Below are 72,089 nucleotides of genomic sequence, written 5' to 3'. Positions count from 1 at the left end.
TGGATTCCTATACTTTTGCCAAATTTTACTCGGGAAATTTATACCATGTCTTTGTCCGAGCAATCACTGTTTAAACAGACTTTAATTCTGTTATTTCGAGATCGAACATTATGCCAATTTAGACCAAATAAACGCAATACTGTTTTCAAGACTTATTTTTGTAAGGCACCATGTTATGACGTACTGTGTAACGTCGTCGCTGAAAATGCAATAAACTTGAGTATTTTGCTCGCTGCGTCATTGTACAATTTTAAGTCGTGCAGGCCTGGTGTTGATATGTTTGATTGAAGTAATATACAAAACAGGTGCAAACGGAGAGATGTACACTGCCCTAAGGTTTCGTATTTAAATTTGAGACAGTATAAAATATGCTGTTCAGTAAGAGCAATAAGTTATTTTGCTAAGAGAAACCTTTTTCTAAAATGGTCGCACGTGCCCACTGTTACTAAGACAGTCGCACAATAAACGTAGCACGTGAGGGATAATAAAGCGCAGCAGGATGTCAGCCGCCGTCGCTTTGCGAGCTGAATAAAGCAAGTGATATGAACGCATTCTATATTGAAGATTTTCTGCCGCTAGATAGGAGTAGATAGCTGTAAAGGAATAAAACGATGTCGTCATTGTTTTTTGTCCACCAATTAGAGGTGACTAGGGGCGCGGACTCCAAAAGCAAATGTAACCCTTCTCTTAAAACTTGATTTAGACTATACATTCAAAGTTATTATAAAATTTAATGGTTTTTGTTTACAGCGACTAAATATTTCATATTTACAAAAAAATTCTCCACCGCCCCCCGCGTCAAGTCACCCTTTACCACAACATTTTATGTTTCTCATGCGTCCTGCGGTAACAAACTAAATGCCCACCCCAGCGCTAGACGCTCGCTCACCCAATAACACCCTATTGACACTTGATTATTAGGCGAAGCTTATCGCGAAGTAATTGGTCGCCCGAAAAAACGCTGACGCCGCATTTAAAGCAAGCATTATAAATGTGTCGCCGATATTCTGCTTTTAACATCCCTACTCGCAATGTTTCCCTGCGTTAATTGTATCGTGGGTGAAAGTTTATTCACGGCTTTACCTCTTTGTGTATTACCGCGACAATACAATGAAATACGATTTGGAGAATATTTGAAAAAATCGTATTTGGAGAATATTTGCTATTTGCACCTGTTTCGTATGTTACTCCAATCCAACATAGCAACACACAATTTTAAGTTGTGTAGGCCTGCTGTTGATATGTTGGATTGGAGTTGCTACCAGATTTCGCATTTAAATTTGCGGCGGTAAAATATGTTTCTTAAGAGCATTAAGTAATTTTACTAAAGAGAGGCATTTTTTTAAAATGCAAGTCGCACGCGCCCAGTTTTGGACAAGTCACAATGAAAGTCTCACGCGAGGGACAACAGCGCAGCAGGTGTTGAGTCGCTTCGTCACTTCGCAAGCTGGACAAAGCAAGCGAATGTGAACGAATTCTGTATGGAAGTTTTTCTTCTGCTAGATGGCAGTCGTTAGCTAAAGAGAGCTAAAACGCAATATTTCAGGTTTTTGCCCCCCAAGCAAAGGCCCCTGGGGGTGCAGCCTCATAAACTTCTACAAAGCACCTACAAACCACTCTACGTCATGTCTGGAAATGTGAGGTTCTACTATGTATACGTTTTCTATAAAACTTCGGACAAAAATCGGTCTAAAACATGCCATGGCAAACCATAGCAAACCATAGCAAACAATAGCAAACCATAGCAAACCATAGCAAACCATAAAAGAATAGCGGCAAAAACAAGATATGTCCCGAAAATAAATTTTCGTCCCATATAATTATAAAACGGGGCATGACAGAATATACCATAATAACTACAGTACTGCTGCGTTATAACTAGGCTTAACATATGCCCCGATTTAGACGTGTCAGTCTCGATTGTTTGGGCCAAAATGTCTCGCTTTTCTGTAATCCAAGATTTTCCATACATTTCACGAACATACTTTTATGTTTTCTGTAATAGGTTTGTTTCGCTAACTTGATGAAGAATTATCTGATGTGCGTTTTTTTCCTTGTAAAAGTGAATACTATTGTACGTGAATATAGCATTTAATTGGTCGAATTGTTGCGTTGATTGCATGCGCATTATATAGCTATCTTGTAAGAGACAAGCCTTAGCATGGCCGGAATTCGAATGATGTAGAACTACATTAAGTGCGAAAAATGTATGTATAATGTACTGCAGGGGTCGGCATCCTTTCGTACCCAGTGTGCCAGTTTATAAATAATGTCAAAATATTAACAACCCGCGTGCTAACCATTTTTCTTCTATGTTTGGTTCCGCTATTCCACCTTAACAATTTACAGTTTGCTACCTTATCAGTTTCGAAATTTGGCACTGCGCATGCCGCACACGTCGGACTCGGGTAGTTTTACCTGGTCTTACTCGACTCCCGAGTCTGACTCAGCAGCCCTGCTGTAATCTGACATATAATGTACGTATCTTTTTTGAAATATACTTCGATGTTTTTAAGCCGATACCTAGAAGTGTTAACTATCAGTTTTGCGTTTTGTTGGTTTCTCAGTCGCATAAAAACACACGTGCTTATTTTTAATGTAGAACAGTGGTCCTCAACCTTTTTAGTTTACGGACCGGTAAAATTTTAAAACAATTTTTGCGAACCGGGGTACCTTCAAAAATTAAAATCAACCCAAAATGTAATTATGACAAAGCAACTTAAAAGCAAATAACGAAAACTTCTATGTAATGAGAAATTTGCTGCTGTCTATTTGATATCATACGTGTTATACGTGCATGGTTCTATTAAAGTTTTTCACGTACAACTGGTCCTAAATTTAGGATTTAAACGAGTTGTAGCCCAGTTTTAAATAGTGGGGCACAACGCTTGCAGCCTTGTGACGTAAGATGAAGTCCAAAGTAGACCCTTAACTCTATGTTACGTCACAATGCTGCAAATTACGGAAGTGGCTAAGTTCTAAATTTAATGGACAAGCCGCCTTCAACATCTTGCTTTTTGCAATTAAGATATAAATTTGTAACATATTTGGCGGACCGGCAGAAAAGTTGACGCGTACCGGCGGTTGAGAACCACTGATGCAGAATGCCCTGCTTTAACGTAGTAAACCAGAGGTTCCCAACGTGGGCGGTACCGCCCCCTTGTGGGCGTTGGCGAGTTACAAGGGGGCGTTTTGGGTCTGTTTCTAATTTGGGGGGCGCTGAATGCACATAAGGGGGCGTTACATAAAAGTATTTATAGGCTTAATTTTATAAAAAGTTCACATAAAAATAGTAACAAACAGGACTGTAGATAACTTTTAACCTTATATGGCAACTTTTGTACTGCGAACTTGTAGTAGTTTTCCGAACATTGTTACGTAATAATTCACTTTCTTATGCAAAGTTGTTGGTTGTTGTTGCGTTTCACAGTTTTATACGCGGCAGGGGTCGCCAACTTACAACCCGCCACCTCTTTGACAACTAGAGACGAGTCCATTTTAAATACTTCTTGACTATTTTAACTTAGTGCGGGCAAAAAATTTTCGCGCTTCTCGCCAATGATCTTTCTACGTCCAGTTTGTTTTCGTTTTGATGCTGTCTTTGGAATAGATTAGCGCTTTTTTACGGTTGCGGACAAAAGGAAAACGCATTCAAAAATATTAGACATATATTTTTTAACATTTTTTGATTTTTTTCGGCAATATAACAAATACTAGCACGAAATTTAAAAGAAATGTTGGTATACCCCAAAAATATTGCGCTCGCTTCGTTCGCCAGGTGCGCCAGGACTTAAAGAGCTGAACAAACACTGAATTACACTATCTATAAACACTAAGGTTATAGCGTTTCCTCAAACTAGCTTTTTACACTTTTCATTAGTAGTATGGATGAAAAAAATCCGAGGTCCGCCTGATTCACAGTTGTTCTAACATTCCAATAACACAATTCTTAGTTAACATTTTGTGCGGCCCACAGAGACCTTGCTGAGTTTGATTGGTGCCCGTGACAAGAAAAGGTTGCCGACCCCTGATTTTAAGTATTGGTGCAGAAAGTTGAATATTTCCTGGTAATGACATAACCTGGTGAATTAATGTATCCATAAATTCCTATAGTGAATGTATGTTGGACAACCTAAAATAAGACTGACAGCTTATCGAAACGAATGTGAAGTCAATATGATGTTAGGCAACGATTAATATAATATTTACTGTAAAGCAAGATGAGGGGGCGATATGAAATAATATTTAGCCCAAGGGGGCACTAGTGTCAAAAAGGTTGGGAAACACTGTAGTAAACGTTACGCCAAATTTGGGGCATTGTGATGTAATACGAACGGATGGTAAACAACAAGTACGCCCACAAAAATAATATTAAATACAACACAGTTAAGACACTTATTTGTGACACGAACTGGCAATGTGTGCAACCCTTTAGTTAGCGCTAGTGTTAGTGATGTAATAATAATGTTAGTGATGTGGTAGTGATGTAATGGTTGCAATTTCAACGTGCGCGTTAAATCAATTGGCGTGCCATGCAAAATCATCTTGCGTGCCACAAGTTGCACGCGTGCCAGGGGTTGCCGACCCCTGATGTACAGTATGTGAAATAAATGTTCCAACTGGAGATCAGCAAAGACTATGCTTTGGTGATGTATCCACCCCATTTCACGAATAGGGGAGCCTACAAGTTTCATTACATTTTTTACTAACCGCAAAGTTTTGACGAACGTATTCAAAATTTATTTTTCCAAAAGAATAACAATAATTATGTTTAATTAACAGCAAGAGGCCCAAAGTTTTATACTTCAGGGAACCTGGAATGCCACACGCAATTTAAACCTATTATTTAATGTGCCCGAGGAAAACGCACGCTTAGTAGGGCGCTTTGTGCTCATTTTCCTTGCAACGAAAACTAGCACCTTACATTTGTTAACAATGATAGTTGTAAGGCAGCCTGCATTTACCAGACTAGTCAGTTAATTTATGGTTGACTAAGAAGATATGATTCGATTTTGGTAAGAATAACTGATAATGCGATAATACAGATGTATTTTTTTTCACTTGGTGTTGTCATCAGATTTTACTAGTTAGTTAACATGAACCTATGTTTGTTTTAGGAGATTTGCCCTTACTTTCCTGTTTGCAACTTCCTCTGGTAATGTCGTCGTTGTAATGCTTTAAATTACTGGCACATTCTAACTTATTAGTTTTGTTGTTATCACTATTTTCTCTTAGAATCCATAAACGATATTTGTGCCGTCAATCCATGCGAAAACAACTGTGACTGTGAGAGTTTGCCAGGGAGTGTTAATAAAGACTCCCAAGTAAGGTACAGATGTACTGAGGACCTGAACAGCAGTTGTACATGGGGTAATGTCAAAGAAATAATTCAGTTTTGTTTGTTTAAGCATGATCTATTTTAATGATTTAATTTAAACAGACCATACTAATTTAGGCTGAACCATTTCTGTGATAAATTTTAGCAGACAATAAAATGTTTATTTTAAAGGAATGTTTTTAAATGTTAAGTTTAGAAAGGTACAAAATGGATTGCATTTCTTGCTTGAAAGATTAAACTGTGCAAAAGTATACTTTTATTAATAGGATATTGTTTGGTTTGAACCCAGCTGATTTACATAAACGACAAGTAGCAGGGGTTCTTAAATTGGGGTTCGTGGACCTCTTGGGAGTCCGTGAACTAGTTTTAGGGGGTCCATGAAGGCCTAATGGAAATAGTAGTGTATATTTAATAGTAATAAATTTTTTAAATAACTTTAATTAAAATTGAAACGGTTTTGTACTGAGTGTTGACCACATTACACTTTCACATTTTTGGACCGAAATCGGCAGATTTCTAAAGTCTATTTGTGTTGTGACGTCAATTTATGACATCATTTTTGAAAATTTGTCGCCTACCATGCCACGCAAAGCAAAAAAATGTAGGGCTCCGCGGTAAAACAGTTTAAGAACCTCTGCTATGTAGTGACGATAATATATATACGCTTTTAATAAATTTGATCGTGTTTGCATTTCGGTTATTTTTTTATGTAGCATCACAGCAAGTTCAATGCGGAGAAGATGTCATTCAGATAACTATTCCTCATTGGCTGCTAATAAAAAAAGCAAATGAAAATTTTTTTAATTTGACGACGGGGTATCCCACAGTTTACCTAACAACAAGTCCTGTGGTAACTTCCAATACGTGTGAAGCAAATGTTCGATTGGAGAATAAGCACGAAAAATCCTACAGGTTACTGTGTGCGACGTTATTAAACTGCTTTCTTCAAATTTCTAAACAAGTAACGAGCAATTTGCAATAACTTGTCCAGTAATCCATTTATTGGTTTCACGATTTCTAATCGAATTTATTTTATTTTTGTTAAAACATTACTGTCAACTTTACAGATTGATTCTAGACTTGATTGGCTTAAACTTAATCCGTATCTAAGCAGTTTACTTGATTAACCGGGGTCACAAATCTTGCTAAGCCAAGGTATTATGGATAACCTAATAACTTATTTGGAAATGTGTATTACGGTAAAAATCCTGTCCTCACGAAATTAGCTGTGTAATCTCCAAAAAAGCCATCCCATTGTCGTAACCCCGAACAAAACACAACGTTATTCCTTTAAGAGCGGAAATTCCCTTTCCTTTTACCATGTGCGGAACGATCTCCAAAATCATCCGAAAAGGGCGGTCCTTTGCGGTCCAACTAAAGAACAGCGTCAGAATCGAGAAGACGGTTGGAACTGCTTTTAGCTACCCGATAACTCTCCATGATGTGGTTTGCACATATACCAACAAAACAGTTTTGAGATCACTGGTTGATCCTATGTAAGTTGATGAAGTATTAAATAAATCTTATAAATTTGAATGCATTCATTTTCTAAACGTTTTTAATTTTCTGATTAACACAATTAATCAAAAGAAAAACATTTCGCAATTACAAGTTTGCGAAACTTTTTTTGGATGTTTTTATTGTATTTACAGGTTTATTTTGTGTCTAATAGTGACTAATTATAATTATAAACGTGTTATGTTTTTACAACTATTTATGAACGTGCTGTAATTTAATTCAGTTGTTGTGAGCCAAAGAAGTTCCTCACTCAACATGGTTCAGTTGAAATATACGCTGGATTGACACGCGTGGCGCCAACGAACGCAAACCACGTGCACTTCCTTGGACTTCCTACGTCAAACGCGATAAACGATGACATATTTGTTGTTTTTGAGTTAGAAAAGGCCCCTCATCAGCAATACTTGGCGATAAAATCTTGCCACGTTTCTACTGATTTCGACAAAAGAAATTCAACAGACATCGTACGATTACTGAAAAACGGGTAATGTTAACCCATTATTTTTGGATGATTATACTGATTTTCTATATTAATTATTACAATAGTAGCTAAAAGTTATGATAGGGAAAGTGAGATTTTCGGGTATATATATATATATATTAATGGCCGGATATAATATATAATGTTTTTTCAACTTTATACGGTATACAAGTTAAACGAAGGACATAAATATCTATTTTCCAAAAACTTTAGCGAGTCTAAAAAATTGTGCTTCCGTTTAAACAAACATTAGACTTGAGCACGCTTTGCTACATGCATGAGAGAATTCTGGAGGCAAATAGTGTTAAAATCACGCTGCTGTTTATCTAGCTCAGGGCCACCAAACTACGGCCCGCGGGTGAGATATGTGTTGTAAGGCTAATTCTGCCGGTCGGCGTTTTTACTCAAAAAAGATAAAATACTGTTGCACTCTAGTCGAATACGATTCAAAAACTGAACGACAACTTATAAAGCTCAATTCAGTTTTTGTCAGTAGTTATTTGTATTTCCTTTGTTTAACGATCGATAAATAAAGGTTAGAAACAATTTTATATCCGATTGTCTAGACCAGAGGTTCCCAACGTGGGCGGTACCGCCCCCTTGTGGGCGTTGGCGAGTTACAAGGGGGCGTTTTCGGTCTGTTTCTAATTTTGGGGGGCGCTCAATGCACATAAGGGGGCGTTACATAAAAGTACTTATAGGCTAAATTTTATAAAAAGTTCACATAACAATTGTAACAAACATGACTGTAGGTAACTTTTAACCTTAAATGGCAACTTTTGTACTGCGAACTTGTAGTAGTTTTCCGACCATTGTTACGTAATAATTGACTTTCTTATGTAAAGTTGTTGGTTGTTGTTGCGTTTCACAGTTTTATACGCGGCAAAATGTTTGTATATTTAAAGTAGGGGTCGCCAACTTACGGCCCGCCACCTCTTTTCCAACTTACGGCCTTTTCGCCAACTTACGGCCCGCCACCTCGATTTTAACTTATTACGGGGAAAAAAATTTCGCGCTTCTTTCTACGTCCAGTTTGTTTACGTTTTAATGCTGTCTTTGGAATAGATTAGCGCTTTTTTACCGTTGCGGACAAAAAGAAAACGTATTCAAAAGTATTAGACATATATTTTTTAACATTTTTTTTATTTTTTTTCGGCAATGTAATAAATACTAGCACGAAATTTAAAAGAAATGTTGGTATACCCCAAAAATATTGCGCTCGCTTCGTTCGCCAGGTGCGCCAGGACTTAAAGAGCTTAACAAACATTGAATTACACTATCTATAAACACTAAGGTTATCGCGTTTCCTCAAACTAGCTTTATTACACTTTTCTTTAGTAGTATGGATGAAAAAATCCGAGGTCCGCCTGATTCACAGTTGTTCCAACATTCCAATAACACAATTCTTAGTTAACATTTTGTGCGGCCCACAGAGACCTTTCTGAGTTTGATTGGTGTCCGTGACAAGAAAAGGTTGCCGACCCCTGATAGTATTGGTGCTGAAAGTTGAATATTTCCTCGTAATGACATAACCTGGTGAATTAATATATCCATAAATTCCTATATAGTGCATGTATGTTAGACAACCTAAAATATTACGGACAGCTTATCGAAACAAAAGTGCAGACAATATGAAATTAGACAACGATTAATATGATACTTTACTGTAAAGCAAGATGAGGGGGGCGATATGAAATAATATTTAGCCCAAGGGGGCACTAGTGTCAAAAAGGTTGGGAAACACTGGTCTAGACTTAAGCAATCTGTTTCGCGATCGCCATACCTTACTGCTAGCTGACCTTTTATTAAAACCAGTTTGGTTACCTTTGCCTTAGCCTTAATAGAAGCCGAATATATGTTAATTTTCTCGATGAGCGAAATGTTTTATTGATAAGATAGGCAGACGCATTAGTCACGATTATATTTACTATATGTCGTGATTATTATGCACCTTAATTATTGTTTATTTGGTGGGGTCGTGAAAAATCGCAGCTTTACAACCTCATACCGTCACTAGCTTATTAAACATGAAACGCTAATCAAACTATTATAAATAACTTTAATACACTGAGGCTCTAAAGTTCTGTTTTGTTCTGTAGGTGCGTATTACCAGGCAAATTAAAAAAGCATGGGACTGAGATTATTGCAAGTGGCATCGGAGAAAGAGCAACCCTAAAGTTCAATGTATTTAAGTTTGACAACAATCGAAGCTTGTACATACATTGTCATCTCGTTATTTGTGAACAAGAGTGCCCCAATCAAGTAGACCACTTTTATACCAATTTAATTTTATAAGTGTTTTTTTAATCTGATGTACACACTTACCTATTTGTTGCAGTGTCTTAAGCCTCGTCGTAAACGTTCCGGAAGAAGTCGAATAAGTTTGAGCAACCGACATCTTATTTTGTCGCGGGATGTTACTATTGGTCCAATACGCCCAATAAAACATAATTCGCCGATAATCGTCAAACCACCCAACAAAATGAATAATATAGAAGGTATTTATTGTGTATAAAGCCATTTGTTTTTTTAAACGGCTACTATTATAATCTATCTTGCCATGTTTTTAATATGTTATGAAAAAAAGTAACCAATTTTCTGCTAAATGTTGCTTGATTGCGGGTTTGACGTGTCGTAAATTTCTACCTTTGTAGAATTTGATTATATATTTGTTATTTCGCTCTCAAGACCCCGATGATAAGTTTTCTCGTTGGATGATACCGTCCATGTTGGCGGTAACAAACCTCACATGCATTGCATTACTCGGTGCGCTTAGCTACGCACTCGCACGGACAATTACAGCACGCAGACAACGCAAAAGACGAAAGAAGTCTTCTGTTTTGTCCGATCTGTTTTCACCACTACCGTTTTCCGTACACCATAATACGATTGTACAGGATCCTGTACACTTGCTTAAAATAACACCCCAATCAAGTTTCTTTCCGTCACCCTCTTTTTCGACGTCGGTTATTCCCAGCCACGGAAAATCCTCTAAAGAGTCTCAACAGATTGGTTTACATTAATTTATTTTTATTTTGTATTTAGGCTCCCTCCTATAATGCTGTTAAAGAATCAACATTTAAAACGTGTAACTTATTGATTTAACCATAAAACGAACTTCAATTAATCATATCTTTAATTTCGCATAAAATCTCTTTTTTGTTATCTGAAGGTATTTTGATGCCTTTATTTGTTTGTTGTGTATGCACATTACGAAGTTTCATGTTATCACTGAAATGTATGCAGTGACGACGAAATTTAAATGTCATATCGGTTTCTTGATTATGTTGAGTAATACAAATGCTTGTAAAAGACATGATCTTAAAGTTGTAGCATAAAGAGAATATCAATGTCGAAATTTGTATATTTTTAACACTCTTGCGAAAACCGTTAAAATTTTTTGTCAGCAGAATGTGTGTTGACTATAGTGTAATTTTTCACTTTTCACATTATTCAACTCAGATTGCTATGTCGCAGCAGTGGTGTCGTCATCAGGACTGCCATTCTAAATTTCAATTTTTTCCCTACCACACTTGCCAATTTTACCCTACGTTTTCCCTACGCTGTGGCGGGTTGATCTAGGGGCCCTATAATGACTCTTGACGTAAGTGGGATAAAAAACTAAATAGGAAGAGGCAATTTGCCCGGCAACCCGCTGCCGTACTTTAAATTTCTAAGTTATTTTCTTTAATTTTTCATTTTAAAAGAATAAGCCGGTCCCCAAAGTTTGAAATATAAAGTTTGGTAATCGGCTAGTGCAGTGATTCTCAACCGCGGCTCTCAGAGCCGCATGCGGCTCTCAACTGTACATTTTGCGGCTCTCTAACCGAGTGAAAAATTAGTTTTAAGAAAGAGAAATGAAGAATTAATGAATTGTATCAGCAAGGATCCCGAGTACGAAGTACTAATGTTACCGGGTACTTCCATCCGGCTCTTTAAAATAATTTTGTGATTTGTTACGTCACAATATATTTAGTCCTGATCGACAAGCTATGGCAATAGGCAAAGCTATGGCAAACAGTGTTAATTAGTTAGCCTGGCTAGCGTAATGTATATTTGATGTTTTCTTGTTGCTTTCTTAATATTTTTTAATTATATGCCTACTGTTGTTTTTTATGCGGCTCCTTGCAAACATAGGTTTGAAATGCGGCTCTTGCTCTAAAAAAGGTTGAGAATCACTGGGCTAGTGCCTTCTTCTCAAGTAAAATATTTTCACGTTGTGGTAGGATTAAGACCAGTGCCGAAAACAAACAAGAAAATTCAATAACAAGTTGTATAATTTAATGTTATTTGATGAACAACTCCATTGCACGTGTCTAAACCCCATAATTTTATGTTTTACGAAAATACGCGGCCCTGGTGTAGAATCCTACCACAACGCATATTATTTGGGTTAGGGTGCGGGTTAGCGTTTGGGTTAGGGTGGATCAAGTATTATTATTAAATAATGAATATAACAATTTTACCAACCCACATCCAAACGCTAACTCGCACTCTAACCCAAATATTGTGCGTTGATTTATTAATTGTGGTAGGGTTCTAGACCAGCACCAAATATTCTGCTTTCCCCTACAAAGCATAATTTTCCCCGTAGGTATTCCCTACTCCATACTTTAGGCGAAAATACCCTACCGTGTGGTAATGTAATATCCCTCCGAGTGGCAGCCTTGTGACGACTCGTCATATACAGGACGCATTAGCTAATTTAAAATACTTATTTGTCTTATTAAGTGTGTTAAACTAGATGTAAACATTTAAACTATAAGAGGCATTAATGTACAATTTTAGGGTTGTGCAACCTTTTATGTATTCATTGTGTAAACTGGCAAATTGAACGGAATTCGCAAATTCTAGTTAGAAGACAAACACGTACCGTCGTACCGGTATATACGTTAAAGAAAATCAATTTTAGAGCCTCGGTAGTCGTAAGGGCATATGATAACATCCCAGTTAAGTTCGCACCCGTTTGAGTTTGCAAAAATGTCACAAAATCTAAGTTTACTCTTTCAGCAATTTATTAAACCATTTAATCCAGGGGTTTTCAACCTTTTTTTGCTCATGGCCCTCTTAATTAGTAAAAAATGGCGATGGCCCATGAACGTTAAATATAAAACACTAAGTTTCAACAAGACACAAAATTAATAAAGCTTGTACATTATTTCAAATGTGTAACGTCGCCCGATATTAATGGCGTGGCTTGGAACCGCCCAGACAGGTAGCTCAATATATATACAGGCGCGTAAAAGATGCACACCTTTCTGTTTGTATTAGGAAAACGAAGGGGTGTCAACGCCTGATCAACACATGACAAGTAACGCATATACACACCAACTATGATCTGTCCAAGCCAAGCAACATGGGGCTGGTCAATTGATGCAGATTCCAAAACTCTGCAATTAAGAATCACCACAGCAAAAATAAGCCATATTTGCGCTCTATTGCAACGTTACACGACATTCAATAGGCAGCACACCTACGAAATATATGTTGATCGACCACATCAGCAAATATGATGGGCAGCCAATAGAAAAAGGAGCAGTTGAGAATAAAATGCGCCGAAAATTTTACGTATTACATTCCTTTATCTTCTGATTTTGCGGTTTTATAGACTTTTTGAAAATTTCTGAATTCAGTCGAAGTCCTAAAAATTGTACTCCCTTGCAATAGCTGACAGAAAACGGTTATCAGAGGGCTTTTAATAGCATTTGTTAAATGAAACCGGACATTGGTGCTTTGTACTGTATTTTGTAGCTTCAGATATTTTTCGAAACAACTCCCAAGACTAATTAAATTATCACAAAATGCCAATAATATATTTACAATGATATTTTATGGGCTTTGAACGCATGATTAATCTCTTACACCTGAAATATTGCATAAGGTCAAAATACCTACCGTGATAAGATATACATTTTTCGAAGATATACATTTTTTTACAATTCGACTGATTAAAAAGTACCCTGAAACACAACTAACACAATTACGGGAATGTCGCGGCACACCGGTTGCGGAGCACTGTCCTAAACCAGCAGAATTACTGCTCGCAAACAAAACCTAACACATTGTAAAAAGAAATAATGTAACAAACATAGTATTAGGTTGTCTGTCGAACTCTTATGTGTTTATAATTACATGATTTTTTATATTGCTGTATGCAAAGCTCTGTGGCCCACTGAAAACAGCGTCATGGCCCACTACTGGGTCATGGCCCATAGGTTGAAAACCTCTGATTTAATCAAACATGACAATAAAGTTATTTGTCATTAAATAGAGATTTAAACGAGGAATATTTCAGTACTCACGTTTTGTCAGCTGTGTGCCAAGTTTGACATTATATGAACAAAATTAGACATTATGTGAATATAAGCTTTTATAAAAAAAGAAAAATATATAGCTTTGGTTAGTGCGCCCACATATCTTTCTTAAATCGTTACGTTACCCAAGAGGTTCTCAAACTGTGCGTCGCGACGCCGAGGTGCGCCGTTTAAATCGTCCAAGGGCCTTGCACAATTGATTCATCTTTGCATCTAATTCGGCTGTAATAAAATCCCAATATGTAGTATTATTCCCTGATATGTGCATTTGATATTGTTGTATTAATGAATTATGATGACCAGTCCATGGCTCTCCACCTATTATATTTTTGCCAGTTTTCACCGTTTAAACAAATTTTATTTTCCCTTTAATATGTGAACACAGCCTCGAAAGTTCGATTAGACCAGCGGTTCTCAACCAGTGGGCCGTAGCTCACTGGTAGGCCATAAGAACATTTGACGTTAGCCACAGACCAATTTTAAAAAGCTAGATTTAGTTTCATTTGTGTCATTATATTTAATTTTACAGGAATAATGGCTTGGGGAGGAATTAAAAAGGAATGTAGATTTATTGTTCAGCCGCAAGTATCTCACTAATGTACGGTTGAAAAAATTATCTGTTTTGACATTTGTTCTGCTGTGTTTTGTTCTAAACCTATTTTAAAGTTTTTTTGCGTTCATAAAAATTATAATCGGACACAGAAATTTTTGCAACGTAAATGGGCCACGAAAGAAAAAAGGTTGAGAAGCACTGGATTAGACCTAACTTCAGTTGCATTTTCGCACAAGTTTCCTCTACTAGACAGTAGATTTTTAAAATAACTTGTTTAATGACGTCACCATATGACTTTGTGTCGTCATCCCTGAATATTTTCATGAGTGCCTCACAAGTCAACAAATTTCCTAGGATGTCGCAAGATAAAAGGTTTGAAAACACAGCATTAACCCCTAAAATCGGCATCTTCAACTTCAAATTGATTTTAAGTGTATTACGTAACAACATTCATATAACGCTGTAGTTAAAATAAAAATAAATAAGTTGACACCAAACACATAAGTTGCACAAACTGCCCAAATTGTCAACATACCGTAACTGGTATATTATTGTATGTGAGCAATAACAATTTAAGCAACAATATAACATCATAATCATGATTATTATAATTATTACTCATATTACTGTACCGGTATATGTTTGCAGATAGGAAGCTTGACACATCCTTTTCACGATTAACACGCTTTCTTTAAACCTGCCGTAAAACGACTCTTTATAATATAGGGTTCGGAAGCCCAAAAATCAGTGGTCTAAGTAATCAGGATCGGCCATGCGCCGGTAAATCGATTATTGGCGAAACAGCTCTATTATAAATATGTAAAAATACGATCTATTATAGCGAGGCAATGTCCCAAATTTTAATTTTCCATGTGTTTAAATTTGAAAATTATTTAAAAAATGGTATTATAAAATCATGTTGGTTTAAAATGCAAAATACTGAAGCGTGACAAATGAGCTTGTTGTTGTATTAATATTTTATCAAACCGCGGTATATTGTTTGATATTGCAACACCAATCTCTCGTCAATCGTATTACGGTACTTCGACTTGGTTACTACTACCGCAGAGGAAAAACTGGCTTCTCAAAAGTATAAAGTTGCAAACGGCACAAGGACAAGAACACCGAGAGCTTTACAACCTATAAGTGGAAATTCAGATCGAGCTTTACCCAAAAATGGAATATTGAAATTAGGATTGTTTCTGCTTTTTAAAGTGAGATTCGAAGAAAGATTGATACATTCTTTAGTCTCGGTTAACTCCTGAAGGGCATTTACGTTATGAACCAAAGGATGTGTTATCCAATTGTACTCTTCAGAAAAACATTAAAATTTCGCGGAACACCATCTGCTGTTCAGCAATAACTTATTGCTTTGCAAAATTTGCCCAAAGAGCGCATCTAATTTCACCTGATAAACCCTACCATTGTGATATATTAACATTTCCATTGTTTTGAGTTTGTATTACTCCATAAAAATAAATAGATACTTGGTTGTTTTTTTGAACACAAGAACCGTGCGTAAACTAACAAAGCAATATTATAGGTGTGTAAATGCTAGTCGTTAGTTTCTACACGAATACCGAAGTTATGCCCCTTAAATTAAACACGTAAAACTTGTAATTGCATGTAGGAATTTTAGAACAATTTTAGAACAAGCGCTGGCAAGGTTAGCGGCGGCCTGGTAAGTTTCGCGGCGCCCTGACAAGTTTCGCGGCGCGCTGGCAAGTTTCGCGGCGCCCTGACAAGTTTCGCTGCGCCCTGGCAAGTTTCGCGGCGCCCTGGCAAGTTTCGCTGCGGCCTGGCAGGTTTCGCGGCGCCCTGGCAAGTTTAGCGGCGCCCTGGGAAGTTTCGCTGCGGCCTGGCGAGTTTCGCGGCGCCCTGGCAAGTTTAGCGGCGCCCTGGCAAGTTTCGCTGCGCGCTGGCAAGTTTAGCGGCGCCCTGACAAGTTTCGCGGCGCGTTGGCAAGTTTAGCTGCGCCCTAGCAAGTTTAGCTGCGCCCTGGCAAGTTTCGCGGCGCCCTAGCAAGTTTCGCGGCGCGCTGGCAAGTTTAGCTGCGCCCTGGCAAGTTTCGCGGCGCCCTGGCAAGTTTCGCGGCGCGCTGGCAAGTTTCGCGGCGCCCTGGCAAGTTTCGCGGCGCGCTGGCAAGTTTCGCTGCGCCCTGGCAAGTTTCGGAAATCGACACATTTAACCAGAGTCGGACTCGAGTTGTTTTTAACTGACTCCGCAGCGCTAGTTTTGATTGGTTTAAAAAAAATTAAAGAAAATTTATGAATTCATGGACATTCGTGATAAGGGAAGGCTTAACAAACGTAAAAGGTGGAACAGGGAGGGCTTAAAAGGCAATGTGTCATCAAAAAATGACAATCAAAACAACTAAATTGAAAGGAATATTAAATCGTGATAAAGTACAGAATTAGTCTCGAAAGAATACACTGCTCTTGATACTATAATTAACGGCGACCGTTCAAATAAACCGAAGTATTACTAAATTAAATGTAACTAATGTACTAGCTAAACAGTGGTCGGCAAACTTTTTGTCGCGGCCCAAAGCACTCTTTTCAGGGATATTGAAGGCCCACTACATAAAACACTACGAAAACAGTGGCGGATTTAAGATATTTGTTACACGGCGAACATACTGCTATATCATCATGTAAAACTAAGCATAAAACGAAAAATATACACGCGAAGCGCGAAAATTTTTTCAATTACATATATACCGTAGTTAAAGTTGGCAAAAATTATAGTTCGAACGGCACTCAGGAGTCTGGACCACATTTGGCACGTGAGCCTTTCCAAGATGTTCCAATTTAAAAGTCCCATGTCACACCAACTTAAAATAAATAAAATAACGTGCAATGAATGTGCGGCTATCACGCGGCCCACAACTACATGATAACAGTAAACTATTCAAAGTGACTCGCGGCCCACTAAAAATGGCTCTGCGGCCCACATTTGGGCCGCGGCCCACAGTTAGCCGACCACTGGGCTAGTAGAAAATATCGTTTGGATGGAGTATGGTCCGTACAACAATATACGGTTAAAATATTTTGAAAAATTAAATGAAGATAACAAAATCTTCGGGCTCTGTAAATCGGAATATTATTTTTTTTCCCATATAACATTATTGTTAGGGGTTAAAAAACCATTTATTCCATCAAACGGTGTTATTAACTTTGTATATTTTTTACTTGTTGTTTTCGTTGCATGTTTATATTTTTATGTTGTATATTCAAATCCGACCTTTTATTGAAAACTGGAGCACAACCCTGCCTTATAGCACAACAAAAGTAAACAACACAACTAAAATCGCTGTACCGTAACATACCAGACGTTTGGAAGCCGTGAAGCAGCAAAGTTCGATGGAGATAGCCTTGAACATTTCACAATAAACCATGTATTTATATAATCTTGCAAGGCGTACATATTAAAAGACAATGGGGAGAAAACTTGAAGAGGTATCGTTCTTAGTAAAATAGCTCAACTAACAAAAATGTATACCTAGGTTTTATTCAATAAAACAATGTATACCTGTTTTTTATTTCATTAAACAATGTATACCTGTGTAATATTTTCTATTAAAAGTGTATTCATTTATTATAGTTAAGTAGTAATTGTTTGTTTTCCTAACCTCCTACAAATAAACCCGTTTTTGCAGCAAGAAATTTATAAAGAATTTACTAGAAAAGTCCTAAGCGTAGCGTCTTTAAAATACCAATTTTATAAATATGAGACATTGGAACACGCTTTTCCGCGTCGTTAAGTGTTTTCGCAATCCATAGAGAAGTAGCTTAATCACCCAAGGGTGTCGGCTACGATGGTATTGCATGTGTGCTATGTTACGCAACATTTAGTTTGAAAAGGGATTTTTTTGTTTATTCGCCATCAGAACTACGGACAAAATTTTATTGTTGATATTAGCGCTCCGCCACAGCAGGGTGCCGAGAGACCTTGCTAGATGAATCGCGCCTTCCCATAATAACATTTCTTCGCTCTCAGCTGCTATGTGTGCATATGCCTCTATTGTCGTTTTAAGAACTCCTGGTCTACTCTAAATCGCAAGAGTGAAGCAATGTGCCTTTCTTTTCATCACAAAAGAAAAAAGGAGTCGGCTGACGAACATTTCAAACTCCTTTAGTTTAGACTACATTTGAGAGAAAAATCCTCCAAAATCTATACTGTCAATATGTTTTTATGATTTGTAGTTAATATAGGCAAAATAAAAAAATATTTGAGTTAGAGTTTTGAAATAGAATTTTATTTCAAATCTAGAAAATGACTCCAAGTTGGTTGATACAAGTTTGGAAATACAAGATAACTTTGGTTATCGTGTTGTCACCTTTGCTGTTGTTGCCATTGCCTTTGGCTCTGCCAGGACCGGTAAGCCAAAATTGTACTAAATAACTTCAATATTAAAATGGACAACATGAAGCTCTTAACTGCTTAAATAATTAGTCTTTTGTGGAATTTTAATTAGAAATTTGACCGGACTTATCATGAATTAAACTGAGCGAAATATAGTTTAAGCTAAGTTGATTTTAAGAAAAAATTAATATTTTTTCATTGAAATTTTATTAATTACGTTATTATTATAAATTATTAATTTTGTTTAATCCTTTGTACCAGAAGCAATGTAAGAAAAAGTGTACCTTGAGATAAGAAATGGCATGCAACAAGTTAATGCATCCTAACCTTTTTACGCCGAGTTTAATTTTACTTTTTAACCTGTGCCATCACTGTACTTTTTTTACCCCCAAAACGGTACACCCAAAGTTATTTTTAGGTAAAAGATTGTCATAAAAACAATTGTTATTAGAAACACCTGTTTAACGCTTAATCGCGCGTATCTCGAAAAAAAACATATAGCCTACTACTACTACTGAGTCTTTTTGTTTTAAATTGGCAAACATTAAATAAAAAAGAATAAGCTACGCATAATTATGGCACATAAAAGGTTTGGAATAATGCTCAAAACAACGGCATTTATAGTATTATTGACCAGAAATTAGACTGTAGAGTTACGAGCCACATGACGAAAAAAAGGATAGAATTTTGTCTTTGGACTGATTAGATTGAAGTAAAACTGATAAAAGTACATCAAAAATCTCATTTGACGTCAATGTAGGGTCATAGTTCAAGTAATTTAAGAAACGTGTTGATCTCAAACAAACCGGTGTGCTATTATGCAATAAACCAAGTTTATCGCGCGAAACGCTAAAAATTGCGTCTAATTGGTTTCAGTTGGCGAAATGTTTACCTTAAAATACAGTGCAAAAGATGTTAGCCATACGCGGCCCACAACTACATGAGAACACTATACTATTAGCCACTAAAAATGGCTCTGTGCGGCCCACAGATTGCCGACCACTCCATTGGGTTGTTGGGTTTTTATTGGAAATTTTGGACAAAAACCCGGCGTCGCCCGAGTATTGACCAGTTTAATTCTATCCCAGTGTTGCCCAGGTTAAAGAAATATTTACCAGTTTAATCTAACTTCAAGTAAATACGTAATCCCGGAACCAAGCTGCATCAATCGTAAGAAAAATATGCTGTAAAAATAAAAAATTGCTTACTGTTTAAACTGTTTGAATAAACTCAATATTTTGCAACCTCTGCCTAAATTTTACGGTGAAGAAATACTGTTTACACTGTTAGAAAATCACTAATAAATTATTTTTGGAAAGGTTTGTTGTAGGATATCAATGTAAGTTTCCTGATGCCTAATCAATGTATTTTTAGGATACGACCCGTGTGGTAGCAGTATTTGTTCGACCTGTGGGATATTCAAGCAAACACGTAATTGCGGTACCGAACGGCAACCAACATAAGAAAAATCCGGAACCCGTTTACATTGCAAAATTGTTGTTGGTAAACCGCCGCAGGCGCCGCAATAAACGCGATATTTTGCCTAAACTTTTGCGTGGTTAAAAACACTGTAACAAGGTTAAATGGAGTAAAAGTTAAATAGGGTATTTATCAGTTTAAATCTGACTGTCAAAGGACTAGTGAGCGTTCTACCGGCGATTTAAATCAATTACAACTGCAATAGGTGCAAACAATTGCAAAATCTATTGAGTTTTTGCGTGGTTTAAACAAAATGAAACAATTTATTGTGCGGTTGGATCTTTATCACTATTGCATATTCATGTACTTGCATACTTGACCTTGTGTCAACTTTGCTGGCCCCGTAAATAGAATGATTATAAAAAATGAATCGTGACATCCTCGCCAGGGAGCTAAATAATGCGAAAATATATTTCTAAATGGCATAACAGTTTTACTTAGGCGTAAAGGTTGTACTACAATTTCGCAACACATATTTTACCACGTGATGTGTTTTTTTGAATTTCGCGGTGATCGGAGAACATGTAGCTTATTGTAAATCAAAAAAGGCGCTGGTTGTCCCTTGACATTTTGCGACTGATTGCGTTTAAAATTCCACAACAAGAATAAAAGCGCTGCAATAAACGCAATATTTACAATAAGCTTTGGCCTAAATTATACTATCAAAATATTCCCGGGTAAGTTTCTTATACAATATCCGTTTATTTCCTAATGACTAATCAAATTATTTTATGGATACGACCAGTGTGGTAGCAGTATTTGATCGACTTGTGTGATATCCAAGCGAAGACATAATCCCGGTACCAAACAGCGTCTAACGTAGGAGAAATACTTAACCCGTTTAAAAGTGAAACTTGCCTATACTGGTAAACCGCCGCAATAATACCTGCCACTAAAACAAAGTTTGGAAAGATTGAACGTGTAAAGACTGAAATGCATATGTCTATGATAAAATAGTATATATTTGTAAGGAATCATCATGTGGTTATGTGATCATCCTGATGGCTATTTACTGGATCAGCGAAGCTGTGCCCCTGGCCGTTACAGCTTTCCTTCCACTCATCCTCTTTCCGTTGATGGGAGTGATGACGTCAAAAACTATTAGCATAGCTTACTTCCCGGACACGATTTGGCTTTTCATCGGAGGTTTAATTATTGCAGTGGCCGTAGAAGACTCGGGCTTTCACAGAAGGATAGCCCTACGAGTGCTACTCCTTTTCGGCACCAAACCTGGATGGTAGTATGATTTGTGTTGTACATTTACTTTGAAGACGCTTCTTAATTTGGCGACTAGGGCTGAAATATCTTATATATGCATTAGCCGCTCCATTTATTCATCCTTGATGAGTTAATTGCAGTAGGACACAATGCAAAACCATCTAAATCCAAACATATTGTGTAAACGAACCCGTTACGTTATGTGGGCTCTTAATCACTATTGCGCATTACGTTTGTAACTTTGTTAGTCTCGTGTTACAGCCGATCATTTAAAAAAAAAAGGAATGTGGCAACTAACACGTAACAAAAAACATATTACAGTTAGCGTGAAATTTTCGGCAGTTCGCCAAATAGTGCAAAACTTTTTTTTTAAATGGCATTTGATTTCTACTTATGCCTTAACGTTGAGCTGCACGTTCGGTAAATGTAAATTCCAAAACAAGTTATCGGTTTACTTTTGGCATTTCTCGGTGATCGGAAAACATAAACAAAAAAGTCGGTGGTCGTTCCTTGACTGTTTGCCACTGATTTCAAATGCTGATTTGTGTCTAAATCGATTAGCTAAATGCTTCCCCACAATAAGAGTAGTTAACACCTTATGGATACGGAGTTCGTGTGGAAGCGTCATTTAATCCACAGGGGTGGTATGTCCCATTTAGATGTTCTGTTCATTGCTAGAGATAAGGCGGAGAAAGCTGAAGTGAAAACCGGTTTCTTTCCTGACGGCACATCCCACCATAAATGGCTTCGCTCGAACGTTTAAACTAGTATGTCCTGGGTGATCAATAGGCTATCCAACTGGGAAAAAATGTGTTGTCGCGGAATAACGACAGCTTAGCATAACCCCACTGAGTTCTGTGTAGCCGCCACAGAGAGTGGCAAGATCGCGGCCGGTTACTAACCGACCAATAGTTTACTATGTCGCGGGTCTTATTACTTTCAGTGGGTTTTTTGTTGTCTGTGCTGAAAAGATAATACGAGCTAAGTCAAGCCAAAGGGTAGTGGCTTTTCAGATTTTTTTTTTATGTTTTTCAGTATTTTTATGTTTTCAGTGACCACGGAAATCTATGTAACAGTGGTTAAAGTCGAAATCTAATGTTTTTTCTACATTTCGTTTCACCAGGCCTAAACTCAAACTGTTTTGCCGGTCCACAACATTTCGATTGGTTAAAAAAGCTACGTTGTGTCTTTTATGATTTGGGAACAGGAATGCATAATATTAAATATCACGCCAGCTGCTTCCAAACGAGTTGTATCTCAATCGCGTGCATTGCTTAGATGTAAAGGGCTGAGATCGAACTTTCGGATACCTAGAACGTTGCGATCACTGCCTTATCTGCCTTATTCGAATGTTCCGTTACATCCCTGCGCAGCATGTGATATTTTTTTTTAAAAACATGTCTAATAAAATTGTAAAACAGAAAAAGGCATTTAGCGTGGTTAAACAAAATGTAAATAAATTTGTAACGTTTTTTCCAAATGTATATGTTTATAACTGGAAAAAAGGATGTTAAATACAACGTAAAACTTATACGACTCGTGTGGAAGCGACAGTTATTTCGAGTGGGTTAAAGTTTATTAGAAGTACTATTTAACGAAGAATACGCGATCTAATTTAAGAATTAAATTCCACCGATTTTATTATGATAGGTACCTATTTTAGTTATACCAAACACCACTTAACGTTGCTAAAGCCGCATGTATTGCTGATTATTTTAAAAAACGATAAAATCTTATGATGCCCTTGTTGAAGTTGCTCACGATTTTTGTTTTATGGCGACATAATTACGTGATTGAACAGATATCCAACATGCCCCCTCTTCTTATGTTTTGTTTAGAATTAAAAATGTTGCACCACTTGAGCACTGTACCATGTTTCTCTTCTATAATCTAGTGATTCATAAAGCTTAAGTATAACGGCTCATAAAAGGTATTGTGTTTACAGTTTGATGTTCAGCTTCATGGTTACAACTTACATATTGTCAATGTGGATAAGTAACACTGCGACTACTGCGATGATGCTGCCAATCGTGGAAGCGGTTTTCCATGAACTTAAAGCGGACGAAAAGCGAAAACTACAAAATGTAATAATACAAAAATGTTTCGCGATATTTACTTGATAGAATTCAAAGCAAATAAAGTATGAGGCCTTGACTACCATTGGGCAAGTTTTGTAACATGGGATGCTTTTGCTGCCTGCTGGTAATTAGTTACGAGAGTTACACACATATATTCGAAAAGTATCTGAGCAAGAATATTATTAAATGGTTTTAGCAAACATTTACCCGAACTACAAACGATCTCGGGGATTTTAAAGTACCGAATAAAAACTTCCACTTCGGTTCGATAATAATAGTTTTGAACCAGTTTATAAAAGCCTTTTCTGGTCTTTAAAACAAACCATATGCTAAATTTAAAACTGTGAAATTTTTTTATGTTTAATTTAAAATAAGTAAAACTTTTGGCCTGCGGTCTTGTCTTAAACTAATCTAGTTTTCTTGTTTTTTGTCTTTCAATTTATACATTATAAATCCAATTGAAAAATTCAACGCAGACCAATGCATTCAAAGGAGCTTATGACAATAAACATGCCAACATTTTAGAAGATGAGAACAGCGAGGTGAGATCATAGTTCAACGCAATGGTTCATAATACAATATAATCCAAATATAATACTTAAAATAATTTTTTTTTTCAGAAAATCAAAGAACAAGATATTGAAGTTGTGGTGACGATGGTAATATTAATTATGTTTTTATTGTCGTCCTAAACAGGCTATATCTAAACAGATTTTCTCCATTTAAGGACGAGGGAAATGTCAGAAAACAAGACAACGCCAACAGAGAGGTAACATTTGTGTCACAAATAAATATGGTAAAGAGCGTACATATTTAGGACTCTTGTCTATGGACCGCCAAGCGTTTTAAATAAATCTGGAAGTGTAAAGCAAAGTTTTGTGCTACTTGCATGATTGATTAACAAACTGGATACTATGGCACGAAGAACCTTATTTTTTTTAAAGCCCTGAACTTTACGATAATTGTTCTAAAGTTCAAATTTGTTTTAAATTTCGATTTCTAAAACTATGTGTGCGTGATCAAGGGCGGATCGAGGGCTTTAAGTAAATTTTATATTCCTTTGAAGACGTTTAACCTTGTTTTTAAGGAAAACGTTACAGTAAAACTTCATTCTTTTCGAGCTACGCGCAAATGTTTACTATTTCTATAAATACGGACACCATCGCATTGAAAAACGATAATTTGACAAAAAAGCATTTTTGTTGAACCTTGCCCATTTTCTAGTTACACTGCCTCAAAAACTTGGATCTCTCTCATTAACGCATCTCTTCCAAGTTAGTCTATCAATACATTTTTTGCGCTATGGGTGAATCTATAACTCACTTGCAATATCGCAATAGTATCAAATAGTAAAACGTCTCTAATTACTCGCTTTTGAACTTTGCGTGAACTTTTGACGTGGTTTCTGTAAAATTGCGGGGTCAATGGCCCTCATAACTTATTTGCGAAATCACCTTGACAAATGCCATTATATCGAGTCATGTAAGAATACTGATCATATTCTCAAGGTGTCACGTTCTCTTTTCAGTTAAACATTTTGTCAATTTAAACTTAATGAACGCAAATTTCATTGCTCAGCGGGATGGTTTTGTCACAATCTCCTGTAAAATTTGAATATTAATTTTAAGCACTTTTCTGCACAAGTTCGACCGGCAATTGAAAGTTTCTTAACGTTACATGTAGCCTACCATTAAATCACGCTGTGACGAATTTTGTGACATTATCACCCCTTTCATAAACAACAATCTTGGATCCGCTTTCAAAATCTTGAACAGGCTTTAGCTAAACATATATTATCTGCTTAAGGTTGAGGAAAATGACGGAAAACAAGACAACGCCAACAGCGAGGTAGTATTTGTGTCACAAATACATATGTTACATTTAAAAAAAAAACTGTAAAGACTCTAAAACTGTAAAGTCCAATTTTTTTGAGGAATTTTGTTTGCATTTCTTTACACGTTCGTCAAAAGAACTTCTGTTGCAATTTGTTTTGAATTTCTTATTCTGTTTACTGGCCTATTAATTATGGGTGTTATTGTTTGTCAAACGAAACAAGGAGGAAGAAAAGCTCAACATAAAGATGGATGGCATTATCAAAGGGATAACTATTTGTGTTCCATACGCAGCAAGTATAGGAGGAACTGCCACCTTGACAGGAACAGCGCCTAATCTTGTTTTAGCTGGACAATTTGAAGTGTAAGTATTTTTTTTACTGCTATCAGGCCAACGGTAACCGGAAGATAATATCACATCAACTAATTTATGTTGTTAGGTTATTCCCTAATTCAACTCAACAGTTGTCATTTGGAGGATGGTTTGCTTATGCCTTTCCGGGATCCTTGATGACACTTCTTCTTAGTTATCTGTGGTTGAGGTGGCTGTTTCTAGGTTTCAAGTAAGTACTAATAAAAATAAAACAGACCTTGATCCCATTTTCGGACAAAATTTGTTTACAAAAAAAGATTGTTAAACTATAAATAGGCTACGGTGGATATTTAGCAATCCACATATAGGGGTGCCATATAATTCACTCACAATATATGGTTGGAAAAAATCGAACAAATGTTATTCCGCCTTCACAATTTACAGTGTGCGGCCATACCAGTTTCAAAATTCGGTACTGAGAATGCGCACGTCGGACTCTCGGGTAGTTTTACATGGTCTTACTCGAGTCCCGAGTCCGACTCCAGCTAAACAACCCGATTCCGTCGAGTCTCGAGTCCGACTCCGATTTCGCAGCCCTGGTTTGAAGTTCCTTAATTTAATTTGCTTCATGTCGGTAACAGTATAAAGTCGTTGGCTGCATGCACCAGCGGCTGCATCAAAACAGAAGGAGAGAAAAACGCTCAAAGGGTGCTAGAAAAGGAATACCAGAAGCTTGGGCCTATGAGGTTTGAAGCCAGTGGCGCAAAACTATATATGTTAAACGCTTTTAACAATTTTCATCCTGGATGTTTAATTTATATATTTTCGTATATTAAAAGCATTTGTAAATGTAACAGTAACAGTTATCCTTTTGAATATATAGCTCAATATATTCTGAATTTGAGTTTTTGCCTGTTTTGTGCTATGAACCCCAATTTGGGTATTTTTATCTTGAGATGCATTGTGATATTTTGCGCTTGTTTAACTATTTTTGTTTGAAATATTGAGTTTACTTCTCGCAATATTATTTCAATAGTTACCCGAACAACTCTTTCTAGATGGGCAGAGGGAACAGTTCTAGTTTTGTTCGTATCTACTGCCCTCTTGTGGTTTTTCCGCAATCCTGGATATATTGACGGCTGGCAGGTTATCTTCAAGGCCGGTTACGTGTCAGACGGAACTGTTGCCATGACAATGGCATTCCTCCTTTTCATTCTTCCAAACGAGCGTCCGGAGTTTCTGTGCAATTCAAATACTGGTGAGATGGAAATAAATATAGTAGGCTAACCTCAATTTAATTCAATATTATGCTAAGGCAACGTTTCTCAACCGAGGCCCGAAGCCCCCCAGCAGGGGAGCCGTCATCACGGTTTCACAAGCTTTTCTTATTTAAATTATTCAAATATTTCGTTTTTATAATGACTTTAGAGACCTCCATTATGACTATGTGAAGCTTTATTTCAATTCGTGAGCAAGAAAGAGGCACAAAGTGTTGAGATCCCAGGATAAGGGGCCACCACTCATGGAAGGTTGAGAACCACTGGGCTAAAGCAATATCAGTTTAGGTTTACTTAATTATTTCAATATAATACGTAATTTTATTATGAGAATATTTCGTAACGTTTACAAAAAACGCATGCGGCTCTTACATTCTTGCTGTATTTCAGATTTTTAAGAATGTGTCGATTTCGTTTTTTTTGCCTTTCACGCTTTCCGCAAATCTTGTTTGCCATTTTGTAGGATGTTTAGTCTTGTTAAGAGGGAAGCATTTCAGCACAACTCAATTTCAATAGTTAAAAATTAACACAACAGTTAACATAAATATAATAAAGTCCCTATTCAATTTACAAATTGTGCCAATTTTTAACAATATATACAAGGGTTGGCCAAACCGTAGGTCGCGAGTCGCATGTATCCCCTGAAGCAGTTTTATGCGGCTTCTATAAAACCAGGTTGTATTTGAGTTTTTAAGGATGGTTTTCCACAAAATTTCGTGTATCAATTCTCATGTGCTAATTTTTTTGGCCTATTTTAACTACTCTAGGCAAATTTACTGCTTACAGGATGTTTTTTGTTGCAAATTTTCTGTGACTATAGGGGGCCAGAGCCGTTTGCATCAGTGCCGTAATTGTAACACCTTTTAAAATAAGATAAAGACACACTATGTATTTTTGCGCTTCATGGTTTCTGTACAAAAATACAGCAGTGGAGTAGTTGACTGTTACAAGCTATATTATTTAATCTGTGGTCAGCAAACTGTGGACCGCGAACGAAAGTCTAATTTTTTTTATTTGCGTCATGCATTATGTATCCCCTTAAATGAAGTTATAAGATACGCAAATTTTTGTTTGTGCTACCGTCGATTAACTGGATTTCCGCTGCATTTTCCGCTGCGCACGAAGTCGCTCGAAAACAACAGGGATTTTTAAGATTAATCGTTTTCTGGAATAACTTTACGTCATGCTAAACTTTTCCATGCCAGCAGTAAAGCCGATGGTATACACGAATAAACTAAAAAACAAAAGTATTTGTTACTATACGATACATTTAATTACTGTTTGAAATACAATTTCATTTTTAAAGAAAAAAAATATAAAGAACCAGTTAAAGCAATCCTCGACTGGCCAACATTACACCGCATGTTTCCCTGGAGCGTCGCTTTTTTGTTGGCTGGAGGCTTTGGGCTTGCAAAAGGCGCTGTCGTAAGTGTACATACTTTGGTATAAAAACAGTAAAAATTCGACAACCAGAAAAAGGGGTGTGTTTATTGAACATTATCCGCTTCACCTAACATATAACGTATATGCTGATTCGCTATGAGTAACCCAACTAGGAGTCCCGACTTATTTAATATATTTCGCAACATTATATGCACAACCTAAATGTTATACAGAGGCGTTTATTTTTTGGCCGTTAAGGTTTCTGGATTCTCTGCTTGGATGGGCAAACAATTGACGTTTCTGAACGGGATTGACGCCTGGGTAATATGCCTAGTCATCACCATTGTGGTTTGCTTATTCACCGAATGCTCCAGCAACACGGCAACCGCATCACTGTTTGTTCCCATACTGGCGCAACTGGTAAATGGTATAAACTTGACAGTTGTGTACTACCTTAGTTTTATTTTGTTTAAATGCTATAACAGTTTCATTTTGTATTTGGACAAATCACTGAAAACAGTGCATTTTCACTACTTGGATATGCAGTAAAGATGGAAATCATCTAGTATCCGTTATCTCAGTTGTTAAAATCCAGGAAAGGAGATTCCTTAAAGTGTAGCCTTGTATCTATGAATGTATTTGGCTGAGCTTGGCTGCCAGACGAACGCCACTCCGCATAGCAAGACAAAAAAACGGAGAACTAGAAAAAAACTGCATTTCTCAAGCGAGCGGCTCGCAATACTCCACATAGAATGATTTTCCTTGGTAGTATGTGTGGCGATCTTTAACGTTAATACCTCACAACGCCAGTGCAGCGACAGAAAGTTACCTTGCAAGTAAGCTATTATCCCGCGATATATATACTTTCAGTGCTAATAAACTGTCTTACATGTATTTTAGCGATGTTGCCCTGGGATGATTCAATATAAAAATAAATTGTTATAAAGGCCTAATTTAGCTTCGACAGACCCGGGAGTTTTGTCTGCGTACCGTATTTAATAAAAGGGAAAATGGTTGCCAAAAAAGTATACACCTCACATTAGGAAAAGCTTATTATGACCCGAGTACTGGTAAAATGCTTTTGTAAAATACAAAAAAAAAACACGAAAGGCACCATTTTATTCTAGACTAGACGAATTCCTAAGCGTAGCCGCGGTAAATATATAAGGAAGTTGCAGGTTTAATGCTATTTTGCTTAAACTTGGAATAAAATTTACTTGGACTATACTGGCCCTGTCCAGGCTACGTTAAGAAATTACTCTTGGAAGCAAAACGATATTTTATGTGGTTACACGAAATGTAAGAATAAAGCTCTGATTCTTGATTATTATTACGTTATGTTGTACCATTCCCGTTTAACTAGGTTTGCTGAAGCCTTGAGTTAAACACTGATTGTAATAACTTATAGAATCACTACAGCCATATTGCAAACACGGATTTGCGCACACAGAAACAAGTCTAAAATCAGTGTCTGGGTCCCATAGCTTAAATTGTCACATAAAAGGCGTAAGGAAAATACAATTGCGAAGAGGGATAATTTTTTGTATTTACCTAAGTTGGCCAAAGTTGTAATTTTAATAGAGCCCTTATGCTACGAAAAAGTTAAATAAAACATACGCGCTGAGCACCAAGTTATTTTTTAGTTAGGCTTGGTAAAGTTAACCAAACAATATACACAGTAGATCTCCATCAACACCATCGATTTTTTCGTGCGGAACGATTTACCCTCAGTTGGATATTTGCGCAACGTTTGAGAATAGGTGATGTTTTTAAGATTAGTTTTACGAGTTCACGGTATGGCGCAATTTTGTTACGTCATCCCTAATCAATTGTGCCAAAATCATATTTGATAAAAATAATCATACCGAGCAAAATTCAATATTTTGGTAAACCCACCAGAATAATTTTGCTTTTATAAATAAAATAACCTACGTAAATCAAGTCAGCCTACAATTTGCATTTTGCCATTTTTTCAAACAAAAAAAGAAATTTCGTTTTTTTTTCTTTTGCACACTAATTTAATCAACGTAAATTGAGTAGAAAGTCACTCTTGGTGATTTCCTTAAGTTACTTGTTAAATGTTAACTTCTATTGCATTCTACTCTTTAGGCTCAGATACTTCAGATTCACCCGCTTTACCTACTCATAGCTCCAGTGATCGCGTCTTCAATGGCATTTATGTTGCCTGTAGCAACACCACCTAATGCCATCGCATTTTCTTATGGACACCTGCGAGTTTACGACTTGGTGAGAATTATTTTTGCAAAAATTGTTTTAGACTGGTAGAAAAAGTAATTTGACAACTTTAGGAGTAATGGAAATATTGGAGCCACGGGTCTCATAACTAAATAGTAAAAAATGCTATAATTTATGTAGATTAAAGCAGGTTGGATGATTAACCTGATTGGCATTGTGGTCATCACTTTCTTCATCAACACTTACGGAAAAGCGTTTTTCGGCCTCGATGATTTTCCCGCCTGGGCTGCTATAGCAGAAACTGTGGCGCCAACATCTGCTACAAACACAACTTTGCGACTTCAAACCACGCCCACTCCATAAAAAAATAGGCTGTCACTTTCCAATGTTGCTAAAATTTTTTGAAAAATGATTGTAGGCCTATAGCGTTACAATAGGTAATCATTTTAACTTTATGTTTTATATCAACAGGAACAAGTGTAGAGCAAACTGCATCCTAAATATCACGACACTCATGTAATTTACAATCACGAAACGGTTTCAGTGAGGGGCTTAACTATTCATAAATGTTAATACTTTGTAAGCGTTGTGTATAAAGCTTCCCGACAGCCTTCTTCGGTTGCGTATCGCTCAGTCACCTAGCCATAATATAAATATAAGTCATTATTGGGGCAGTTGGCAATATCGAATCGTTTTGGCCGGATGTTGCCAGGATGAAAAATCACGATATTTCGCCTATGTAGTTGTAAATATGATTTTTTTTTAATTGCTTTCTTTCAAGATAGAGGCAAAAGCAGCGTGTAAAATTCTTGTTCAATTCCGCAAACTCCGCCAAGTGAACTAAACTTGACTTCCGGGTAGCGTCGGCTGCACGCGTTCCATGCTGCCATGCACCACGTTTTAAAAGGTGTACATGTGGGCTCTGACACAAAAAAGTTAACAAAGCTTGCATTAAATAAGGGTGGTTAACTTGTCAATTTCGAGCAAATAAACGCATTTTTCGTGCTTCGCGCGATTAAGCTACGTTTTGCGCATACAAAAATAAGTGTTTTTAAGTTTTTATTTTTATGACATTATTCCTAGAAGCTTGGATTTCACCCCCGCAATCCTGGATCTCCTCCTGGTCTTCAGTAGCCTAGTGCGCTTTTTTTTAGTAGCGTGCTTATTTTTTTGAGTAGCGTGCTTATTTTTTGGTTTGAGCAGATGGTAACCCTGGTTATAAGGTATAAAAATCAATTCCACATAATCGTTTGGTTAAGTCGGGTTATAATTAGTGCTACTTACAGATAACACGGTGCAAGAACATTTTGTTGCAGGGGGAAATTTGGTAGGAAAAGTAAGAAAAAGGCCATACGTTTTCTAGTGTCTATACCAGTAGTTCTCAACCGGGGGTCCGCGGACCCCTGGGGGTCCGCAAAACGTTTTCAGTGGGTCCATAAAAACTTATAAATATATCATTATTCAATTAACGCTAGGAAATAACTAACGCTTGGTAACATGCAGTGTTCCCTCTAAGGTGCGCAACTGCGCAATTGTACAGCCACACCAGACAAATTGCGCAGTAAAATTTGCCTTTGCGCACTTAAATCATTCTCATACTAAAACCAAAAATCTTCACTTTTTTAAGTTTGAGCATTTCGCATTTGGCTATCTTTTTATTGATGTTTGTAGCTAAAAGCAAGTAAAAAATTTCACATTGACGATTTGTGTCAAATTCGCATTGACGATTGTGACGTAATAAATTACTTTGTCTAATCGGTTTTCAACATCCATGCTGTGTATGTTTTTTATCTCACGTAGAATTAAATGTCTTCTCAGGAAAATCAAGAAAAAAATAGTTTAGAAAAGAGCTGAACATAGCAGTGCAGTGTTTGACAATAATTCGGGATCTTGAAACCGAAATTTATTTTCAGGACGTAAATTTTTAACACAACTACAGTTTTTACGCGATTTAGGTGCAGATACAGCTGTGGGGTCAATAATGGCGCCCTCACAAATTGACAAAATCATCTTGATAAATGCAAATGAGCGGATAGTTTGTGATTCTTGATTGTTCGAGAAAAGCATCACGCATTATGTTTGTAAAATTAAACCTTTTGTCAATTTAATCCAAGTATTCGGATTTTTTTTCGCGCGTCCGCATTGTTTGCCATATCCTTGTTTTATGTCGTCACGCTTTGTGGCGTCATCTTTAAAAGTTTCAAGCCTCGTCCCCAATACAAAAAACATTGATCTGCCGCGAGCCCCTGCCAACGCAGCCGTAAAATATTCTTGCGCACCACAAAAATATTCTTGCGCACTACAAAAAATATTTGCGCAGTAGAAAATTTTCTTAGAAGGATCACTGGTAACATGCAAATCACGATCTTGGTAAGTGATAAAACCACAGTATTGTAATCTCATCGAATGTGAGAGGACCCTTCCATTGTGATGCAACACAATAGATGGTAAAATGGAAGGCGGAATTAACAGTTCATATGTAGGCTACTGGACTTTGGTTTATGGCTTATTCTATCATTGTCAAAGATGGCGTCTAGAGTCTAGCATTGTCAAAAACACAACCACGCATTTTCTGACTTGGGCGATTCATCAGCAGATATCACTTAAACGTGTCATAAAGAACCACTGGTCTATACGCAATAAACAGCTTCTATAACTCTAGTAGTGACTGGTGTTGCAACGAGTCTGTTAGGTCGATCATAGTCTATTGCAGGACCTTAAACATTTTGCGCCGCGCTCCCCCTCCTAGACCAAATTTATTGAAACTCTCGCCAACCTATGCATATAATATGTTTCGTATAGTGTTATAGGGCAGGTCTATTTACGTCGCCTTTTGAATGAACATTTACTACCATTTAATAGATTTTAGCGAAGCGCGAACATTATTTGCAATTACTTGAGAATAGGAAAATATAGTTTGGTGGGCATGGCGTAGTGCCCTTCCTGGATCCACCCCTGCTTCTGATATAGTACAATCCATGTATTGTGAAAAGTTTTGTAAAATAAGTACCCCAAAAATGCCAATATGTGTTTTATGACGTCACACTATCGAACACTGTAAAACTGAGTTTCAGACGAATCATTATTATATACCAGGAGCGACTAGGCGTGGCCAATACGCGGCTAGCGAGCCGCATGCGACTCTTTCTTTCTTGTTGCAATTTTGTTTTAGATTGTAAGTCAACTTCGGATATGTCGCCAATTTACTTTGTCACTCACTTTCAGTTTAAAGAATACCTATTATTACTAATTAAATATCATAAGCTGAACATTGCCTAATCAGCGAGAGATATACTTTCGTTTGCTTTCTGTTCAATTTTACGCGTTTCAAACTTTCAATCACTATACCAGTATGTTTTTATACGTAAAAAGTGCGTTTAGTCATTACCAACACATTTGAAAAAGATTTTTGCTTTTCAAACTGTATATATGGCAAAGTAGAGTCACCCTGATTACTGCCATTGCCAAGGAACGAGCGTCAGCCATGATAGTGACCTGCAAAGAGGACTTGTGAAGTGTGTCAATATTTCGGAACAACGGAATATGGCATGCAAAAAAATTAAATAAAAGAAGCGTCTGTAGTTCCCAGGGGGCAGCAAAAGGCTGTGAGTTATTTCGTGTTAAAAAGCATTTTCAGAGATTTGGAGTTTATACTGTATCACCCACCGGAAGTAACTAGTATCTAAATCAGGGGTTCTTCAACTTTTTTTACCGAGGACCCGTTTTTTTTGCTTCGCGTGGACCACGGTACGCAAGAAAATTTCGAAAGAAATAAAGATCTGGCCTTTATATTTGGCATAGCTGTTTCACTTAGATAAATTAAACTTAAATATGCAGATAAATTTAAAATCTACCTAACCTAGTGCAAAGCGAGTTTGCATTTGCTAACGAACTAAACATTTTTAAAGCGCATGTTCAAAGTGAAAAATTATAACACTTTCCAACCCTGCTAAAGGTAGGATAAGCTAGAAAGTTTTAATCGCCTCCTTGAGTAGTCCTGAAATTAGATATGTAACACATTTTAAAACCCTTTAGGAAAACTTTGTCACTGGTTTCTGTGATGTACAACTAAAAAAGTCACAAATTACGTTTCGCGTGACCCATTTAATTCTGAAATAGATTGTTTAAGCTCGGGTTTCCAACCTGGGGGCTATGAGCCGTTTTCAAGGGGGCCAGGAAAAAAAATGAAAATTATTAATTTATCATCATTACCAAGTCTGCTCAACCATAACAAAATAATAAATTAAAAGTTAATAAAAATACTAGTACGGCAATAGGCTACTTCTTGGTCTTGAGTTTACTTTCTTTCGTTTTACTTTTATACTTTTACTTTTATACTTTTTTTATATGTAAATTTGGTAAGGGCTAACCCTGCTAAAAGAAGGGAGTAGGATGAAAATTATCTTATACAAGCAATTAGAACATTATCAGAGCAAAAACAAGCTCAACCATCACATCAACTGAATATGCAATAACTAATAGAATTAATGTATTCTCATGTATATTGTGTGTTGTATTTATGTCATTTTATCATTCTAATAACTACCGGTTGCTGTATTAACCATTTCTTAATTGAAATGACATTTCTTAATTTTTTTAAAAGGTTGAAAAAATTAGGGGGGTGGCATTAATTAAAATTTTTTAGGGGGCCACTGTTTAAAAACGGTTGGGAACCCCTGGTTTAAGCCTTGCTAGTCTCAGACGAGGCTGCAGCATAGTTGTAGATGACTGATTTTTGTGAGTAGGGCCATCTGAAACCTATTTTGAAGTACGGGGGAGTAGTGTTTCGGAAAAATGTGCCAATTAAAAATATCAAAGTGCTTCACTTAATTATCTTAGTAAGTCTAAGTATTTCCACCCAAAAAAACGGCATTTTATTATATCCTTTCTACCATTTGTAAGGTGTGGCTCTGGGCGGTAAACGCGCCAGAAATGTGGCTCTCGCAGACTGTTTAACTGCCCCTGTTAAGGACGAAAGGCATAATCATAGGCTTTAAGAAAATAAAAAGGGCAATATGCCTATGTCATCGGTTCTCATAAGTCAATAGAAAAGAGCGTATATCATCTCTCGAAAAATTTACAATACAGAAATAAACAAATCATCGAAGGTATAACGGCCTTACTCAATTTACAGTTTGTCTAACTCAGGGATGTCCAACAAGCGACACGCGTGCCAAATGCGGCACGCGACCGAATGAAAAATGGCACGCAAGCCCTCCCCCAAAAAACTAAAATTGTTATTTTGCCAATTGCCAAAAAAGCTCAATTTGTTATTCAGCCAATTGTCAGAAAATACTAAGTTTGTTATACAGCCAATTGCCATTGTTTGTTCACAATATAAAACAATCGCGGCAATCACGACAACCAACAATTACTTTTAATCAGGGCTGCCACTCCTTGGGATTTATCCCAAGATCTTGGGATTTCAGCCTAGACCTTGGGATCTGGGGATATTCGTTCCATATCTTGGGAATTTTAATTCATTAGCAGGTTAAAATTACAAATATTATTTATACCTATATTTAAGGACCTATTTCCTAAAAAGAATAAGGAAGTGGCTATTTGCCTGGGTCGTGCTGGTACGCATACACTTATTAGTGATTATGCATGGTGTTAGAGCGAGAAACTTGGTTTGCTTTTTCTATGTATTTACTTATGTGATGTAACAATGCTATTTATTTGCTTGTGTGACGAAACATTTAACTTATTAGCTCGTGTGACGGCCTAAATGCTCCAGGCCCAATCGGCGATAATAAGGGGCAAACCTACGGCCGGATCCGCCCACAAATATAGTTCATCCGGCCCGCCGCCTATTTGACAAACGATAGATATGAGTCAATTTTACATACTTTTCGACTACTTAACCATACGTAAGGGCGAAAAAGTGTCGCGCTTCGCGCGAATCATCTTTGTGCATTCGGTTTGTTTACGCTTTGATGCTCTCTTGTAGAACTGCGCTTCTTTACCATTGTGGCGGTGAAGGCTGACAAGTGCGCCGAGGACAAACGGAAAACGAATTTAAAAATATTAGACATACATTTTTTAACTATTTATAGTATTTTTGGCAATTTTTTTTTGTATAAAAACTTGCAAGAAAAAAAACACCGGTATACCAAAAAGAATTGCGCTCGCCAGGTGCGCCCGGATTGACCATTAAAGTTAGATTACCCATCAAAGTTATCGTGTTTCGAAGTAGGTTTATTACAGTTTACATTAGCAGTATGGATGACGACGTGTGGACTCGAAAAAACAATTTACTGCCTCCTTAAATGTAATAGTGCAAAAAAATCCGTGGCCCGCCTGATTTACAGTTGTTCTCTAACATTTTATGTGGCCCGTAGAGACCTTTCTCAGTTTGGTATTGGCCCGCGACTAGAAAAAGGTTGCCGACACCTGTGTTAGAGGTTCAATACACATAGGTGCGCACCGCTAAGTCCGCCACAGTCTCTTATATTTCATCTTTTTTAATCTTGGGATTTTTTTCCAATTCTTGGGATTTTTAGACAAGAAACCTTGGGATAAATTGAAAATCAGAGTGGCATCCCTGCTTTTAATACAGTAACATTATACTGTGTCGAGGCTAGCATTCACATAACTTATATAGCTTGGTGTGAAGAAACAAAAGTCAGCTCACCGAGAGACACTTTAATGTAGTGATTCGCATTTCTACACGACAGTTTTTTTTTCAAGTTTAAATAAACGTTCTTATTTTTGGTAAAAAAAGCGCTTTTATGATTAAAAAGAATTGGTTCGGTTACGAAACTTTGGCACGGGAAGAAGTTATAAGATAAAAATTGGCACGCCGGCATGTTTGAGTTGGACACCCCTGGTCTAACTTATAGAAACGATAAAAGTTATCGCCCTCTTAAACTATTTTTTTTATATGTACGTGCTAGCAACAGTGGGAACTTTAATGCGCGAATCTATTATGTTTTTACCAGAGGGAGGCGGGGTTAAAAAAAGGGTTAAGAACACTGTACTAAGAGTAAACTAGGCACTGCATATTGAATGGTGTCTTGATTATCTAAAAACTAATTCAGGTTTATAGCAATAAATATTTTCGAATGGTAACTTTAAAATTTAATGTACGTTTAAAAACATCAAAAGGGGGCAATGAACGCCAGTTACACTTCAATGGAAACTCAAGCCCAACAATATTGCACATTACGCAAAAAATGTAACGCCGGGCGTTACACAACATTGATGGTCACTTTATAAATAAAAGTAGTTTTCCACAGCTGTTTTCAAGAAGTAAAATAAGTTAATAACATTATTTAGACAGGTTAAGCCACCGTTAGTACATAGATTTAAAATCAGGGCGATTTCTTACTATAGGAGAATAACTGGTTAATACATAATAATAGGCGGGCTGATAAACAAGTAAATTATCAGCTACGAATTTGTTAAATGAAATCCAGAATGAAACGTCCGTCAAAAGAAAATACGATTCATTGCGTCATTGGTACAAGTCCTATTTAGCAAAACGCTTTTGCAAAAGGCGACCATACGACATCATCAGGGTGTAGACAAGCAATGATGTAAAGAATTGATTAAATTCCAAATTGGGCTACTATTTAGAGCAGCCAGTTCTACAACATATGTTGCAAAACCAAACAATTATTGCTTTTCCATAAGGGGGGGGGGGGGGGGGGGGGTCACAAAACATATTAACTACAACGTTTACATTCACAAATGATCAAGGTTAGTTACATTTAAAAAGTCGACACCAATGCACACAAAGGACAGTCAAAACCACAGACAAGTCTGGTTCCAAACAGAACAATTTGAATAAATTCGTAATTCAAAAAAAATACGCATAAATCAATGAAAATAACATAGATAACTAATGTAGATTACGAAACATCAGAAAGCAAGATTTTATTTCGAAAGTAATAAAATATTTTGCTACGGGAAAAAAGTTGCAAGAAAACCAGTTCAAATGTGAAACCTGTACTCGTTGCCTTCTCCTGTAAGAAGAACAACAACTCTGTTGTTAACCCACACAAGCTTGGCAGCATTTAACTTGGAGTGAACCATCCCTCCGTTGCCGTGTTGGGTCTTAGGTAACATGTTGAGCGGATTAATGCTTTTTACGCATTTTACCTGCGACTGCAACATCCCGAACAGACTTGTAGCGGTATTCCAGAAAGCCAACTTGTTTTCTGCAGCACTGTACACACTCAGGTACTTTCCATCGGGCGAGAAGCACAGCGCCGTTATGCGGGTTGGTCCCCGCTGCACTACCTGGTGCTTACAAGTGCGAATGTCGTAAAGAACGATAGCCCCGTTGCCAGCGGCAACAGCAACTCGCCGAGACCGTCCGTCGTAAGAGATTGTGTGGAACTTTGCCAGGGCAGGCACTGCTTCGAGTAAGCCAAAGGAAGCTCTAAGAACCGAAACGTCAATGCAAAACAAAACAATGTCGACCACTTCCACTAGTACGTTATTGATGTCCGATACCATTTTGTCCGCTAACAAGTCGATAATCCGTAAAATCTCTGGCTTCGCTCTGACAAGGACTGAGGCAGCAAGAAGTGCTTGGTGTTGAGGATTGGCAGCAGCTGCGTTGTGACGTGCAACTTCACGCGCAATAGTCGTGATGAAGGTTAAAGGACGAGCGGTTGCGATAAGAGACAGGGAGTGATGAGCTGTTCGACAAGAGTCCGCCTCTGACGACAATGGTAAGCCGCTTTGAATGCTGACAATATGTTTGGGGTACGTTTCGCAAAGCTCCAGCAGACCTAACAAAACCGCTGTGACTTCCATGTAGGGTTCCCAAACTGTAAAGCCCCGCCCTAGCAGATCAATGGCGGCTCTTCTAATTGGTATATGGGATGGCAGTTTGGCAGTTGACGGTTGCAGTAGAAGGTACACCAACGCTTTGCAAGTGTGTCTAGCAAGCGAATAGTCAGCGATACCAAATCCGTCAGGAACATCGGAGTTGCATCGCTGGTGATGACGAGGCTCTAACTCCTGACCGAATTCAGCACCAATGACGCCAAGAATTACAATGGCGGTAGCGTGACGACGTCGAACCTTAGACAAAGTCAATTTTTGTTTAAATAAACCTCTGAGAAAAATCATTAAAGAAAACAAACTGACTATCATTAAAGACAGACCTCATTAAAAGGATGAATTAAATTTCAGTTTGACAAAGAATTTTATGAAACTTTCAACGGCTTCCCAGCCTTGCACCGCCCCCGGGAGTTGTCACATTGCAAACACTTTATGACGAAGTACATGTAAATACCTCGTTTACAACTGCAAAACACGTTTTTAATAACAGTTTCTGCACACCATTTATTAAGTAGAATATGGGGGCGTGTCAAGCGTTTAAATTAGGCATATTTGGAACAGAATAAAACGAGGTGGGGCGGCCAAGTAAATGAACAATACCGCATTCTGAAAAATGGATTTTAAAGGCGTGAGTGGACCAAACCCATACTTGCTTGTAATCGTAGATATATAAGTTATATATTCTGCTGGAAGAGCAACACTCCGTTATATAGTAAACAACATTTCTGACATGTACCAAAAAATCTAGGTTAGTTAAAATATACCAATTTGGAGTAACACACTGAAATTTTAGGTGACCAGAAATGAATGTTTTAAAAAAAATTAAAGATAAATTGGTACATTTTTTCAGGTATTATTGATTGGTTGGTTTAATAGTGAGGCCTAGGGAAACGCAGCGCAATTAAAAAACGGCCCCGTAGTATACGAGGTCTATTTGTGTGTCCGTAAAAGTTAAGATTAAAAAATGGTGTTTTATATTTTAATCTGGTGTAATTTTTCTTAATGCATTGTTTTCTGGATGTGTAGGATATGACATCCGGTTGATATTTTTTTGGTTGCCTGCTTTCAAAGACACGGCACATGGGGTTTGTGTTATCTGATTTAAAGTTCTGACATTCAAAGTACAAAAAACAATAATTAAAAATTCATAAGACCTGCCATGATCTTAAAAACACGGAAGGACTGAAAAATGGTTAAATATTCATAATCGATGCCCAACCTTACCTCATAAGAGAGCTTAGTGTTGGTAGATGTAGACGTGGCTACGGTCACAAGATCCTCGCTTGTTATGCTCGTTCGGTCACCAACAACATCGGCAGCAATGTGTGACGCAGGCGATTCGAGATTGTGAGGTTCGGCGTTAACTGCAGGGTGGTTTATGTAATCAGGCACATGGCGAGACCAGCATTCCACCACGCGACGGCGCCCGAGGTGGCCCATTTGGCGAAGCTCAGCCAGCATGAGCGCTTGGGCCGCCTCCCGCAGTTCCAAGCACCTTTGTTGGATAACATTAATTGAGTATAAAGACACAGAGTAAAAATCATTCTTGGTATCGAGTGACTTTCGATTTATCGAAACATAGTCGTATTTTATTTGGAGAGTTACAGACGCTGTATTTCCCTATTTTAATGGCATTTACAATTTAACGGCCGTAACATTAAAACTATTAGAAAAATAATGGGTTTGAGACGCCAAGTAGTTAGTGAGAAGACTTTAGTATGATTAATACGTTAAGCTTAAATAACTTATAAGTTAGCTAGGAAATCTAAACACCAACATAACAATTCATATAAATAAAACTTCCACAAACACCCCAGCAAAATAAAAAGAAAACAGTTTCCGATTACCAACAAAACATTTTCAAACAACACAAGACAGTGTAACAACAAAGCACTATATGTTTTACTTGGTCCATTCGCCATAGCGCACTGGCACTTTTCTCTGTCATGCAAAGCGACGAGGCTCCTCAGAACAAGTTCCTGGAAGAGGTGACACTGGATCTAGCGGAGGTACAGGAGACTGTGGAGCTGGCAATTCAATTTCGGTAGAATGTGGTTGCTCTTCAACATCAGAATACTCAACTTGGGGAGGAATAATGTCATTAATTTGCTCAACTCCGGGTGAACCAGGGCAAGGCGCAAAGTCAGATGTTGATACTGTATTTTCTTTTCCATTTGGGTGGCGGATGTGTGCATAAGAAGGATTAGCCTCCAGCAAAGCAAAACTACTGGGTCACACAAAGGTTCTCCTTTTGTTCTCACAAAACGTTAGGACAGTGGTTTCTCAACCTTTTTGTTCTCGCGACCCCTTTTAAGTTTTCAATAACTTGCAAGACCCCCCCCCCCACAATTATAGTGCATAATAAATAAACTTAAGTATATAAAACCACATTTTTAAATTAGCAAAATTCAAATAAGAAGAAAATCTAGACTAGGATTGTTTTAAAATTTGGCTAAAGTGTACTATGCACAACAAACTAAAGTTAAGGTTTGAGCCAGGGTTGCCAGAGATTGACATTTTAGGTTAAATAATATTTAGCATGAACCTAGTGCGAGACTAAAGGCAATCAATGGAGGTAACTGTTCTTGGTGAGAAGCCAAAATTCCTTACAAATTTACAAAACGGTTAGTCGTTAACAGCAGTGCAATAATAAAGCTTTTCGTATATTCTATTTCCCTTTTCCTAAACTGCAACACCAAAATTTGATTACCGGAATTCTGTGGATGTTTTGGAAAAAGCTATGTAAAAAGTTATAATACGGCTGAAAAGTAGAAATACTTTGCCTGTAACCAATTGTAAACCTAGCACAAATTTTTTGTAAGTTGGCTCAAATTTCAATTTGGAACTAAAGCGCCCTATACCAGGACTACACCTGACGCTTTTGTGCTGCACATAATTATTGTAGGAATACGCATCAAAATCGCACAACGCGAACTATTTTTGGATTTACGTTGGTATAAATAAAGTTTGGAGGCCTCGTGAGGCCGTGGTTTTACTTCATCCCACAATGTTTCAAATAAATACGGCCAAATTTTCAAATAAATAAAACAAAGCATGATTCATTAATTGAACAGTATAATCGTGACGTCATAAACACGACTGGTTCACTGCAGCAAAAGCCACACAAAGACAAATGTTAGACTGACAGATGATTTTTCTAAACTGCTTATCTTTTAGGACATATTGCCTGATTCTTATTACTATTTTCTTTTTGAAATGCTACGCAGCGACCCCCCCAGGCAACCCCTTGCGACGCCCTTTGGGGTAGCGACCCCCAGGTTGAGAACCACTGTCTTAGGAGGACAACACCTTTTGAAAGCAACCATGAGGGCAAACAAGTTCCTGCCATGGCCCTTCTAGGAAAACTGAACAATCGCTCATGCGGCGTTTCATTAGTTGCTAGTCATAGCAAAGATCTAATTGAGTGCAGCGTTTTTGGCAATACTTCTTCCCATCGGTCCATGGACAATGAGCGTTCATGCAATAATAATTTTATGGTACGCCAAATAGTTTGGTTTGTTCTTTCACATTATCCATTACCTTGTTGAATGATATGGCGATGATTTGCTTGTAGCTATACCTTGAGATGTTAGAAAGTCCTTTGTCTCTCTACTTATAAAAGATGTACGTTGATCATTATGAACATAACCAGGGAAGCCAAAAATACAAAAAAGATGACAGACAATCAATAACAGTAGAGGATGCTGTGTTTCGACAAGGAAACAAAAAAGGGATATCGACTGAATTCATCTACGATTACAAGCAAGTATGGGTTTGGTCCACTCACGCCTTTAAAATCCATACATAATCTATCCCATGGCCTGATTGCTTTAACAAGTGTTTGTGGTTTAGGGTGATAAAAGCGAGGCTTGACCTCAGCACAGGTCTGGCACGATTTGCCCATCTGCTTCCCTTCTTCACTTGGATATGGTAAATTTTGACTTTTAACAAAATGATATAGTCGAGCAAACCAGGGTGCCCTAATCCTCTGTGAAGATCACATAATTTATTTGGTGAACGCAGCAAAGTTAAACTCGAGAAAGCATATCAGACGCAACATTTTCAGTCCCTGGCTTGCGACGGATATCATAATGAAATTGACTTAACTCTAGTCGCCATGAGAGAATCTTAGTAGTCTTAATCTTGCCCCGGTTTTTCTGATCAAGCATAAATGAGACAGACTTCTGGTCTGTAACAAGAGAAGAAGAATACCCTTTTAGGAAATGGGTCCACTTTCTAACGCCTTGATAATTGCAGTTGCCTCCTTTTCCACAGCAGGATAATTTCGTTCACAGATATTTAGTGTCCTGATCATAAAAGCTACTGGGCGGCCACCTTGGAAAAGTATGGCGGCTATTGCATAATCAGATGAAAAATCAGATGCATCTGTTTCAACCTCAAAGGGGCTCCATCACGAATTGCACCTAGACTAGCTTTGGTAAGCTCAGTTTTTAAATCATAGAAAGACTGAAGTGCGTCCTTACAGGGGAAGTTTTTTTGATTGTAGGAATGGCCTGGCAGCTTTCATTGAAAAGTTTTCTATCCAACGAGCATAATATTCGAACATACCTGTTATGCATTTTAGTTCTTTAGGTGTTTCTCAGGGTGATAATTCAAGAAGTGGCTGCAAGCGCTGAGGATCAGGACGAATTTCTCCATTTGAGATTCGGTACCGTAAACAAATCTAAAATGGTACACCTGAACTTGGATTTTTCTTCATTCAACGTTGGGTTACACTTAGTAGCTGCTTCAAGTAATTTTCTTAGGATTCCATCATGTTCTTGAATAGTAGCACCTGTTACAGTAATGTCATCAAGGTAGGCATACACCTTAGACAAGCTATTTTTCGCAATGAATTCATCAATAGCTTGCTGAAATGCTAAAACTCCACTTGTCACGCCAAAAGGAAGACGTTTATATTGGTATAAGGAACCATTTAATAAAAGCTTGAGAAGCGCACCGCTCCGAACAAAAATCAGTCAGCAAGGTGTAAAACTTTAATACAAATATGCATTTCGCCTATAAATGGCATCATCAGTTTGTCTGTACAAATAAATAGTAAAAAATTAAAATATTAAAATATAAATGTAAAATAAATACATCCAAGATGAACAAAGACAAAGACAGTCTGCGTATAAACCCCAACCACTACTGTAAAACAAAAGCAAAAGGAGCATGCGATACGTGTAGCGGCCACAGAAAGCCACTGATAAAAACACGGCCCAGAGGGAAGCGGTATGAGAATCAGTGATGTAGCAAAACACGGTAGATAAGAAAAGGTGGAAAGGCAAAAACAAACCTAAAACCACAGTTAGACAAGAAAACGGATATGACTCACATTCCGAAATGGAACGGCACAACGCAAAACCGAAAACACAAATCCGCAAAGATATATATAAAAAGGCCAAGGTGAGGAATTTGGGACCCAAGGTAAAACGGGAGTATTATCGCAAAAACAACTTATCGCCTGAACTCACTAGTAATCTTAACAGTTTGAAAAACGCAGTTCGCAGAAGGGAAATTGTGATTTGTCGATCTGATAAAGACGGTAAAATTATCATTGCCTCTCACATGGATTACGACAGCATAATGAAACGGGAATTACGTATGTTTGAACAATTAACCATGGACATGCAAAAAAGTGAACAATTCGTTAAAAAAAACAAATGTACCTGCGATAGTTTTGTCAAAAAGCTGTATCGCCTGGAGGTAATTTCTGAAACCCTGCTCTACCACACTGCAGGCATTAAGTTAAAGGGTTGTCGATTTTACAAAGTTCCCGGGTTATCGTCCAAACATTTCAGCAATGAAAACTATGCGTATGCTTACTCTTTGTTTAAGACGCACAAGCTTATGCCGGAGCAATTGACATCTTGCCAATTAACGGATATCCCTACCCGCCTGCTTCAGTCTGCTGGAAACACCTACTGCTCCCGTTATACAGCATTAATTGAAAATATCCTGAAGCCAATCAGTGTAGCATACTGCCGGAATATACTCAATGAATATTGCCAAGACAGTAAGCACTACATCACTGAGCTAATCAATTGGAAGAACGGCATAGCAAAAGAAAGTCTAAAGGCGGAGGATATCTACATTGTGGCAGCAGATGTGGTAGCGCTTTATCCTAGCGTTAGCAGACAGCTCATAAGGCGTTCCCTAGCCCGCGCGTTAGAGCTACACTCCGGGTTAAACCCTGTGGGCTGTAAATGTCTCCTGGATTTTACACTGTTCACGATGGACAATGTTATTGTCCAGTATGACGGGAGTTTTTATCGTCAGAAAGAGGGTATTATAACAGGCGACAATTATTCCGTCTCAATAGCCAACATTGCCATGCACTTCATCGTTGAATCGATCGCAGACACGTTAGGCACGGCTCAAATCTTCAAGCGTTTTATTGATGATATCATTTTCATATCCATCGGGGTCAATACCACGCAAAGAATTAGATCTGCGCTTTTGTCGGCATTCTCCAACGAGGGACTGCAATTAACATTTCGGGTTTTTTGTTCGGATTACCCTAAATACGACGTTGAATTTCTCGATGTGCTTCACGCTCACTCTAAGACGGCTTCACTAGGATTCACAACTCGGGACAACGTTAAGATCACAGCAAAAAATAGATGTTTTTTGCATGGCTCCTCTTACCATCCATTGCATATTTACAAATCTATTGTGTTGGGTGAAGCAGGCCGCCTCAGGAGGCTTAATGAATCCGATGAGGACTACCACCGAAGTCTGGAGCAACTGAAGATGAAATGCAGGAAGTCCTGTTTTCCCGCTGGCCTCACGGATTACAACCTTAATGAGGCTAAATCGTGGACCGAGAGACTCCGACACAATAAAGAAAAGACGAAAGACTGTGTTGTCGCATGGGCTACTCCATTCGCTCATCTACTCAGGCTCTCAAACAAAGAAAAGGCGCTTCAACCACGAGTTAAAATAGTATACAAAAGGCCTCATACACTCGGTAACCTTCTTACTAACTACCGACAACTTGCGCACACCTTTGGCAATGCAGTCGGTTTGTCAACGCCGTGCAGCAAATGCGCACTCTGCGGTCACCATGGGGGACACAAAGGGATGTTTGGTGAATCGAGTAAACTTTAGGCTGCAGGTAAGACCATAGAGCTCCGGCAAAGCCTTAATTGTAGAAACCACGGAATTTACGTGGCAACGTGCAACATCTGCTCTGCCCAGTACGTCGGTCAAACCAAGAACAGGTTTTCTGTTAGGTGGAACGCACACCGAACGACCTGGAATCATTTAACTCAGCAACAACAAACGACAACGCAGCGCTGCTTCACCACTACGCAACCTACCATGGCGAGAAGTTAAAGAAACATCTGCATATTGCCGAATGTTTTACGGTCATTTTCGTTGAAGAGCCAGACACCAGCAAGCTCGATGAATGTGAGGCTAAATGGCTCAAACTCACCAGAGCCTCAATTAACATTCAAAAAATGATATTGCCCCAAATTCGGTAGCCTTTTTATATATAATTTTTATATATATCTTTGCGGATTTGTGTTTTCGGTTTTGCGTTGTGCCGTTCCATTTCGGAATGTGAGTCATATCCGTTTTCTTGTCTAACTGTGGTTTTAGGTTTGTTTTTGCCTTTCCACCTTTTCTTATCTACCGTGTTTTGCTACGTCACTGATTCTCATACCGCTTCCCTCTGGGCCGTGTTTTTATCAGTGGCTTTCTGTGGCTGCTACACGTATCGCATGCTCCTTTTGCTTTTGTTTTACAGTAGTGGTTGGGGTTTATACGCAGACTGTCTTTGTCTTTGTTCATCTTGGATGTATTTATTTTACATTTATATTTTAATATTTTAATTATTTACTATTTATTTGTACAGACAAACTGATGATGCCATTTATAGGCGAAATGCATATTTGTATTAAAGTTTTACACCTTGCTGACTGATTTTTGTTCGGAGCGGTGCGCTTCTCAAGCTTTTATTAATAAATTTTAGAACTTTTATCGTCGGCATTATGTGTTCTGTTGGAGGGCCAGATTCTGTTGTTAATACACATACAAAGGAACCATTTGCTTCAAAAGCAGTGTATAAACGTTCATCTTTCTTAATTGGAATCTGATGGTATGCTGATCTTAAGTCTAGAGAACTAAAATACTTGTCTTGTGCAATTTTATTCACAAGATGTTCAATATTTGGTAATGGATATGCATCAAGATGGGTATACTGATTGATTGTGGTCGAGTAATCAATCACCATTCTTTTCTTGGTGCCATGTGAAACAACCAATACTTGAGCTCTCCAAGGTGACGGTGCTGGTTCTATTATATCTGCCTCCAGCAGTCTCTGTACTTCCGCCTTGATAAATTTTTGGTCATCCTTGCTGTACTGGCGGGATCTAGATGCTATGGGTTTGCACTCTGGGCTAAGGAACTCAAACGAGAGAGATGGCTGTAATTTTGCAGCAGCAACAGCTAAGAGACCATCAGGTTTTTGAAAATTAACTTGCAAAGCAGCCTCTTGTCCTCTCATAAGAAAGGCTACCTTAGAATGCATCGTAAAAAATTCCTGGCCAAGAATGACATCTGCACATATCTCATCCAGAATACTAAATTCTACATTGAGATATAGCTGACCTAGAACAACAATGTTAGCCACAGCTTTTCCATGTGTTTTTACAGATAATTTATAAGAAGCCATAGATATTACATATGAAGCTGCAATAAGCCTAAGTCCCAGATTATCACATATCCTTTTGTTTACAAAATTCTCTGAAGCTCCATAGTCAATTGATGCTTTTACTGATTTGTTTTTAAGAGAAGCTTCAACTACAGCTGGGCCCAGAAATGATGGGGGCCCCTGCAACAAGTGACAATTAGCAGGGCCTATTACCAGTAGAAATTTCTTTTCTGGGATTATCACAATGTACAGAATAAGCAGTAGAAGTTGAACTTTTAGTTCTATCAGCACTTTGGGATAAACTTCTAATTTGACAGACTCTAGAAAAATGTCCTGTCTTACCGCAATTAAAGCATGTGGCTTCACGTGCAGGACAATTTGACCGACTAGTGTGTAATCCTTCACCAAAAAATAACAATTTTTTTTCGGTTTTAAAGGCCTTGCAAGAGCTAGAGGGGAATCTTCAGGACATACATGAATATCAGTACTCAAATTATTACTTTCTGACACAGCTGCTGCAAAAGGTGAAATGGCCTGACGCATAGAGTGAGCTTGGCGTTGAGCCCTATCTCAGCTATCAGCAAGTTCATAAGCCCTTTCTAGATTCAATTCTTCCGTTTCCAATAATTGTTGCCTAATTGTAGACGGGGAGAGTCAATTTATAAAAGAATCTCTAGTTAATTCATCTCTGTATTGTTTGGCGGATACAGCAACAAACTGGCAATCCTTAGCAAGTCCTTTTAATGCTTGCCGGTACTCAGAAATAGATTGTTCAGGTTTCTGGTGTCTAGTGAAGAGAAGGAAGGTGCAGGGCGTAAACATTATTTTTCTTTATAAAATAAACAATTTTTAAAGTTTGAACGACGTCATCAAATGTCTCTGCTTCTTCTACATATGGGTAAACAACAGGGGACAAGCATGCAATTATTATCCTCTTCTTGTTTATGGCAGTGTCGTCAGCTGCCTGTCCTTCACTAAGGAAATCAATAAAATCAGTCACAGTTCTTAATCAGAATGTAAAGACACGGGCGGCATCAGGAGCTTCTGGCTCAACCGAGAGTTCCTTTGGCCGCAGCAACTGTTTCTCCAACTTTAGGTTATTAAATTGACAAGACTTTAGCTTTAATAATATATAAGTTAGCTACACATAGAAAATCTAAACACCAACATAACAATTCATATAAACAAAACTTCCACAGTTAGATGACCGCTTATAATTCTACTTACAAAATTATTTTTTAACCAAAAAATAAATTGACATTGGTCTGCAGAAGTATTTTGTTAGTGTGGTATGGTAGTCTATGTAATCCGTATGTTTGCAATAAAAACCCATAATTATTTTATATTTTAAAGTGTATATGTAGGCCAGCCTAATTATCGACTACAATAAAAAATTGTGGTATAAATAAATATAACATTGGCTCTCAGTTGCACTTGGTTAAGTTATATATTTGTGATACAGCCCTTCAGACGTCATCCTGACCAACGTTATCAGTATTGAACAGAGGAATATGGTATAATGTTCTCATGTTGCTTAACTGTTGATTATATATAACTCAATTGGTTAAATCTCACCACAGTCTAAATTTTAAAGAAAAATTATCACATAGAAAAACTTGCAAAAAATCACTACACACATTTAAACAAAAAATGACTACACACATTTAAACAAAAATCTACACACATTTAAACAAAGGATGATATTTCCAAAGATAAAGTATTGCTTTACACAAAAAAGTCAAACGTTTTACCATAAAATCCTTGGAGTAAAAAAAGTATACATGTTTAGCACAAACAAAAGTGACAAAATGATAAAAATTTAAACTGAATAACTTTTTTAATACTTTACCTGTCCTGCCACCTTCTTGCCAACAGTTCTAACTTTGGTGGTTTATACTGCTGACCTTCCATCTTTTCTGGGAGAAGAACACAATGAAGAGTTGCAAGCAGCGACCAGCCTTGTTTTGCCTAAAATTTATTTATAAGTTTTAACTATCTTTTTGTATTTTTGGAAGGGTGGGGGAGGAGGAGTTAACATTCACTTTGGTAATGGTTGAATGTGTCAGGGCTTTTCCTGTGGATAAAATAACAACATAATTTGGAGGTATCAAAATATTATGTGTTATACAATCATTGTCACAATAAATGTTATATAGTTAGTAGGGATGCTCAAAGTAGAATATCGAATCCTTGGATTCGAATCCAGATGGGATTCGAATCCAATTCTGCCATTTATTTCGGGTAATTGGAACCGATATAATTTAATGTTTTACCGCGGATTGTTGCGTCTAATTGCACAAACGCGTGTGGTAAGTTGGCCTGTCGCCGCGGCGACCAATTTATAGTGCTTGCTTTAAATGTAACCTCGTAGTGCAGTGTCAGCGTTTTTTCGGGCGACCAATTACCGCATCTCGCGATAACTTTTGTCTAATAATTAAGTGTCAATCAAGCGTTATTGGGCGAGCGGCTAACGTGTAATGTCAGGTGTGGAGTTCGCAATTTCCCTAAATGCGTTAAGTTGCAAAAGTAACATAGGGTTGCAAAACGTGCTGGCTGTCCACAAAATGCGCTATGGGGTTACTTCAGGTCAACTTTAGGCCAATATTCAGGGAAGTTATGCAGTTATGCACAACGTAATTGTCAAGAATTCGTTATGTCAATAATAACTTTGTATTCTTTGCAGTACATCATTTGACTGCATAACAGATCATGTTAGTCAAAAAAGAAGCAATAAGACTTAACAATGCTTTCAAAATCAGGACCGAATTGCTTAAGACTTCTGTGTGGAGTGTTGCATTTTCTCACTATTGGCAAAAATATAAGTTTTGGACACAACCTGGACAGTTGACATATTACAGTTTACAGAACGGCTTCAGATGACAGTTGTTAAGAATGTTAAACATATGAGAGAGTTTTTAATTATAATGTACACATGTTAGAAAATTGTTTGGGCGATTTATTGCTGTGATTGTCCCTTCCCCAAACAAAATCGAGGTTAAATAATTTAATAAAAATATACTAGGATTCGCTATTCTGGATTCGTTATTCTAGATTCGAAACCTATTATTCTAGAATACCTTGGGATTCTACTTTGAACATCCCTAATAGTTAGTCATTTCTAAGCTGGTCTCATCTTAAGTTGACACTCTTTCACCGTGCATAGCTTTGCTATTACTTTGTCGCCCCACACTTTTGCTATTCTTAAAGTAGTAATGACGTCCCGAAAAAGTTTTCACCTACATTTTACGCACCAGTATGTTATTGTATATTTAATCATCAGATGTAATAAAGCTGCTGTGTTGAGATTTAGACTTACGTTTTAAGCAAAAAGTTGGAATTTTATTATGGATAAATGACTGGATTTATATTAGTATTGAAAAAAACTCAAAAGACAAAAGTAAAAGCAAATATGACGAAACAGTTTTGCATCACAGGTTTACTTGTAATGACAATGATGGAACGGATAAACCTCTTTGTTTTTTTGTAATTAAACTTTGGCTGCGGAAAACATGAAACGCTCCAAATTAAAACAGTATTTTTATACCAGGCATGTGCAGTTGTGCATTATTCTGACAAAACAAAGGAGTGTTTTAAAAGACTTCTGTGAGGTCTTCCACAAAGCAAACACACTTTACAGAAAAATATTTGCTTTAAATGAAAAATATGCATGTGTATTTAAAAGTTAGTTATTTTATAGCCAAATTTAATAAGGTTTTTTATAATGGCGAACTCTCTTTAGACTTCAACAAAATCTCCTTTTCAACATAATGTTGGAAAAAGTAACGGAAAAATTATGGTAAAAAAATTAGAAACAATTACACTGTCTGCAGACAAATAGCTGAAATTGTTATAAACTTTAACTTAACAAAAATTAAATCAATATATCATAAGGTGAAAAATGGTACACATGTTAGTTTAACCTAGTTATGACAAAGAATGAATAACCTGCGATTGATCAACAGAATCTGGGTTTTCCTTGTAAATATCTTCAGATGTGGAATCGGTTTGCTCCAAGTGGTAGGTCGACAATCGTTTTGTTGTTCGTTTAAAGCAGGCATCTTGCAGTTCCATGACAGTGTTAGCAATGGAAATAATTGACATCAAAAGTAGAGTTGTATGGGTGCTAGACATTTGCCAAGGACCACCACTTGGAATTTCCTTTAAAAAGTAAACTGTTGAGTTTTTTTAAAGATAAGTTGCAAAATGTGGAACCGTACATGGAACCGAGGAAAATGCGCTGCTGATAGTCTAAACATGGTTCTATCAAAATCAATTACACATACTTCACCGTCTTGGTTTATTTTTTTGCCTGAAGTTAACAATTGCATACTAAGCGATTACAACGGACAGGTTTGCTTTGTGTCGTAAAAAATCGATTTTGCTGGACGTTAACTGGTTGAGTGGGTGTGTCTGATTATTTTTTATGACATCATTACAAATCACTATTTTTTGCTGTCATACCAGTCACTAGTTTATGACATCATTATTCATTAACGATAGATGGAAAATAGGGGAATTTCCTAAATTAAAAATTCGGGCCCTCCCATTTTGATTTTCTGGATACACCCTGTCTGGACTGGAGATCAAATTTATAACACTTCTATGAAAAAGTGCCCGAAATTGCTTAGCAAGAACAGTAATAATTGTTAATAATTGTATGAACCAAATTGCTCTCACCTCTTTTGTTTGATTTCTAGGAAGTTGTAGCGCCATGTGACCATCTTGGGAAAGAAGTCCAAAGCATATTGGAGCTTTGGGTTTCATCAGACCAAGTGTTTCATGACACAAACGGTCTAGTTTGGCATCTAAACCCCAGCCATGGACACAAGACACAATGACCTGTGCAACATCTTTTGCTGTATCAATATCTAGTAAAGTGGCCGCCTTTTTACCTTTTTTTGACATTGAAACTCGTATTTCTGATTTAATTCGTGTATCAGAGGTTTCAAGAAACTGATTTCGAACTTGTTGCAATAAATTGTTTAAAACTTTACGTCCTGACGTAGTATGACCTTGTGATCCATCATTTTCATTTGCACCAAGGGGTTTTCTGTTTGGCTTAGACGAATGTTCCATAAGAAGGCGCGCTATCAATGCTTCAGTATTTATGAAAACAATATGGGAATCATAGTCATGTACAGGACAGGCCTTCAGTGGAGCCACAATCATTGCATGATAGGACTTGTTTACAATCTAGAAAAAAATGGATTTCAATCTTTTTTTTAAGTTAAAATTTAAAATTCCAGTTATGGTAATTTTGTAGAACCTTAGAAATAAGGGTCAATATTAAAGTTAGATATATACTTGGTTAAAATAACTTTAATCAAGTTACAAAATAAAACTGATTTGTTGCTTTTTTAGAGGTGCAAGTATGCAAATTAAATTCTTTCTTTTTTTCTCCATTAATTCAAGTCAAATTGATAACCAGGCTGGCAGAATCTTGCCAGCCTTCAAGCATTTTTGGCGTAAATTCTTCGGTTTTTTCGTCATGCCCCAAAACTTAAATTATGTGTTCTTCACAGGAATGTATCAAGGTTGCCATATTTAGGCGATAAACAAGACTATTAAGAAGTAAATGGATTAGCAAAAAGTTTCGCTGAAGGCGCACAATTTTTTGTGACATAAAGAATGGGGTATGCTAAAGTACAGTCTGGGGGACTGGGGTTGAACATGTCTGCTTTTCTTACTCTAGCACTGTTACATAGATAAGATGTTTTTTTTGAGCAATCTCATGTGCACACATGCAGCTCAAAATCAAATTGAAAAGCGAGAAAAAACTTCTTAAAATTGGGAGAAAATTTGTATTTTTTGAACTGGGGGAAATTTTTATAAAAAAAGGTGTAATATTATAATCCAAGTTAATAGAAATTGTTTGCCGAAATTAGAGTCACACAGTGAAGTGCAACATGCCATAGTACCTTTTGGCTGAATAGATATGCTTCAGAGAGTGAGACACAACAATGGTTAAATGAGGGTAACGTTCGAGCGAAGCGCGAAAATGTTTTGAGTTTACGTAATTAAAACAGCCAAAAATATAGTATAGGCCTTAGATGGAACAGCATGGCCTGGTACATCCTTGATATGCCCATGTGAATGTCATACCTGTTTATTTAACAGGAATGGCGACTATCATGATTGCTTTTTTAACTCAAGAAAGAAGTACTTGCCAAATCAAGTAAAACTGCAAATACACAACAGTTCTATCAAAACTTCGCACTTTTTAAACTAATAATCAATCTATATGTTAAACATTGGATTTTCCCTGCTAAACAACGTGCTTCGTACTTTTTTCAGAATAGTCCTGCCAATGTTAGTGCATAATGTTCCAACATATTCATCATTTTAAAAATATATTGGATTGAATATGTGTAAAACGTGCACAAGTTTTTTTGCAAATCAATCTTTCAAAGAAAAAAATAAATAAATGATAGAAAAAAATTAAAAAAAAAACAATTTCTTCGGTTTTAGGTCTGATTCTTCGGCCGACATAGTCGCCAAGTCGCCAGCTTTCTGCCATACTGGAGGATAACTGACAAAGTACTTCACCCAATACCCATAGATCACCATTTTGTTTTCACTGGATGCTTACTTTAGTGTTTTAGATTATATGTTTGTTGCTTGCTAATCAAAATGTCGCTCAGCATCAAATGAGTTTGGCATTCCTAGTAACTTTATTTTTTGAAACCAAACAAAGATAAACCGTTTTTCTTTAATAGTAGGCCGATTAGACCCATCTTAAATGGGAAAAATCCTAGTTCAGACCTTGATTAACAGTTTTTATAATTAAATAATTAAAATTACACGTTTTAACAAAATAATCAGTTAAAATTTAATATGGCCCGCAGAGACCTTTCTGAGTTTGGGTCAGGCCCGAAAAGGTGACCAACACCTACAATAAACCAAACTCTATCTTTAATCAGTCAGTCATGGTTATGCTTTTTTATATATATATATATAATTAACAAACAAATCATAGTGTATTTGTTTAATTTATAAAAAACATTCTTTGTTTTTGAGGATATTCTATATATATAATATTTTTATACTAAACTGGGCAAGATATAAATAGTAAAGAAAGACCCCCTAAAAATACAAAAATATTTAATTAGGAAATACTGTCTTTAATGTTTAAAAGTAACACACACATACATATGTATATAAATAAACGTATTAATATATATCATATTACTATTTTACCTGGTCATTTTCAATGACATCAGGATTTGTTTCGTGTAGTCCTTCAATAAGCGTCCGTAGGCCCTGCTGAGCAACTGCTTTGAAAGCACTAATGCTGCGGGATTTAATAGCATGTGACAGATTTACAGTGCCTTGCATTAGAGCATCAACTCTGGCGTTTTCAAGTTCATCACAGGCAACCAAAATATCATTAGCAACAGATCCACTTTCATAGCGATCCAAGTGGCCTGTTTCCATTTGCCAAACAAAGACAGTAGAATTAGCGCAAGATATAATAAGAAAATCATCTTCAGGGCGCCATCTTATTGCAATGATAGGAGATGGATGCCTTGAAGCCAAAAGTATGCACTTTCTATCCCTTAAACTAAGCAAAGCAACAGAGTTGTCACTTCCAACAGAGCAAACAGCTTGCTTAACTCTCTGATTGCAGCCACTAGGTGGCACAATTAACTGTGAAATCTCACCACCATTAACATGAAAGGAATGCAAAACAGTTCCATTAACAATATCCCATAAAACGACAGAAAAGTCAGCAGAACCAGATACCATACATTCTGCACTGTATCTATCAGGTGCCTCCTGATATGGGTAAAGTAAGCAAGTTATGCGATCTCTATGGCCTCTTAATGTCCTATGTGGAGGCCATCCTTTTCTGTTACACATTTCATCTTGAAGCAAATGTGACTTACAAGCCTGTGCAGCGGGGAAAATAACAATAGACCCATCTTCTCGCCCACAACAAACATAACAATATTGAACTATAAATAAAGTTGCAGTTATGCTTAAAGGATGTTTCGGATCATGACTTAGTTGGTCTATGATTCCAGTTGGCTTATGTTCCAAACTTTCCCAAAGCTTAACAAGACTATATTGTTTTACTGATTGGGCTTGAAAGGAATCTTTGGACAACTCACAAAATGCAACATTTCCATGATGGTTTCCAATTGCAAGACTTACTTTTTTATTGGAAATAGACTGATAAAAAGTAATGGCAGGAGGCAACAAAAATTGGTCTGTTTTTAGAAGTGAAATGGTTTGAACAAGTTCAGATTCTAAAGAACGGTTCAGTTTTAAACTAGAACGAAACAGTTCTTGATTGGAAGCACTGAATGGCAATTTGTATATTAGAACCTCACCAGTTCTAGTCCACACAGCAACATTCTCACTTGACAAAAAGTCACCACCAACCCACTGCATACCCAACTTTGAAGATACACTTATCAGAGAGGAATAGTCACCAATATCGCTAACATGCCAGGAGTTTACACAGACAATTAAAAGAAGTCTGCTGTTGGTATTAAAAACTTTAATAGATTGAGCTGAAAGGTGGTTTAGTTGCTTGGATTCTTCTTCAAACAGAATTTGTTGTGAACAAGATTTGTGTATCTTCCACACTTTAACCATTCCAGTTATTGACAGGCCAATCACATTGCATGGCTCGGAAGATTTTGTGCAAGGAACAATACAAGCACAAGCTAACCAATCAGGAAAAATCCGTGATGACAAGGATAAAAGTACCACCAGTGTAGAAGCACTTAAAATTAAAATTTCAGAGTATTGACCATAGCACAGAATGCTTTCCTGCGGCTGATTACCCAAAACGAAATTATACCCATGTATGGAAACTGGGCTTCCAGGTAAATTGCCTTTTTCTAGTAGTCTGCCATCTACTAACTCCCACAAGCAAAGTTCACCACTTTCAGAGGCACTTACAACATGTTTTTTCTTCCAAGGAATAGCACTATCTGTCGGGATAACAGTTAGACTTACAACACAGCTAGTGTGACCAAACAATATAGACTTGGGTGTGATTTGATCAGTACTGTTCTGCCATATACACAACTGGCCATCACGACAACCAGTAACAATGTATTCCAAATCTGGTGTGATGACTATACAGCTCACTCTGTGAGTAGGAGGTTTGCTACCCCACAACACAACTGGCACAATAAGACTATTTGACATTTTACATGAATAGTCAAGTTTTATGTAACTAGCTGAAAATTAAAGTTTTAAATAATTAAGTTTTGCATTGTATTGTGGTTCAAATTTCACCAATTAGCTATCATGTTTTTTTTTTGCAATTTTAATGAGTTAGCTATCCAACAAATTTTTTTGACAATAACAATGGTGAAAAATTACAATACCATGTAAGCATTATAAACAGTTTAGAACAGGGGCGTGCAACTGTTTATCGCTACGGGCTATAATGTATAGTTATGATGGTGCTGCGGGCTAGACAACACATACATTTTTTGAACAATTTTTTTATTGAAAAACCGTGAAATATTAATATATATATATTCAAAACACTGCACCCATAAAGTAAGATCATGTTACTGAACTGAATCACAGGGTTGTCAGATGGCAAAAATAAAAAAGCCAAATCTACTACAAACTCTAACAAGCCTATGTTTTTCGTTAAATATATAAAAAAAATGCAATAAATGGCCATGCTTGTACATTGAATTTCTCTTTCTGTGGCAATTTTTCTCAATTTTTTTTTCTTTTTTTGTAAAATTTTTCTCTTTTTATGTTAGTTTGATCTGTTCTTAACACAACACTCATGAAATTTTAAATAAAATAAAAAGCATAAAAAAGCCAAATTTCATTTTGATTTTTTTAACTGGCATCCCTGCTGAATGATTACCAGCAGAACAAGGCAGTTTTACTACAATGCACCACAGCTAAACGAGGCTAAAGTTTGCGCAAAGCTCGAAAGTGTTTTGCGTTTACGTAATTAAAACAGCCAAAAATATACTTCAAGCCTTAGATGGAACAGCTTGGCCTAGTACATCCTCGTTATGGCTATGCGAATGTCATACCTGTCTATTTAACAGGAATGGCGACTATCATGATTGCTTTTTTAACTCAATAAAGAAGTATTTGCCAAATCAAGTAAAACTGCAAATACACAACAGTTCTATCGAAATTTAGTACTTTTTAAACTAATAAACAATCTATATGACAAACTCTGGCTTTTCCCTGCTAAACAATTGATGTGCTTCGTACTTTTTTCAGAATGGCACAAAAAATTATTTCCTGCCAATTTTAGTGCATAATGTTACTACATATTCAGCATTTAAAAAAATTGGATTGAATATGTGTAGAACAAGCACACGTTTGTTTGGAAAATCAATCAATCAAAAATTAAATAATTTTTTTTTTTTTTTGGAGCAATTTCTTCGGTTTTCTGTCCGATTTTTCGGCCGACATAGTCGCCAAGTCACCAGCTTTCTGCCATACTGCAATGCACACTATGACGCAATAATAGAGGTTGGGTCAGTGTGACGCAATATTAGTTGAAAAATGCCAATTATTCCGTTCAAATAACTTCTTAAACAGTGAAAACTGAAAAGTATTACAACGAATGGGCTACTTGACGGAGTCGGGGCGGGCCATGTAAATAGGTACAGCAGGCCGAGCTGTGGCCCGCAGGCTGTATGTTGCACGCCTCTGGTTTAGAACAATGAACACAAATATTCCAGCTTTCTACCAGTATATAAACAAACACTGATTAAAGATGGTACAAATATATTTTATTTGCATAATCATTTAAATAATATGTAAAAAAACAAAACAATTAACAGACAGGGTGGCAAAAGACCTTGAGGTCACCATGTCAGGCCCTTTTCTCCCAAAAGCTTTCCAAAAAATTATCTCTTTTTAAAACAAGGAATACTACTAATTGAAATGTATTCATAACTCAAGGGTTAGATTATAACACCAACTTTATTCCAATCTTAACACACAAATATCATAAACCTAATGCAAGCCCTAACGTTTATGTAGTCATTGTTTTGTGATTTACTAAAATCATAGATATTGTCTTTATATAAATAAATAGATAAATATTAATAATTGTCCACAAGTTGTTCCCAACTGAAATTGTTTTGATTTTTTTTGTATGATAAAGGCAATTCCACATGTAATTTAAAAGTAATGCTACATAGCATTTTCTAAGCTAAATCAAAATGGTTACTCAGTACTGTGCTTTACAAAATTGGGGTTAAATTTCACATAAAAAAGCTCATTCCATAGCAGTAGATCCTAACCTTATTTTTTCAAGCCCTCATTTTGGTAATTCCCCTGAGCCTCCACATAGATATTAAATAATTATCATACTAAAGCAATTCAGTTCTTTTGTATTACACATCAGTAAGACAACATAAAAATACAAAATTTTATTCTTTATTGCACAAAGAGCGAAAAAAATTGGGCCTATTTGGTTTGAATTGGGTAAGCATTATTATAGGAGGCCTGGCGCATTGGGCACACAAAATACTGCTTGTGCTCGATATACTGGTTATCTTTGAGCTGGTTTTGACAAACTTGTTGAGAAGACATTGACTCCACAGTTATTGGCAAAATTTTAATAAGCAACAAATGACTTGAGCGGTGGCCCAGAATCCTACCACAACAAACATTGTTTGGGTTAGGGTTAAAATTTGAGTTTGGGTGGCTTAAGCAATTATTTAATTAGACCACCGCCGGTCAATTAAATTTCAAGGCGCTGGTTTACAATCCTACCACTTTTTTACAGTAACGAAACGAGTTGTCAATATTAAAAAAATAAATATGGAAGAATAAACTTAATAATAATACTTATCTGTTAAAAAAAACTTTGGTATACAGGGCACGCCTCTGATAGACCAGAAGCTACACAGCACAAAATATAGTAGGCCTGAATCGGCAAAATGTTCAACTTTATTTACGCGGCGCTGTGCGATGACTAGGCCAAACCAACACGCAAGTCGCCGCTAAAGATGCGCGGCTGACATTTCTACATTGCAGACAACAATGTGTACAAAAGAGGAGATAATGTTACAATTTTTTAACTCTGCAAAAACACCCCTTAAATAATAGAAATAGAAAGGTGCAAGACTGCAGACCAACATGCTATTATGTTATTTTGCCTGGTGAGACATCTAGCGAAATTCCTTAATCTAAACAACATAAAAAGGTAGGATTGTTACAAAAATCAACAAAGACGGGTTTAAAATAAAACATAGTGCACCAAACCTGCATTGGCAAAAAGTGCACACTAAATGTTCGCCGAATATGTGTAGCGCACGGCTATTTACCGACTAAGAGATTTTGTGTTTATTGTGCAATTTACGCAGTAACGGCTTATGCCCCAGATTTATTGTTTACTCGCACTAAAGTGTAAATGCTAAATGTGCTGTTCCGCGATTATTTCGGCGGCCAGCAGTTCGATTGTCTGTGGCTACTTAAGGTCGCTATCCGCTTGTAAAAAGACTTCTTCTCAGTTCGTCTTGCTGTTCGCAACTTTGATATTGCAAGTAGCATCTGCTATATGCTAACTTGTCCGCCTTCTATAGTTTAACTGGTTGTTCGCTTATCATATAATACAATTCTATTAACCTATACGTCTTGTTGTTGGCTCACGAGTTATACGCACGCAACCTTCAAGCAACCTTAAAACGAGAGTCAGAAACTTCAACTAAACTAATCTCGTGCCCCACATATGTACCTAATGTGCAATTTATGTGCTTGTAGTGACTCTGTAGGTCCATCATGCTTCTAAGCCCGAGCAACAACAAAGAGATGTTTCTGTGTCGTTGGCCCGAACAAAAAGGGAGTCGAACCGGAACCGAACCGGATCTTTATGAACTGGTTTTGGACAAATTTTTCCGAACCTGAACCGTTTTTTGTAAGATTTTAAGGAGCCGAACCGGAACTTAACCGAATAATTTGAAAGAACCTGAACCTTAACGGATCTCTAACCGGTAAACAAAAGCGGTTCACTTCAAAGTTACGCAATGTTCGAAATTTTATAAAGTATGAATAGGCCTATTAATTAAATAAAACGTGGATTTTTTTTAAATGTACAGATATTGCAATTAAGGGTATTTTGATAAAAAAATACATTAAGTGGACCCGTTTCAAGCTATAATCAGGGACGCCAGAGAGGAGACGGGGATGTGAACATTTTTTGCACAATGTGCGCAAAAATGTGCACGCCAATATGTGCAAAAAATGTGCGCACATTTTAAAATAGCTTCAAAAAAGTGCGCACTTTTCTTTAACAATGTGCGCACATTTAGAACTGTCTTCAAAAATGTGCGCACGTTTTTTAACAATGTGCGCACATTTTGAACTGCCTTGAAAAATGTGCGCACTTTTTTAACAATGTGCGCACATTTTTTAACAATGTGCGCACATTTTTTAACAATGTGCGCACATTTTAAACTGCCTTTTAACAATGTGCGCACATTTTTAGGTTAGAGTTAGCTAGGGTTAGACTTAAAGTACAGAGTTTAGCTCACTCTAACTCTAACTCTAACTCTAACTCTAACTCTAACTCTAACTCTAACTCTAACTCTAACTCTAACTCTAACTCTAACTCTAACTCTAACTCTAACTCAAAAAGGCAGTTCAAAATGTGCGCACATTGTTAAAAAAAGTGCGCACATTTTTGAAGGCAGTTTAAAATGTGCGCACATTTTTTGCACATTTTGGCGTGCACATTTTTGCGCACATTGTGCAAAATAACGCCACATCCCCTGTTGCCAGAGAGGGGGGGGGGCAAAAGTGCCCTTTCATGAAAAATGATATATTGCTAGCCAAACAAAAGATATACAGAAGACCCTAGTTTAAACTTTTTATTTGATTGCTTAATTTTGTCCTATATAGGCCTGCATAAACTCAGAAAAAAAAATGGACCAGGAAGTGCTGGTGAAAAAGTGTACAATTCTTAATAAACATTTTTTGTATGCATAAGAAACCGCTATACCAGTAGAATTTAGGGTAAATTACAATGGACTCGCTTGCTCTCTTGTTTAACTTAAAAAAAGCTTTTATTAGTCCACAGGGCCGACAGGAGTAGGGCTTGAGCTACGGAAATATGCAAAAAAATTCGTAAAATTACATGGTTGACATTTGTTAAAACATTTTTGGTACCATTTTAAGCCAATCTAGAGGGCGTGGCCGCAAAATTTTTTATCGCTACGCTCGCCTGCGGTCTATGTTGCCCTTACCAAACAAGTCGCCCCCCTTGCCCTGAAATCGCTCCGGCGTCCCTAGTGATAATAATCAGACGTTTTCCTCATACGTCTAAAATTCGCACGTAACACGAAGATGTTATTTCCAATCCGTTAACACGCCTCTGCTAAACGATGGCCAGGCGATGTGTACAAAAGCCCGACGAGACGGGATCTTAATTTAATCAGGAACTGAACTGGACAACCCACCCAATTAAATAATGCAATGGGCAGACTTTATTATGCTGGACTGTTAGTACTGTGCATGGACCTTAAGCTATTCCTGTAAGTTGATTGCCGTTCTGATGTTATTCAATAAACACAGATACGGTACGTTTAATACCATTGCTGTGGCTAAGGTTTTCGAACACGCAACCTTCAATAACCTTAACAAACGGAGCTGGACTCACATCATAGCAGAAAACGGCAGTGTTGTAAACAAGTCATTTTGAAATGACTTAAGTCCCAGTCAAGTCATTCGTAAAATAACTTAAGTACAAGTAAGTATTTTTGAATAAATAACAAGTCAAGTCCCAGTCCAAGTCATCGGTTGCCCAAGTCAAGTCCCAGTCAAGTCATAATTAAAGCAAGTCAACTTCAAGTCCAGCCTTTGTCAAAAAAATAAAACTCCTCCGGTTATTATGAGCAACTCAAGTCAAAAATAACATAAAAGCAGCATATAGCAAGCAAATTCTTATATGTGCAAAGATTGGGCTAAAAACGCAATTTTATAATTAATTGCTTAATTAAAACAATTCATTTTAACCCAAGTCATTTGTCCAAATGACTTAAGTCATGTCAAGTCATCTGCCCAAAAGACTTAAGTCAAGTCAAGTCTTTTTGCTCAAAAGACTTAAGTCAAGTCAAGTCATTTAAAAACAGTGACTTGTGCACAAGTCATTGACTTAAGTCATTACAACACTGGAAAACGGCATCAGCTCTAAACAAATTCAGTTTAGCCCTGCTCTAGTCCTATTTTGGTCATATTTCGAACTGTGTTTTATTTCGACGTTGATGGTGTTTGGATTTCAATTTTATGGCTGGAGTCAATTAGCATTCATATCAGGATTGATTTTACCAACTAAATATAATACAATTTATATAAGCCTAATGAGTAACGCTTTTCGTGGTGAATATACAAATAAATCGATATTGTGAAACAAAAATTTCATCTAATCTTTTTTAAAAAACTTCTTCGTAAGTTACCTTTTTCTTCAGATCTCGTGGCCACTTACTTGATGTTAAGCATAAAAAAACAATATATGCTATTTGTTAAAACCTTGGAAATTCGGAATTTAAAAACCGAATAATTTCGTTAGAGAATTACGTAAAAGCTAACATTAAATACTTAAGGGCGGTAAAACACTACGTCATTACCAGGGTCGGATCCCGCGCCCCCTTTAGAAGGTGCGACAAGACGCACTGCGCCAAAGGACAAGATGTAACAGAAAGATAGTTTTAACTCAAGTTTTTTGCATTTACGTAATTAAAATAGAGGAGGGACAACAAATTTGTGGAAAAGTGTGAGAACCACCTGTCTAAATAGCAAATTTAGCTAGTTGTGTGAGTTTAAATTTAGCTAGTTGTGTAGGTTACACTATCTCCTGACAAAAAGGAAAGTTTGATATTCAAAGTAGAATATCAAATCTCGTTGTGCAAGAATTAAATTCTGTCGTTTGTATTGGAACTCCTAAAATTTATATTGAAACGCGTCGTTTTGTCGTGAAGGTGGCTCTGTTTTTATTGGCATAAATACGAGAGGTGCAACTTTGGATAAGTTGTGTGAGAATAATTTTAGAAGCAGAACACATGGAAGCCTTTAGAGATGACGTAACAATAGATTTACTACTATTTTTTTCGATTTTTAGGGCTTTGTCCCGGCGTCCCGATTAGTAACCATAGTGTCCCGATTTTCGAGCCGGCAACAGTTTTCATGCGTAACACGACTATAGGTTAAGTTTGCTGTGATTGGTCTGTTCTGCCAACGTGATGAAGAGTGTTACGGTACCTTATATGCGCTTTTATTTCCTTGTGTTAAATGTGAATGCAATTGTTACGCCACTATAGCGTGTAATTAGAAAAATGTGCTGAACTAATAAAATGGATCAAGGCAAATGTTCTCGAGCAAACCTATTTGACCTTCTAATTCGTCGTAATCAACCGGAATACATAATAAGTCCTTTTTTTAATTGCACATTCGGCTAACAATTTTACTGGCAATAAATATCCACTTTAATCAGAAGCGTAGCGAGGGTATTTTGCGCCCGGGGGCAAACTATAAATTTGGCGCCCCCTCCTCCATGTTTAATCACATTTTTTATGGAATTAACATAATATACCGTACTTTATACGGAAAACAGTTAAGGCGCGTTTTGGTTATACAAACTACACGTATGACTCACTTAGTCACTGTCAAACATGGATGATTAACAACTATACATTATTTTTCTTGATTTCACTGTCGCAACTGGTCAATCACGTCATCGAAATTTGTTGTTTCCCATGTTTCTCTTTCAACTCTAAGAATAGCAAAATCTTTGAGACGATCCTGTTCCATTGATGCACGGCGTTGCACGCAGATACGTCAAAATAAGTTTCAATTTGCTAAACGACTGCTCAAAACTTGCAATTGAAACTGCTATTGTTAACAGAATTTGTAGTGAAGATCGCATATTTGGAAATACGTCATCATCAAAACACAATAAAACCAACAAACTGTAAAGGAGAGCTTCAGTTCGGTTACTAAGCAGCATTCGACAATCACCAATTTCAATAAAAATATCGTTGCCATTAAAGTTCGTGTCGTAGAAATTCGCAAAATCTGCACAATTTCGACGCGTTGCATCCTCATCTGTGTCAGATAGAAGAGTCTTTAATGTCCAGCAAATATCCAATTTTATTGTTCAGGTCTTTTAGTCGTGAAAAAACGTGTTGACATCTCATATTGAAGCCGATCAAATACATTCTTCATAACGCGCTCAATTTCTTCTTCTGATGAAAGTCGTGCATCCTTTGCCAGTTTTCCAGTCATTTTTTAAGTCAGCTGTCCAGCTCAATCCCCAGATCGAGTATTTTGTTTTGGCCTGTTTTACAGCAGCTTCGCTTAAACCATCACGAAATGAGTCTTGGCTTTTCTGGTGATTTGAATGGTTTAGTTTGGTGTTCATTCTGTTTTTTATGATATCCTATACTTTACATTAAAATTACACGTGTAGGTAACTGAAGACATAGTTCGTGAATTTGCGATTTGCGAGCTTCGCTACTAATTTTTAATTGTTTTCAGTTGCTGGATTAGAACTGCTACTTTTACGACCGATTAGGGTTATGTTTAGTCGGAACAATTATACGGTATAGTTGTGCAATTGGGTTGGGCACCACTATTACGCCTGTACAAACTCCGTTTTTTTGCCCAACTTAACGATTGAAACTTCTAAAAAGAAAAAAAAACGGTCCTATGTAAATTATAGTTTTAACCAAATAAACTGAACATTTTTCGCGCTACGTGCAACCAACGATACACTTTACTCTTTTTTATGTTGTCTAACCAATATGTAATTCCAAAATACCGAATTGCTTTTCGTAGGGGGGCGCTAAGCGCAGGACAATTACCAAAGGGGGCGCGGTTTAATAAAGGTTAAGAACACTAAGCTAGACGAAACCAGCTGCACGCAGAATTAGTCTGGTTGTGGGTTACGTATCAGATGACGTCTGCCACAGCCGCTGGTGCGATCTTGCTTGTGATCGTTTTTTGCCCTTGTTGTGAAAAATTTGTAAACCTTTGGCGCCCCTCTACCTTGGCGCCCGGGGACATATGTACCCCCCCTTTGCTGCTGCGTCGTTTTAAGTGTTATTGCCTAGGCCAATGTTTTCCAAACTTTTTTTATTCTGTGGCTCAAATTTTGTTTATAAAACAGTTCGCGGCCTAGCACCATGTGTCGTAAACCTTTCTTGGACGACCTTTAGCCCATTTTCCAAATAAGAAATATCGCCCTGGTTCCCTGGTTGATATATAAAGTGAAATTAATTCTAACAATACCTGAATAATCCTTTTTACCTTTTCTCAACAGACTGAATTTGAAAAGTGAATTGCCGTGTTAACTGCCGTAGCAAAAAAAAAACATCGAATAAGACCAGTTTTACCAATAAGAATTTTGTTTCCACTTGATTCTAATTATATTTAAGAAGGCAGTAAAGGCGAAATGCGTTTGATTCGTTTAGACTTGAGCGTTTTCGTTTGAATAGTTCTATGGCCCACTAAACATGGTCTTGTGGCCCACTACTGGGCCATGGCCCACAGTTTGGGAAGCACTGGCCTAGGCTAATGATTTAAGGTTTTTGGGGCGATTTCCAAATTCGGATTCCCACGAATAGCAAGAACCTATATTTTTAACAAATGCTTCAGTATGTTTTATAGGATTGCAGGAGTTCAGCAGAAAGCTTTTCAGCTTGGTATATCCAGGTTCAGATATTTTAGTTTGCAAACTCCTTATTTTTCCTAAAGGATCGAAACCCTTTACATTTTACAGCGAAAATGCTTTCAGATGTCTGCTTTTCTGCACGCATTTGTTGAAGTGCAGTTAAAGTAGGCCTACTCATCATCCTTAAGACACTTTTGCACAATCCACAGATTAGGCAGTCGCTATCTAACTAAGAATTGTTTTTTTTTACATTATCCTTTGCTGAAAATGAATGGTAACATTTCGGTATTTCTAGACAGACAAGTGGGTCACTAAAAATGTGTGGTGGGTCAGTGGTTCGCCATCCCTGATATAGATAAACAAAGTAAAGTTATAGTAAGCTTTTGCGGTTAGTTCCACGTAGGCCACCTTTATGTCACCGGAATAATTTTGTAATACATACAAACTGAGTGTAATTGGATTATCAGATATTGTATTATTTGGATTCACAAGTACTGCAGCTTTGATCTTCAACTATTAAATAACTTAAAAATAACAACGTAATTGTTCTGCATGATTAATCATGAAACCAATCTTGCTCGAAAGAACACGTTGATTACTTTTGCGGCTCGAGCGCCGACACACAAAAAGTTTAATTCGTGTAGCTTGTGTGTTGATTTTTTTTAGTTTTGTGCACCTTTAGGTTTGTTCCACAGTTTTTGTTTTGTTCAGCTCAAAAAACGGTAAAGTATTTAAAAAAATGTGGTTTGCATATTAATAAGGTGTAAGCTAATATATCAGGCAAGCTCCTACGTTTCTTCGACATTTTTAGAATAATAAGGGGTTTATTGTTTTCTGAGTCTCATGTTTTTCGCTGCTTAGTAGTTTAGTAGAATCGCATCAATGAGATTTGGGGAAAGATTCCTTTAAACAGGACTCTGTTGTTTTGCACTTATTTTAGTTAAAGCCTGTAACAAAAATAAAAGTGTTAAATTTCCTAAGTAGTCGTTTATATGAATAATACTACATGTATTTAAAGGTGTTCTAGATGTAAATTTTTTTTTAAATTGGCTGTGTTTCAGCCAGGGTTATAACGAGGTTTTACTTTCAACAGAGATGAATCGCCGACAGTACTTTCAACCTCAACGATATATCGTTCCCGGTCTTCCCCACTTTGCGGCACCATCAATTCCTGTTTATCACCCTCCTTATGCTGTAGCCTCAATGAACAGCGCTCCACTTTTTTCACAACCTGGTTAAGATGTTTGCTTTTATCAACGTACTTTAAGTTTTAAAAGTAAAAAGCAATCAGCAGTATAACTCAGGCGCACATGTGTGGCCTAAATGTGATTGCAATGGGCTTATAAAATGTCGTACATAAAATGCTTTTGAAACGATTTATCCACTTTAAAGTATGTCTATTTTAGATTGTTGTCCAATTTGTGTGCGACACTCGATGATGCCATACCAGCAACAATGCTCACCGTACTTATGCTATTCTGGTTTATCGATGCCCGGATCTGATGTTTGTCGATATCCAACGCCACCAACAGGCATCAACCTTCCTTACACCACCCAGCACTTACCTTCCTTCGGTAAGAAACTAGTAGCGTGGATTTAAAAGGCAAGATGTTTCAATAAAATGCCAAGGAATCTTTAAATTTAACTGATATAAACCCTACCAAACAAATGTCGTCTTTAAACTCAAAGCCGCAAGTAATCCCACCTTGAGTTAAACCTTTGTATTGAAATAAATAGAGAACTGATTTCACTATTTCTAAAATTTTAATTTTAATACAGATGCAAAGTCAACCAAATTTATTACATTTCGAGCTGAAATCGTTTTTTTCGTTATGAACGCCAATAATGCTTTGGCTTTAGCATATTTACTCACTATTAAACGCTTTGCCAAACAATTAAATAACCGTTTTAATTAAAATGTAATTTTATTATTATGTGCGGTTAACAACCTGGTTACTTATAGTTTAGACTTCTAGTTCTAGGAAGAAATTATTTTATTTAAAAGAGCGATCCTATACGACCCTGTTCTAGAAAAGAGTTTTATTCTTTCTTGTTTTCAGGCTTTTTTCGGCCCCCTCCTTATTCATCCATTCCGTTTCCACCTCCTCCTCCCCAGCAAATGGGCGCTGCTCAAGCTCCTGATCGGTTCGATGGCTCGCGCAATTGTTTTAGTGCATATAATCCTTCATCCCACCAACTACACGTCACAAGAGAAAATGGTAAGTAATAAATGTAAATGCATCTATTCACCCCCTTGGCCAGGTTGTCTCTCCCCAGCTGTACAAAAATATTTTACTTTTTGTAGTAATTCTAATAGTTCCATATGCTCTCCGCTCGCTGGAAGTCTAATTTTCTGCTGTCCACTTTTATACATCGTCTGTTTTGGGCGACTAATTTTTCATTGTTTTTGTTTTTTTGATGTTTGGTCTTCTTTTGATTTCTATTCATCGTTTTGCGTCAAATTTGTGCTATATTTAGTCAATAATTTGGTAACGTTGATGGAGACGTGCACAGGGGTAGGAAACCAGGCCATGCCCCATCCGCAAAAAATATTTGCTTAAATTTATTTTTTGCGCTTCGTGCGAATCTCCTTAATATTATTATCGTATTATAATCTATTATCCCATTTTTAAAATATAGTTTGGAAGTGTCCGTGGACAATCACATGTTTTTCGTCTTTTAAAATCCACATTAACAACCCTGCTCCGATTTTTAACTCATTAAATGTTTTTTTCTAACACTTTCGAAATTTTACAACAGGTTAGCGCATGGGAGACTCAGACTTATGTTGGCTCGGACTTTTGCTGACTCAGAATTTGCTGCCGTTTTCGATAACGCTTTTGCAATATGGCCACGGTATTATGAGTACAACAAACATTTTAGAACACAATAAACAAAGTGTATACTTTTTTGCGCTTATTGGAATTTTTACGGGAATTTTTATGCAACTGTATTATTTTACTGATGTGAAATACAGAAAAACATAGTGGATTTTTGTTTGATACTTATTTAATATTAGAAGAAACGCACAAGGCATAGGGAAATTACAAAGGGAAAAGAACCACTTGTTAAGGACAAAAGCGGAAAACTCGACTTTTTTTATGTATGTATTGATTGTTCATTCGTTCTATGGTGTTTGTTAAACTTTGTGGATAATAACAAAAAGCAAAAAAATAATTAAGCTTTTTTTAATCCTAAACCATTTTCCAAAATTAAGCTATGGTGGTTTATTGCGTAAAATATGTCGATAAGGTAAATAAATAACATGTGCTTTTCTAGATCGAAGCCAGTCAACAATTCGATACAAAGCCAATAATACCTACAACCGAGCTGGTTTTAATCCTGCCACTCTTGGAACCTCCCAACAACATTTTCAAAATGGCCAATCTAAAAGCCAACACAAAAATTCCACTGTTACCCTTAGAAAAGGAGGAACTAGGCGAAAAAAGATGGAAAATGTAATTTCTCATAATAAATAAAATCTAAAAAAAGTTTGATTATTTTTGTTTTAAATTGTTGTTTATAGTTTGCCAACGAACTATAAAGGTTAAAAAATATCTCCAACTACGTTTTATCATTCGTATTAAAGATGTCATTTTTGGCGTAACTGAAGTAATAGCCTATTCTGTGTGTCATAAATAAATTTGGTTCAAACCTTTTGTGGATTCTATGTTAGTTCATGGACAAATGTTGCACCAACTAACTTGCGATACCACATATCCATCAAAAGTTTTCTTTCTTTTTTCTGCATACATTTCAGCAGAAGCCAAGACACAGACGTGGAACATCAAACGCTGGCGAACCTGTTGAGATAAGCTGTATTGTTCCGACAAACGACGATCATGGTTAGACTAAAAATACTATCATTTGCATTTAACTAGTTATTTCTTTCCCAATTGCAGCATTGTTTTGCCGTCCTACATTTGAATAAGTCCGCTTATTATTCCCATGGTTAGGGTTCTTCAGATTTTGAAAATTTTTGAAAAGTTTAGCTAATCGAAGTTTTTCCCATGGTTTGGAGCTTAAAAATAGGATTGAAGAAAAAAAAAAATTTGGGTCATGATTTCGCCCTCCTCAAAGCCCTCAAAGTTTAGCAGTCAAAATCATCAAAATATGGGAATTCCCCTATTGCAAAAACTTGCTAAATTGGCTCTATTGTTACCAAACGATGGCAAAAAGTATTGTAAAATGTTATTTGTAATACATCGACAGCAAATACACATATTCAACACAAAAAAGCATTGGAAATTAGCTAAAAAATCCTTTTTTTTGCAACGATTAGTCTTTTAACAGTCTGGAAACTATCGATGATATTCTTCTACGACTTGCAGGAGGCTAGCGTGCTGCTGTGAATCATCAGTGGTGTTTGCTGAGTAATCAGTGTTTAACTTAACCATTCTCTCGACAACAGCATTAACAACTCGACAGTATTTACAAAGTTTTTTTGCAACTTGGTAGTGTATCTTGCGGCCAGTCACAAAATGGAAGCTTCGGCAAGTTGCAATAAACGCCCAGAGAGGAAAAAAGGGACTCCTAGCCGACGAAAATTTTAATTCTGGTGCATCCAGTTTCTTTTAAACGCATCACTGGCAACTCCAGGGGAAATTTACTTGGCTTGGGTGTATCCAAACTTTTCTTGCCAATGCCGCTTTCCTATCTTCGTCCATAGTAGGGTGTGAAGTGAACATAGAAAACGAAACAGTATCTTCATTTATGTACCAATGATCAACTTCAGCAGCTTGTTGTAGGCAACCTATGCCACCTGGTTGTCATATTTTGAACACTCTTTCATGGTTTGCAAATTGTCAGGTATTTATTAAAGCATCGGAACCAATACCTGTTTTTAACCAGGCTTCAATATAAAACGAGGCAATAAACTGGTTGTTGCGCTGCCGATGGTTTACAAAATATTGTTCGTAGCCCATCTGTTACCTATACATCAACATTGTTTGGCAAACCTGGTGCTACATGCAGTACTCGATGGATGAGCCTGGTCATATACTGGCAAGCAATGTGCATGTGCATGTGGATGTAACATATGGGCTAAGAACAAGATTTTATAAACCACCGGCAGCGCAACAACCAGTTTATTGCCTTGTTTTATGTTTCAGCTTGGTTAAAAACAGGTATTGGTTCCGATGCTTTAATAAATACCTGACGTTTTGGCAAACCATGAAAGAGTGTTCAATAGGTTGCCTACAACAAGCTGCTGAAGTTGATCATTGGTACCTAAATGAAAAAACTGTATTGTTTTCTATGTTCAGTTCACACCCTACTATGGACGAAGATAGGAAAGCGGCATTAGCAAGAAAAATTTTGAATACAACCAAGGCATGGTAGTAATGACTTAAATGGATATAAACCACTGTTTTTCAATGAATTTACTTTGACGTTTATAGTATGCTAATCTTAAATATTTTACAGTGTTTGCTATGCGAAACATGTTTGAAATGAGTAAATTTACCAATTTGAATAGTTTAATATTTAGTTTTAATGCCAATGAATTTACTTGGAATTGATCACTATGGCAATGCCTTTGACTAGGACTTCACTTAGATAACTAATGAATTGCACTGGATGTTGCGTTGGGGTATTTTAAAAATGGCTTGTTATAACACTACTTATCCTATGATCAGTTAAGTTGCTTAATTTTTTGTGAAGATACAG

At 37.0% G+C, this 72,089-nt stretch overlaps 2 protein-coding genes and 1 pseudogene across 2 annotated transcripts; 1 reads left to right on the top strand and 2 right to left on the bottom strand.

Moving 5' to 3' along the window:
* The first annotated feature begins 18,404 nt into the window (after nt 1-18,404).
* Nucleotides 18,405-32,048, top strand: LOC146164364 (Na(+)/citrate cotransporter-like). The gene is made up of 15 exons (XM_083381594.1): nt 18,405-18,584; nt 21,020-21,285; nt 23,212-23,350; nt 23,821-23,886; nt 23,965-24,003; nt 24,072-24,113; nt 25,151-25,192; nt 25,401-25,540; nt 25,617-25,739; nt 26,131-26,235; nt 26,548-26,747; nt 28,073-28,191; nt 28,408-28,569; nt 30,259-30,396; nt 30,526-32,048. Exons 1-15 carry the CDS (start codon nt 18,480-18,482, stop codon nt 30,706-30,708), a joined length of 1,869 nt encoding a protein of 622 aa, XP_083237720.1. The 5' UTR covers nt 18,405-18,479; the 3' UTR covers nt 30,709-32,048.
* A 5,360-nt stretch (nt 32,049-37,408) lies between these two features.
* On the bottom strand, nt 37,409-56,992 carry LOC146164362 (WD repeat-containing protein 7-like). Its single transcript, XM_083381289.1, has 6 exons — nt 55,001-56,992; nt 52,481-52,996; nt 51,749-51,961; nt 49,653-49,771; nt 40,366-40,636; nt 37,409-39,381 (listed from the first exon to the last, which is right to left on the bottom strand). The coding sequence occupies exons 1-6, from the start codon at nt 56,963-56,965 to the stop codon at nt 38,281-38,283; spliced, it is 4,185 nt and encodes a 1,394-aa protein (XP_083237415.1). The 5' UTR covers nt 56,966-56,992; the 3' UTR covers nt 37,409-38,280.
* LOC146164363 (uncharacterized) lies at nt 40,986-43,721 on the bottom strand (annotated as a pseudogene).
* Nucleotides 56,993-72,089: the final 15,097 nt, after the last annotated feature.

The sequence above is a fragment of the Ascidiella aspersa genome, chromosome 2 (genome assembly GCF_963924565.1).
Source record: "Ascidiella aspersa chromosome 2, kaAscAspe10.2, whole genome shotgun sequence".
Lineage (NCBI taxonomy): Eukaryota > Metazoa > Chordata > Ascidiacea > Phlebobranchia > Ascidiidae > Ascidiella > Ascidiella aspersa.
This window is presented reverse-complemented; position numbering and strand designations above follow the sequence as displayed.

What these genes read in the sequence shown, in the direction of transcription:
- LOC146164362 (XM_083381289.1), bottom strand. Translation starts at nt 56,965, where the DNA reads ATGTCAAATAGTCTTATTGTGCCAGTTGTGTTGTGGGGTAGCAAACCT. An exon ending in ATGTCATTGAAAATGACCAG is followed by an intron (nt 52,997 to 55,000) that starts GTAAAATAGTAA and finishes ATTTTTTTCTAG; the next exon opens with ATTGTAAACAAGTCCTATCA. An exon ending in CTAGAAATCAAACAAAAGAG is followed by an intron (nt 51,962 to 52,480) that starts GTGAGAGCAATT and finishes TACTTTTTAAAG; the next exon opens with GAAATTCCAAGTGGTGGTCC.
- LOC146164364 (XM_083381594.1), top strand. Translation starts at nt 18,480, where the DNA reads ATGACTCCAAGTTGGTTGATACAAGTTTGGAAATACAAGATAACTTTG. An exon ending in CTTTGGCTCTGCCAGGACCG is followed by an intron (nt 18,585 to 21,019) that starts GTAAGCCAAAAT and finishes TATATTTGTAAG; the next exon opens with GAATCATCATGTGGTTATGT. An exon ending in GGCTTGCAAAAGGCGCTGTC is followed by an intron (nt 28,192 to 28,407) that starts GTAAGTGTACAT and finishes TTGGCCGTTAAG; the next exon opens with GTTTCTGGATTCTCTGCTTG.